The sequence below is a fragment of the Ixodes scapularis genome, unplaced genomic scaffold (genome assembly GCF_016920785.2).
Source record: "Ixodes scapularis isolate PalLabHiFi unplaced genomic scaffold, ASM1692078v2 PGA_scaffold8__174_contigs__length_109621045, whole genome shotgun sequence".
Lineage (NCBI taxonomy): Eukaryota > Metazoa > Arthropoda > Arachnida > Ixodida > Ixodidae > Ixodes > Ixodes scapularis.
Genome location: NW_024609883.1, coordinates 108722283 through 108794371, shown reverse-complemented (window position 1 = coordinate 108794371; position 72089 = coordinate 108722283). Strand labels below are relative to the sequence as shown.

Below are 72089 nucleotides of genomic sequence, written 5' to 3'. Positions count from 1 at the left end.
TTATTCAACAGTAAATAAAGGGGACAAAACAAATAGAAAGAAGTAAAACTGGTTTGCAGTCGGTGAAGAATAACAAGAATTACAAACGTGATGACTAAATACAAAACAAAACACAAAAGAAAACAGCAAAAGTAAAACTATTTCACGGTTTCGCGCTACGATGATGCCGTAAAATACAAGTCAGGGTCAGCAGTTATTGAGTTGTTTACATATGGTCTTCAAATGAAATGGGGGCATCATAATTGGTGACAATATGGGCGTGTATGCAGTCATTGATACAGAGTGCTAAAGGAGAAAAAAGTGCTAGTGCAGCATTGATTTTTTTTTTTTTTTTTGCATGAGTAATAATTGTGTTGCGTGTATGTTCATACAGCCGGAAGTTAGTCTGCCTCAGTGAGTGGGCATCTGGTGTCTCAGCTGTAGATGAGCAATTTAGCGAGTGCAGTGCAACCGCTAGCCTGGAGTCTTTAACGTGCACCACGCAGTAGTGATACACGACCGCACGCCGGTACGATGCTCATCCAGATCGAAACGGGCAGGAGTGGGGGATTGAGCCCAGGATCTTGGGTTCTGCAGCGCAAGCTTTCTCTCCGCGTGCTTCGAGATGGCTAGCGCTATCTTCGTTTCAGCTTAAGTCCAGACACAGCCGGGGCTACAAGCACGAGCTCCGGGCTTTCGGGGTTCCTGCCAAGCACGCACGCTCGTGCAGCACGAGCACTGTTCAGGGCCACATGCTCGCGCTCGTAACATCGGCTGAGTCTGGACTTTTAAGCTGAAACGAAGGATAGCCCACTCGGCCACAGATCCCCCTTTTGCATGAATGATCGAACCTGAGTGATGTGAAACTGGCTGGGCGGCAATGGATATAGACTAATACCCCTGGCAGACGGGAAGGTAAATGTCATTTTGATCGAATGTCATTCACCGCTCGGCGAATCAGCTCGTGATCCTGGTTCTGCACGTGGCGCGTGCACGCCCAACGTGGCGTATTAAACACGTGGATTGGCCGAGCTGTAATGCCATTTTGGTTAAATGTCATTTAACGTTCCCGTCTGACAGGGGTATTAACATGGGAAGAGACTTCATGAGAAAAACACAGTCTGGTAATTCTTCTTTTTTATTCAAAAAGTGGGAGATAAATTTAGCTTCGGGTGAGTATAGTTGTGGCATATGAAGCGAGCTGCTTTGTTCTGAATGGATTCCAGTCTCGATATTAAGTAATTTTGATGGGGGTTCCAAATGGTGCTTGCGTACTCTAGTTTGAGGAATATCAATGTTCCGTATGCGAGTAGTTTTTCTTCAGAGGGGAGCAAGATAAAATGTTTGTCTAAGGAAACCAAGTGTTTTCAGCGCTTTATTTGTTGTATGTTCATTTATGTACTCGTTCCATAATATTCTGTCTGTGAAATGTATGTTCAAATGCTTGTATGATGATACTTGTTTCAGTTGTTGTGATAGTAATGAGTACCCTGTAAGCGTTCTGTTGGAGGATTCAGTTACTGACCCTTGTTCGCATTTGCGAGTGTTAATGTTCATCAGCCACAGGGAGAACCATGACGATATAACATTCATATTGTCTCGAAAAATACTGTGATCATTGCGTGTAGCGATTTTCATGTAAATGACGCAAGCGTCCGCGAAAAGTCTAAATGTGGATTTTAGAGCAGAAGAGAGGTGATTTATATAAATTGTGAATAATTAAAGCCCGAGGACACACCGGATGCAACGGTAGTCAAAAACGATGTTGAGTGATTCATTTTACTGCTTGCTTTCTGTTTCTAAGAGAAAAAAGATAGATTTGAAACTGATGGATCGATCTGTAGCTTTGAGAGTTTGAGAAGAAGGGGATAATGGGGAACAGTTTCGAACACTTTGGTAAAACGAATAGTGATGATAACCAGTCTGAGCTGTGAGGTGAGTATGAAATCGAAGGTCCGTTCTGAATTCAAGCAGTTGAGTAGTACGCGAGTGACCTTTTCTAAAAGGTCACTCGCGTATCGGATGGTACCGGTACGATCCGATACTAAGGGGCTTTGTCGGCTACCAATTTCTCAATGAAAAAGTTGAGAAAATTCATTATGACTCGAATGAGATAAAGAGAAGCATCAAACTTTGGCATCTGGTGCGAACCTTTAGAGCTACATTTTTATGGACATGTGCCAGTCCGGCGATGCTTAGGTTCCTTTCTTTCACGATTAGAAAGCACTTTTTTTTTTGTGCCCTGTGTATATATGGGATGACCTCCGTATAAGGGCGTGCATACATATATATATAGGGGTCTTCAAAGCCCGGCCTGCGGAGGCCGCTGTCTTCCCAGTGACGCCCGGATTCCGGCCCGCTGCTACCAAGGAAAAAAAGAAAAGCGCTCGTAAAACAACTTCGCGCCGCGACAGCCGCCAAAAGCGCCAACGAAGATATCAGAACGAACGAGAGAAAACTGTAGTGTTGTGCGAATATTCGATTTTCGAGTATTAGTCTCGAATAATACGCTATTTCATATTCGCTTCCAGATGAACTCTGATATTCGTACTTTTCGAAGTGTTGACCGCAGCGGGTTATACCCGTTGAGCGCGCTTCTTACCGAGCACCGGTGCAATGCGGAGAAGCAACACCTGCGGAAGCGAGCTCCGCGGGTATTGCTTCTCCGCAGTGCACCGGTGCTCGGTAAGAAGCGCGCTCAACAGGGCGAACCCGCCCCGGTCAACACTTCGAAAAGTACAGATATGACAGTCTATGAAAGCTGAAGAGGCTCTTGAAAAAAATTAGTTTGAGGCAAATTCGTGCGTTTTTTTATCCAGTGAATTTGAATATCACAAGGATTTGGCCTGAACGTATCACTAGACGCGGAAGGAAGTACCATCGGAGGCGGTGGTACTTCCTTTTCTAAAGAGCTCGGAGGCTCTGGCCCCCCCCCCCCCCCCCCCCGGGAAATTTGTGTGTGTGTGTGTGGGGGGGGGGGGGGGGGGGGGGGCTCAGGCCCTAGATTGCCCTCGTAGTCGGCGCCTATGGGCCAGAGGATCGATAGCCGAGTGTAGCGCATCGCAGCGCGGAGCACGTGGAGTGAAAGCTCGCGCTGCAGAAGCCAGGGATCATGGGTTCAATACCCACATTGCCCGTTTCGATCTGGATGAGCATCGTACCGGCGTGCGGTCGTGTATCAGTACTGCCTGGTGCACGTTAAAGACCCAAGGGTAGCACTCGTACCTCACCGGCTAAATTATATACAACTGAGACACTAAACGCCCACTGAGGCTGACGAACTTCCGGCTGACTGTCCGAACATACACGCAACCAAATTATTAATAAGCAACCAGCAGGAAGATCAATCAATAAGTAAGTGAAATAAATCGGCGAGATTGCAATGACGATTAAAGTCCCAATTTAAGTGGGGCCTTAAATCAGCTAAATTTAGTTTGTTCTTGCCCGTCCAGCGGAGGACGACAAGGACGTCGAGAGACGGGAGGGCAACGTCCCGCCCGGGTGTCGTCCCTGGGAATCCGGGGCTCGGGGCGGCTCACTCCGCTTGACCGCTGCCGCCGCGCACCGGAAATCGTCACGTAATTGCCGGGGCCCTCTGACCCTCCTCGTGGCTACGCCGGGGGGAGCCGTCCCTCCTCGGCGCCGGATGCGGAATAGAGCGCACCCCGTGCCGTGCGCGCCGCAATGGGCCTCGCTGCTCCCTTTTAAGCGCCCAGGTCCTTCTTAGTCCGCCGCTTCTTGCAGCGCCGAGCGTCTGCAAGAAGACCCTTCCAGAAACTGCGTTGTGCGCGCCGCCATCTTTGTTTACTGGGTTGTGCAGCGCGTTCTGAGCACGGAGTGATACAGTTCTCTGCCGTCAGGTGGCAGAAACCGCGCATTCGTCTACGGCCCAATGACGCGGCATTATTTCGCCCGGGTGATTGATAGGCGCCGCAAAAGGGAATAGTCGCGCGGAAATTCGTACCCCACGTTGGGCGCCAAATGTGGTGTCCAACAGCTGTCTATATTTTATCATATGCGCCGATCCGCCATGGAAAAGACAGCGGACAACTAAATTAGAAAAAAAAAGGGTTAGAGTTTTTTTAGGTTGCTTCCTGATGTCACTCGCAGTCTTGAATTGACCGCCTCTCAGTTCGTGGCACGAGGTGCGGATCAAGTTGTCGTTGTCGTCGTTGTCGTCGCCTCGTGTGATCTCCGCAAATATAAGGGCTAGCTGGCACGCCATTTCACCTTAGACGAATGAAAAGTATTAGTACAACGAGCGATAAATTATACCGAGCCATCGCCAAAACGACCTCCGAAATTCGTTCGTGCGCAGAATATCCACGCACGTAGAAGTATCCTGAGGCATGCTCTACATGCATATATCGTCATTCGGCGTCGGCCACTTTGTTCCAAGCTGGTAATCTGGGAGAAATCGGGTTCTTCAATAAATTACTTCGGAATTCGGGATTTTCATGTTATATTTAGAAATATACAAGTATAAATAACAGTAAATAGCATTCATCGGTGTGAATACGCATATAGTTTCTTTTTTCTTCATTGAAGTACGCAACCTAGAATTGGAGCATGGTACAAAAGCTCACGTTATTTCTTTTTTTGGAAAATTTTTCCGAGAGTCCTTTTTGTTTACATAATCTCGTGTGTGCGCGGAATCTCAATTTCCATCCTATAGATCTATTCCTCTGGAATCATACCTGAATAGAGATAATGTTCTCTCAACGTCACAGCTTACGTACACTTGCAATGCACAGTAACATCACTTCAGCTCGAGTGGAACAGAATATCTGCCATTCCTTTCGAAACAAAGTTTTAACAATAATTTGTCAACCTTCTTTCTTTTTTTTTCGCTGGTTTAAACGGAAAGAGAAGGTCAAAGGATACTTCACATTGGACATCAAGGCAGTATAGCGGTCCCGGACACTGGTGTTAGAGGGAAGGGGGGGGGGGGCGAATTCCAAACATTGGTTTTGGAGAGGGGGGGGGGGGGGGAGGGGGCGATAATCCAGGCGGCGGGAGAGACCACGAGAGTATAGGCCAACACGCGGCTCTGACGTCAAGCCTCTGCGGTGGCGCTGTTGTCGCCACAGCGCATGCGTAGTAGATTCCCCTGACGCGAATTCGGTTTCTGCGCACGCGCAGTGCCCACACCTGGTGTGGGCAAACGCGGGCTTGTTTGTAAACAGCGTGTCGGTCTATACACCAACTCATGTTTACAAACAAACCGGAGCGCCCCTAGCGGACGCCACCGCCGCCGCGCATGCGCGATGGGGGTGTAGGCAAGAAGCTCGCCGTCGCCCATAAACAAACCATAGGAATGCGATGTTGTCGTCGTCGGTGTGAGTCCCCCTGCCCTTTTTCGCGTTCGAATTGTTGATTCTACGTCTTCCTGGCGATGTCTGACTATCTTGAGCGGCGTCAGCGAAATTACCGAGGCTCGTTACACCGCAAAACTTCGCGTGAATAATGTGACATGTGGCGATTCATTCCGCGTGGACGCTGCAGTATTTACGCTAAAGCCTGATTCGCATGATGCGATTTCGCTCGCAATTTTCAGTCGCGACGCCGCTCGGGCTGCAAAAGCGTGAACCGTAACTGAGATGGTCGACGTCGATATTGAAAATTGCAAGCAGAATCGGACCAAGTGAATCAGGCATAACAAGTCTGTGATGGTCACTGGTAACAATGATCAACATCTTGTATCTACTGTTTACATCGAGCCTGCTTACCAAGCTTCAAATTTAAGTCTGTTGAGGCCTGCACTTACTTCTTATCGCAAGCACCGAGCCAATATTTGGTCTACGGGCCGGCGTCGTCGAAGAGAGCAGACGACAAGCAGAAACGTTTGAAAGAGCAGACGACAGTTCGAACGATTAGGCGGCTGTTTGAACTTGAAGACACACTGAACGTAGTCCGCAGGTGGTCCGCACAGCTTGATGGTTTTCTGACGTTCACGTTGGAACAAAACAAATAAATCTGATCACCACAAGTATCCGTGAATTCAACCCAAAGTGCTCCCGCCCAAGCAATCGCTGTCCGACGGCGTCTGCTTTTCCCTTTTCACGGGACATATCCAGATTCTCGGACGAACCGAACACGTGAACGCTGACCTCCAAACCTTCCTCGACACTTTTGGTACGGTCCCAGTCGGGGCGTTTTGACGAGAAGGCAGGTTTTTGTCTGGTTCCTTTCAAAACAACGCAGGAATACACGTCTGGCATGGGGACTTCTGCCCACAGCCCCAGACCGGAAGTGCGACCGACGCGCCACCACCGCGCCGTGACGTCTTAGAGTTGAGTTCGTGTATATGGCGCCCAGGCGATTATGCCGGCCATCGGAGCCGCGTCGGATTGTGCCGCATATTAGCCAAAAAGTCCTCAAAGCGTCTGACAACATTCTCCCCTAAAGAGAGATGACATGAATTTGAAATTATTTGTGAGGTGTGACTGGTATACGCGTCTTCGAAGTCAACTCGCCACTTCTGGGGAACAAGAGTGCTTCCATATTCGTCGTTCAAGCGTATAAAAAAGAAAAAAAAGAAGGAGCGCTGATTATTTGAGAGAGAGAGAAGTAGGCGTTTATTAAAACAGTGATGTCAACCAACGCCTTGTGCTGTTTGCTACACTGTGTAATGAACGGAATAACAAAGAAAAATTAGAAAGGAGTAAAGAAAGGCAAGAAAACAAGATTGATATAAAGGAAGTATAAGAGAAAAATGATATGAGGGAAAAATTAAAAATAAATGGAGATCTGGGTGTTTCAATGGCAAGCCTCATTTACCACTTCAGTTCATTTTAGAACACTACAGCCTATGCGGTAAACGAATATTCTTCAGAAACTTGTTGTCCCCGCCGTCAACGTGGTGTGACAGGGTTGTCGGACAACAAATCGGACAACACGGTTGCGGGCAGCAGCAACATGTTGCCCGACTGTTGTTGCTGCCGCGATGGGACAGGGTCGCCGGCAACACGACTTTCTCGTGTTGCCGGATAGAGTTGTCCAACTGTTGCCTCAGTGTGGCAGGGCCTTTAGCGGTAAGATGTCTGCCTCATACGTATCAGACCCAGGTTCTATCCGTGGTGTGGGTTTATTTATTTTATTTTTTTCCTCGAACATCTTGTTTTGTCGAGGCATTTGGCGATATTTACGACATTCCTTTTTTACGATTAACACCAAAAAAACGAATGTTGTTGACGAAACATCGCTGAACTAAATCGTATGGGACTCTATTTACGGAAGTGCATGGGGGGATTGGGTTGCCGACTGGACGCCGCAAAGCGGCGAGTACGGGGGGGGGGGGGGGGGGGGGGGCTAAGTGGGTTAATAGTTTTGTAATTAGCAGCCTTGCACTGTCACCGCGAAGCTTCATGAACGCAGGCACGGGGGCGGGTTAACGCGCTTCGAGTGATACACACGCGTCCGAATCCGAAATGAGTTCCCGCGCGCTGCCGAGCAGCCAATCCGGCGTGAGCCTCATTGCTAGGGGTCTATGGCCCGCACCGTAAAAGAAGACAGTGACCAAAGCGCCCGGTGCGCATACACAATTGGCTCTCTCCCCCCTCCCTCTTTTACGACGCCTGCACAACACAGGCCGTAAAAGTTAGTGATAAACCGAATCTGCCGAACTTCAGATTTGGCAAAGTTCCGCACATGCCGAAATTTTGAGGGAAAGTTGGGCAAAAATTCGGCAAAAATTTGACAAATGTCTGCGCACGCGCACGAACGCGACAGGACCATGGAACGCAAATGAGCCCCGCGCAATCGCGCGGTTACCATCGCACAGTTTAGTGCAACCAGCGGTTGCGGCGACGTGTGCAGTAGGCGACACGGTAACTGTTCGTTTGTGAGCTTTTGCGACCAGTAATTTACGCAGTCCACTGCGCAAGTGACAAATGATGCGGTGCATTCTGGATAACGTGATTTTTATTTGACGTTTTCATTGATGAAGCGAGGTAGATGAAACATTGACTGACAACTGACAATTACGCTCAGTGTGCGCAGCCCACTGCCGTCAAACGGGGCAGAGTCACGAGAGCTTGCCAGAATTTATGGGATGCAGCTGGCATCCTCGTCATAACGTGACACATTTTTTCTCCCATCTTTTCTTTCATTTTTACTTACTTTCTGTAGTGTGCATATTTTGTCCATTTATTTGTCTGTTTTGTTTTTTCATATGTGGTGGCTGACTGGATGGCAGAAGACATGCACAAGCTACTCAAAAAGTAATTAAGGTACTGAGTATTAGCATCAAAAGTAATTTGAGTAGAGTATAAATTACTCGAATGGAAAGTAATTCAGTGAATTACAAATTACCGTAAAAAGTAGTGATCTACTTTTGAAGTTACTTTTATTATTTTCTATGCTAACACGGAAGTACTTACATAGGTTTTGATGCCTTAGCAAAATTCTGCTAGCCGAATATAAAGCGGCTTGTGTTTTCACAGAAATGCTTTAATCTAGTTGATTCTGCTCCTGCATGCCTGATTTTTGTGTACTTCTTTTTGGTCAAGGATGTACTGAAGATGTATCATTTCCCCTTTGAGGTTTAGGCTTTAGCACTGCCTTAGTTTGATTTTGCAGACAGTGTTTGATTGTTTACAGTGTTGCGTAAAGTACGTCTAAAAACTTCTAGGAAGTACAAAGTAAATGAGAGATTATGTACTTCGAGTAAAGTACTAAGTACACCGGGTGCAATGTACTTGAACTAAAGCACTATAAATACAATGTACCAGGCACGTAGCCAGGATTTTGTTTCGGGGGGGGGGGGGGGGGGGCACCCTTGACAAAATGCTGTATGAGGGGGAGGGGGGGAGAGCAGGTCCCAGCAAAATAGAAGATTTCGGGGGGGGGGGGGGGGGGCGAGCCCCATGCCCCCCCCCCCCCCCCTGGCTACGTGCCTGCAATGTACTTCCAAAGCAGACTTGTACGTAACGCGTTACAAGTAATTGATTACTTGTAATCAATTACAGTTAAGTGTAATTTTGTAACGCTTCAATTACATTTGTCAAGCTGTAACGCTCGGAGTAATTCAATTACTTTTTTTCTGTAATCAATTACAAAATCAATTACACAATTACCAATTACATTTTTCATCCCACAATTCTTTTTTCTCACAAAAATCAGCATAGTCACTCAGCCATGGAGCAAAAATGATTGACATTTTTTTTAACATCTAAAAAAAATAAAACTAGGATTAGTCGGCAAATCCTTTTTTCTTTTACGCCACGCTCTTCTACAAGCGCGCCACCAGCCTTGGCTGGGGAGTTCCGGATCTCGTTGCAGATTGCTGATAAAGTCGACGGGAAGCGGGAACTCGCTATTGACTTTTCAGTGGGCTTTGTTCCTTAGGTCGAAGCGTCAGCTACACGACAAGGTCCGGGTCTGAAAACAAAAAAGGGAACAATAACCAAACAAAATTGTGTACGCAATATTTTACTGTGTATTTGTGTATTTCTGTCATCGCAATAAGAAGTAACGTGAAAGTAACTTGAAAAGTAATCAATTACTTTGCAGTAATTGTTCAATTACTTCTGGGAGGCAGTAATCAGTAACGGTAATCGGTTACTTTTTTGACTGTAGTAATTGTAATTGTAATCAGTTACTTTTTTTCAGTAACGTGTACAAGTCTGTTCCAAAGTAAAGTAGAAGTACTTTCTAACACACTATTTCAGAATACCCTCTCATACCCTATACAGCGGTTTTTTTTTTTTTTTTTGCTTTTATTTTAACATGGCGGTCTTGGTATGCATTGCTTCAGGGGAAACCGGAGGTCCATCAGTTTTTTTCTGAAAGGGCGGAAAAAAAGGGCGGCAAAATCGGAGGTGCATCAGTTTTTGTTTTATTTTTTTGAAATAGTGGCGACTAATACGCCATAGAGTAATTGATTTATTCTCGCTGACGAACCATTTAACACGATCAACTTATAAGGCACTTATTTGTATCGGTCTTATAGCCGCCATTTCTTCGCTCAGAGAAATTACCGGATGACGGCTCGAAAGACAGCACCAGATTAACTTCAGAGCTGGTGCTGCACTTTGTTACCCCTTTTGAGTGAGGATGTAGTGTGTGCACCTCCTGTAGTGGGCAAGAATTCCTACACTGGGGAGAAGCGGGGACAAGCCTTTTCTTCAAATGCGTCAAGCCTTCTTGAGCTTCGGGATACAAAGAAACGCCAGTCTTCGGCGATAATCCCACAGTTACTCGGCCTCTCTTGCGTCGTGTCTGTTTGGTCCCCGCGCCTGGTAGCACTGTTGTGGCAGTGGGGAGCTCGTTAACATTTTGGGTATTCGGACTATCCAAATCACTTCTTCCTCCCCCCTCCCCTTTTCTACGCCACATGGTTCCCTTTCTGCAAATATCAGCTGATCTTCCAACATCTTATCTCTGTTGAGTGACAAAACAACCACTAAAATTTGAAAGTAATTTGTAATTTGAGTGGAAGTCACTCGGAAAAGTAGCTAAAGTAAACCACTAATTACCAGAATAGAATTGTAATTGAAAGTTACTAAACTACCCAGAAAAGTAGTTAAACTACAGTACTTGAGTAAAGTAGTTGAACTACGTGCAAGTCTGGCTGGCAGGCGCTCTGCGTAAGGGTTTTCATCTATCTGCCTAGCCCCGCACACCACCGTATGGGCCCCTTCCAGTATGTGCAAATAAAATTATTTTTATTATTATTATAAAATTTCTTCTTTCGGCTCACAAGCAGTTTTTGCCAAAACAGACCAATATTGCTTTTTCAATTAGTGTTATTTCACGATTTTCATGTATCTGCATAAAACTAAACACAGAACTATAATGCTCGACGTTGCACATCCGACCATTCCTAACTCTCCTCATCTTCCTAAACGTTCGTGTGTGCCCTAACACCAGAAACCGGAATTTTAAAGGTTAAAAACACCACATTTGGAATATGGAACGCACACTTTCATGCAGAGCTGACGTCAAGTGACTCAATCGAAAAACATGCATATTTACAATATTGTTACAAAACGGTGACTCCCAGAGAAAGTAAGAACGCAGTGATTGCCTTTATTAACGCACTTGAAGGCGTGTGCTGACGAAGCCTCAAAATCAAAACTTTCGTAGCGTGATTCGTGACTGCGCCGGCTACTATACCGAACCTCGTTGTCACGTCACTTTCTGCAAGCAAACACACAAAAGCGACATCGATACAATGATCTTGCAGAATATCACCTTATTTAGTCATAACTGTGTCAATAGGCACTATATGTTGTATTTATGTCAAGAAAAAAAACAACAGAAACCTTTTTTCGTCAGAAAAATCTAAATATCATTGTTAAGTCTGTTACCAGTGTATTCTTGCCGAATCATTGCGAAATCTTTAGAAACATTCGGCAAAAATTGCGCCGAATTTTTGATTCAGCAAAATTCGGCCCATCACTAGTAAAAATATGCAACCCGGGGGGGGCGGGGGCGGGGAGGGGGGGGAGGGTCTGGTTTGCCCCCCCCACTCAAAAGCAAGTTGGTACGCCGCTGCATTTACTTTCAGAACTAGTGCCGTCTTCATCTATTATAAGGCCCACCCTTGAAGCATGTACTATCACACCCACAAAGGGCCATAGTACTTTCCTTTAAAGGGTAAAAGTGATCCCATCAAGTGTACACTTAACCTCTAATAAGGTGGTGAACTGGGCCAGTTGGTTGCTGCTATACATGATGGAGAAAACAGCTCAGAAAGCGCGGACCACGAAGGGGAACAAACACGACAGGACAGCGCTGTCCGGTCGTGCTTGTGCTTCGTATAGTCCGCGTTTTGAGCTCTTTCCCCATCGTGTACATTTAACCTCAAAAAGGACCATAGTTCCCTCCATAAGGGGGCAAAAATTTGAAACTAGGGGCGTGTACTATAGTCCCCAAACTGGGATGAGTGTTCCCTCAATATGGAGCTAAAACTAGCATCCTATAGCGGGTACTCTTGCCCCCAAAAGGAGGTAAAGCAGCCCCTTCAGATATGTCGTCTTACCTTAGAAGGGGGTTGAAGTTTCCCCAGGGAAAAGCTGACTTTGAAAGGATGCATTTTTAACCCCAAACGAAACCAAGGTTCCCTCCAAAAAGAGGCAATGATGCACCCTAACCCAGGGGGTAAGTTGCACCCTCGTTGCAGGGGGCAACGTTACACCCAAAACGGGGATCCCCTGTGTGTAAGTCGGTTACCCCCTTAGCGAGGGTACTACAGTACCCTATTTTTTAAAGAGTGTAGCAGCCTATTTTAGAGCGTAGCGCTTAGGTGCCCGTTTCCGGTTTGAGCGGCGTCGGTGTCGCCGTAACCGCGCGGTACATTATGGGAAACGTCCCATAAGGCACCGCAGTGACGCGCGTTGCATTATGGGACGTTTCCCATAATGCACCGTGCGGGGAGGGAGGGGGAGGATGATGATATAGGAGGAGGAGGGAGAAGGAGGAGGAGGAGGAGGAAGGAAGAAGGAGGAGGAGGAAGAGCGGGAGGAGGCGAGGAGCACGAGAGGACTAGATGAGGAGGGAGGAGGAGAGGGTACGGATGAGAAGGAGGGACATACCGTCCCCTCCGTCCCCTTCTCTACTCCTCCTCAAGAGCTGCGCTCTAATTCGGCATTACAGGGAGTTGTAAACGTCTTTCTTTTTTTTTTAATCAGAAGGTGAGATTTTAGTAATGCGTGTATTGATGTCAAATGTTTTACTCCACATCAGCCCGCGGCACTGACGTCACGTCACAGCGGTGGCGCTGCTGTCGGTGCGACGCAATCTGGGATGCTTCGCTTCACGCGAATATCATTTTTTTGCGGAAACGCAGGTTTGTTTGTAGATAGCGTGTTGGCCCATATTCGGTGATGGGAAGCTCCTCCCAACAATGGAGAGGAGTCGACATCCTTTCCAGTCTGCTAAAGTGGAAAGGAGTTTCCCCCGAACTCTGAACCCGTCACCGACTCTCGATACTGTTTTTAGGGTTGCTACCTAGAAATTGCCTAAATGAATTTGTACTCACTCGAACAGTGTTGTGTCATTTGTATAACCACGCCATGCAGCCCCCCTTATGTAATCATCCCGGAAGGTTTTGAAGGGAACACGAATAAATAAATTAAATAAGTAAATATTCATTTATAAAAGTTACTTTCAATCTAGACAAAGAAAGAAAGAAAACATTGCAAGTTTGATTTTTATTCCCCGACGAAATCGAGTGTAGTTCCCCGCAGTCCTCAAGCTCTCTCTCGGTAGGCCGTATATATAGGCGAAGGAAATCAAAGGGCGCTGCGCAAACACGCGTCGATAAACCTTATCCGATTTCTTGCGTACACAGCGTGTGTGCAATACGCCGTATCGGGAGCCTCTTCAAGACGAATTCCGTTCGGGAGCGCGCGCATCGAAGCTCGGAAAGCCGGTATTGTGCGCGGGGGATAACTCCCAAGCGTGAGCGCCTATCTAAAAGAAAGAAAGTCAAGTTGGACGAGCGAATGTTTGGTCAAAGTCGAGTTCATACAACTCCCCCCCCCCCCCCCCCCCCCACACACACACACACAAAAAGAAAGAAAAAAGGTCGGGGCGTTTTTAGTTTTTCCATGTCCACCGAATAAAAGCTTTGCTTAACGGTGTTCCGCCACCGTCAAGTAAACTGTTTATGCATTTAAACTATTTTTAAAAAAATACTTGGCAATGTAATATAGTAGGATATGCTATTTTGATTTCTTTTTAAAACTTCGTTGGCTATTTTATGTGTATAATGTTCGGTATGTGTGTGCGTGTGTGTGTTTCTATTCCTTTTACAAAAAGGCTGTAAGTGCCTCTGCTCAACAGCAGAGGCACCGCTCTCCCTGTCTCCGTCGTTTCTCACACACGGCTATGCTCTCTCTTTCGCCCCCCCTTCCCCCTGCAAGCTTCCGCTGTTACGAAAAAACCCCGTGATCATGGAGAGAGCGCTGTTCTCCTCCCCACCGTTCCTGCTACACACAGTTTGACGACGCCCTCCCCTCCTTTCTGGCAGCCGTCGTTGCGAAATAGCCACGTGGTCGCGCTGTGCGGACACGCTCCCTCGCCTCCCCACCCCCGCCACCCAGGTTCCGTTCCCTCTACGGAACAGTCCGCGTATACGTACTTTCGCTCCTTCAACACCGCAGGCGCGGTCACGGACGCCCCCGTTCTACAAACACTTCAGCCAAAAAACAAGAACAAAACACGTCTGTTTCTTTCTTTTTTTATCACATGGAACATCTCGTACAAATGCTCCAGCGAAGCACACGTCTGCTCACACAAGCCTGCTATTCCACTGAAAGCTCCATGGCAAACATTGTGCCTTTGCACAACGCATGCCGCTGCCATTCGCCTTCCGTGCCTTTCCACAACGCAGCAGCTACAGCAGTCAATCGCAGCACACTTTGTGTCTCACTTCGCAATCCTTCGTGTTTATTGCTATGCACCACCGGCAAGGCATATGTCGTTCTTGGTGGGCATCCCCCCAATGAAAAACACGCGAACGTAAACGTCGGAACCAACGTTACTAAAACACTCAGTTGGGAAACTCGCCGTCGAAACCTGGGCTGCTGGCGTCCACCGAGACCGAGCTAAATGCGACAACAGCGCCACTCTTTATCGTTTGTCTGTACTGTGGTCACCTCGAGCTTTTTGAAAGCCTGTTTTTGCGTAAAAACAAACGGAAAAGACTCTTTTTGTATTAAATTTATTGGAGTTTAGTACCAAATGATGGGCGCGTGATGTTTTTCTCATCTTTAGTTCGCAAGGTTTTGTGGAACAATTAATATTGTTTTTATAAAACCATGCCTCAGCGGGCCTTTCAGGTAGCGCGTCCCGACCTAGGTGCATTTTAACTTCAGTACTTCGACGCGGCGCGTCCGCCGGGGAGACAGGGGTTACCCCTCTCTAAGCCAAAAATAGAAGTCACGTGCAGTTTCTGGAGTGGCCGCTGCGGGAGAAATGGTGGCGTTGTGTTCGTCATTAGCTCGATGCTCGGAGACAGATTGGGGCCATATTCTTAGGGCTGTCTCTATGGGAGTTTTCCAACTGAGTGTTTTAGTAACGTTGGTCGGAACTCAAGAAAGGGCACGCCAATCCCATAGCAACAACGCGCAGGGAGCGAGTGATGCAAAGCGCGCGCCGTCATTGGTTGAGGTGACGCGGAACTAAAAACACGAGCGCCCATGTAGGGGGTAAACAAACGAATGAGGTGCGCAAGGAGTGGACCAACTTGCTCCACGACGCCACCCAGCGGAGAGCGCGCGAAGGAGAGAAGCGGGGAGTCGCCGTCTCTATCCAACTGTGCAGCGAGAGCTGGCGCGGCCTGGCGACCAAAACATGAGACGGGGGAGAAGGGATCAAAATGCGCAACGTTACAGTTGTGAATCGCCTGCATTGAAATAGCGTCCGGGATTTCGTCGAAGGACAGCGGAGCATTTTCGAGCAAGGAGTACCGTTTAAGGGGGTTTTCTGCGATCTTTACTAACAGAGGGAAGCCCAACTTAATCCACATCGAGTTTAACGGAGTGGGGAATAAACTCCGACTCAAGGGCTCCTCAAAATACTCTTAACTTTCGTGCAATATGCCGTACTTGTTTTTTTTTTTTTATATTATTGTTTTTTAGCTTCTTTCTTTTCCCTATAGTACCGGAACTATGCTTCCCTGGTTTCTGTTATCGCGAAGTAGCAAATTAGCTCCTAATGAAGGTTGCCATGTTCGTGTTGTAAATTAAAAATACACACGTTTTCTCCGCAAGAACTGTAATAAAAAAAAATTCCGCCTCCTCGAGAAACATTACTCATTTCCCAATTTATGTATATAGAATAAGGGTAATTATGTATGGGCATTTTAGATTAGATATATGTTAGCTTATCAAGACGTACACGTTTCAAACGCCAAAAACAACGCTTCTTCTTCCGACAACCAAAGTTAGCAAGAACTAGTTTGCTCGGCGTACAAACAATGCGCAAACCTTTTTTTTTTTCTTCTTGAGGAGAAAACGAGTAAGTAAAAAAAGGTACCTGCGAGCTGTTCTAGTGATTTCCTGTGAGCGCAGTTGTTTTGATTTTTTGAAGCGTCTATTATGTGATAATTTTGAAAGGAGAGGTTTATTCGGATAGCAAGAAACTTTCTGTCTTCAATAACCGAGAAAACAAAAGGAAGAAAGAAAGGCTGCCGTCTTGCGGCGATCCGGCTGCTGCTTTGCGTTTGAGGTGATTCTGCACCGTGGAGGAGTGGGGAGGGGGAAACAGGGGAGAGAGAGTTTTTCCCAAAGATTGCCGAAGATACAAAAAATATTTCTAGGAATCTTTTTTTCTTTCTCGTTTCCTCGCAACTTCGGAGAGAAAGGACGAAAGAGAAAGTCGACCTCCTTGCAAGTGCCACTATTCTTACTCAAATCTAAATCTATATCAGAACTTTTTTTTTTTTAATCTCTTCGTGTCACCAGGGGGAATTCCTGCGAAGTCCCGGGGAGCCGAACTACTTCCGTAAACCCGCCAGCGGCGAGAGGGGGAGGCGGCGACTGTGCATCGACCAGCGTCTCGAACCCAGGGTCCGCGTGGGCGTGGCCCCACCATCAGGGGGGCGTGGCCACGGGGGAGGCGTGGGCGTGTCCCGGGGTGAACGACCCGCCCGCTAACGACAAACCCCGGCGAAGCCGGCCTTGGTGCCTAGGCCCGGGTCACGCTCACGCCGGGGAGGCGGTAGCCGGGGCGGCGGCGGGAACCCTAACGACCGTCTCTCGGGGACCATTTGCCGGTAATGGCGAATCCGGGATCATCGGGGGCGCGGGCCTGCTACTGCCCGCGTTACGCGCCGCGCAAAAAGAGCGAAGGCGAACGGGGGGGGGAGATCGTGCTCTTGGGTCTCCCGGGAGAGACCGGGCAGCGAGCGCTGGCCGGTCCGGCCGACGGACGGGCGGGGGCGACCGACGCGGAAGCGGCGATGGACGCCGCGATCTGGGCCGAGCTCTCGCCGCATCTGGGTCAGTTCCAGTCACGCCGCGGATCCGAAACCCGCGCCCGTTTCTCCTCCGAGCGGCAGCTGGCCGGAGAAGCGCCGCGGCGAGCGCCTCCCGAGAGCTCGGACCCGCACTGTCTACAGCTGGATCGCCGCACCGGAGAAAAGAAAAAAAAATGCGGCGACGCGTCGCCGCGGGGGTTCCGACGCTCCTGTCGCTCGCTGTCATCGATCAGCTCCGGCGACGCGTGGGGCCCGGGGCTACCGTCGTCTGCGCCGCGCGCGCGCCGTGGGGTTCGGGCCGCTTGCCACCTGCGAAAGCTCGCCGTTGGTCGTTGTTGTTGTTGGAGAAGCGGCCGCTGCGGTGGTGGCGACGGCGGCGAGAAGCTGCCAGGGCCGACGTCCGTTTTTTTCTCCGGGGCAGCTGCCAGTCAGCGGGAAGCGAACGCGGTCGCGGGGCCCGCCTCCCCCACACGAACCGGGCGCGCCGCAAGAACGCCGAGCTCGAAACGCGGCGGACGGACGCGCGGCGCCGGAAGAAAAAGCTGCCGCGCGGAGCGGCGCATGCGCCGGCGGCGCTCCCCCGTCCCGATTGGCCCGGGGTCACGTGGCCCGTGACGTAACGGCCAGCGCGGCTTCCCATTGGTTCTTCTCGCCTCGCGAGGGGTGTCGCGTCGAGGGTGGGGGAGGCGATCGCGTCGTGCGTCTGCGCGGCGGCGCTGTCGTCTGCTATGGCCGCTGCCGCGGCGAGCGCTCGGGACACGGAGCGGCGCTTGGGAATGCAGCAGCACGGGCCGCGCGATCTGGCGCCTCCACCGGGAATCGTGGCGTCCGGGGACTGGGGGGCCCGCTGGGGTCTGGACACGGCGCTGGCGGGGTCGCCGCGGGGCCCCGAGGTGGTCATGGCCCCGGGAAGCACTCCCGGCGGCAAGCGCGTCGCCGAGCAGCGCATCCGGAGGCCCATGAACGCCTTCATGGTTTGGGCCAAGGGCGAGCGCAAGCGACTCGCCGACGAAAACCCGGACCTGCATAACGCCGACCTGAGCAAGATGCTCGGTGAGTGCTTTTTTCTTTCCGCCTCCCCGCGATTCTTTGGTCCGTCTTCCCGAGCCGCCCACCGCGGACCGCTATCAGCGTCGTCCGCGCGATTAGATGGACCAAGCATCGTCCCATTGTTCACCGCGTGGCCCGAGCACACTGCCTTTTTTTTTTTTTTTTCCTACGCGTACCTGAGGCCGATAACGGCGTGCCCGGACGGTCGCCGGATCAGCGACCCAGCGACGCGAAACGGCGGCGACGACACCCACCGACATCGTGCCCCCAACTCCGTATACCAACCACGCAAACGGACCCCTGCGCGAAAAAAAGAAAAAAAAAAAAAGTAAAACTCCGCGAACGACATATCCTACCTGGACCCCTTCCAAAACTGTATACTACTCCTACCGCGTGACGTCACTGAGTGAACCCTGAGGTCCCCCCCCCCCCCCCCCCCTTCCACACCGCCGTCACGCTGTCGCCGTCAGCGTTAGTGTACCGTAGCGCCCCCCCCCCCCCCCCCCCCACTTCCCAGCGTCGTCGTGTTAGCACGTCTTCTCGGTACGACTGGGATGTCTCTGTCGGCGCCTCTTACAACAGCGTGACGGCGCACTTCTTCTTCTTCGGCAGTTCTTCCTACAGCTCCCTGCCCATAAATAAGTGGTAGTCGTAAAACAGGACCCCAAATGCTGCTTGTTGTTCTCGGCGGGGAGTCGTATCTTCTTCCGGTCGCAGCCACGTCCGGCGTGTTGGATACCGGGGCCCCCGCGCTTGCAGTGACGGAAAGCCACCCCGTGTACACTTACCTGCCGAGAAGCACGGCTCGGAGTTACGGGCCCCATAGATTCGGTGACCTCTCCCCCGGAAACCGATTTCAGTGCGTGCTATGATTTGAGCGATCATTTCATCGAACGGATCGATCAATCAATCAATCGTGCGTTTATATCGTGCCCACAAACAGCTCGTAGGCCTTAGGAGGCGTGCACATATAGAGCCGATATCACTGAAATCGGTTTCCGTTATGAGTCTTGTATAACCCGACGAGCTATATCGGGCAGTTACTGCTCGATCGGTGATTTTCGGTGTATACATGTGTTTTGCAAATTTGCGTTTTTCGTTTTCTTTTCTTTTTCGTGTTGATAGCTTCAAACTTGTCATTGTCTTATCATTGGTAAAGCGGTCACCATTTGCCGTGATCGCCGTGCACACCGTATACCATGTGTAGAGTGGACATACGAACGACGCACCAGGATTACAAGTAATGAATTAACGCCGTAGAGTCGGCACGTGCTCCTTCTGTGTACACGTCCAACAATATAATGTGGCATCGATTCATCAAACATTCAATTTATATATATATATATATATAGGTAGGTTTTGTCTGAGAATACTGGGGAAGAGGTCGGATACCCAAGATTCCGACGCATCTGTGTACGCACAACCACGCGATTTCTAAATCCTACCCTCCACGTGGTCTTACAAGAGCTGATATCGCAGACACTTCTTTCCACGCTCAGCTGGACCTGAGCTGTTATGCTGCCCATATGCCGCTTATCAGCATACCTATATCCGCCTTGTACGATACTGAGCCAGATATTGAAAGACATCGTGGTTCCGGTTTTTGAACACAATATACTGGAAAAAGAACATTTTCATACATCATTCGTCCAGTAAACATATACGCGAACTTATGAATACTATACAAGTTCTCCCATCAGCCTACATGTTCTCAGATGCTCATTACACATATTAATCTTTTTATTTTCTTGATTGAAAGTTCGTTATCTGATCTTATTTGAGCCTCAGAACCAAGATATCCTCACCTATACCCCTGTCTCATTTGTACATAAATGTATATATATATAAACTGCTCATATGTGCGCAATATATGGGCTCTACTGGAAGGGTCGGTGCCTTCCGTTGGTGTGGTCGCTAACGAGAAACATACATAAATTATGTAAGGTGCATGTAAGTTGTTATATGACCCAATATGTTCTTATAAAGTAGTCAAATAAAACATCGTAAAGTAAACATCAACATCAATATACGTTCATTGGACATATATATTTATTTCACTATAGGGTTTGCGACCGTAGAATTTTAAACGAAAAAACAACTTTATGTTGTTTTTTTTTTAATTTGCGCATTTGTTTTTGTATGGACCAGCCGATGTTCTTCTGCGTTACCTCTGCTGAATGCGAGCGAGAGAAAGAGAAATGCTTATTTTGCCCTAAAAGAACATTCGCATTATTCAGCGCTTATTTGTCAGTACGAAATTCCGTGTTTGCTTAAGAACGTCAAGCTTTTGGAATTCGCCTCACATTCTCCCGCAAAAACAAAAACAAAACAAGATTACTGTTTTTCTTGTTTTTTTTTGTTGTTTTTTTTCAGCGGAATACACGTGAAAAAGAAACCGGGTTAAATCTTGGAACGTTGCGCGACCCCCACGTGCAGATGGATTGGACTCTATACATACCCCCGAAAGAACCAATACAATCGTAATATAGTATTCTCATAATCGTAATATAGTATTCTCATAATCTAGTATTCTCATATGTTGTTCAATGTGCACTAGTTCCTATTGGAACGATTTATGTACCCCCCCCCCCCCCCCCCCCCCTATGTAATACCCTCTCACGAGGGCCTTTAGGGGTAATATGAATAAATAAATATATAAATGATTCTCTACCCTTATTTAATTTGATCCCAGAAATATCAGTGTATAGCAAGCGCGCGAAATTCCCGCCTAAATTCTCGCACGTATTCACCCTGGGATTCAAAGGGACAAGTCTCCTCTACTCTGACATAAAAGCGTGCGACGTCACTCCATTAACCGAAAGCACCCGCGTAGTATATACACTGCTGCGTTGAGTGATTCTTCCGTGTCATGAGCATTTGATGGGGTCCGAAATGTCAGTGTGCCTCCGCGAGTCTGAACAACAGAAAGGATCGACGAACTGCGACTTATGAAACCAAATACAACTTTTCAAGTCCCACTTTTGTGTTCCGGAAAGTTGCGTAACTAATCGCCTTCCTGACAAAAAAAAAAAAAAAAAAAAAAAAGAAAACTTCATTTATAACTTACGTCTATAATACATTGCCCCATAAAAGCTGCGCACAAAATTAAAAGTCTTTATTTGTACTATTTTCGAGGCTCTACTCGGAGCATCGCTCGGGCCGTAAGCAGAACTTTTTGCTATAAGTGTGTTTCCATGGCAAAAAGAATGTACGTTTTGGCGTCTTAGTAAATAAACCGATGCAATGCGGAAGGTGCATTAAAAGTGTATTTCGTGTGCGCGAATTGTTCTGTAAAATATAGTTTTTAGCGTTCCCGCCTAAACGCATAGACAGGGTCGGTGGGATTAGATTTTATATAAGCGCTTGACGAACAACTAAGATATGCACTAAAAGTATAGTTACATTAGAAGTATAGTTCAGGGATATAAAGCATATTGCGATACATTGCGGCGCACTGGAAAGAGATTTTAAGAATGCTTATTAAGTGCATTTTTTAAAATCATATTTTCTGGAAAATACAGTAATAGTACTTCTATTAAAAAGTGTATATAAGATATTGAGAACATTTTCAGCACACTCGAAACATGTACACTTTTTGTTTTGAGAAACTGAAATTTGGTGTTTTTTTTTTTTTTTTTTTTTTTCAGAAAAGCTAAAGCTACTGCTAATAATGCTATATGCTTCAGTAGCGAAATTAAATTGCGCTACGCCCGAAAAATACTTCGAGTGTACTTTTTGTTTTCTAAAAGTGCTAAAAGTACAGGATAAAGTATTATTTCAGAAAAGATGCACTAAAAGTCTTAGATAAAAAAAATACTTCAAATATTGAAATTAATATACGAGGAAATTATGCCTCAATATATACTTTTTGTTTCATTAAAGTAAAAATGTTCGAATACTTTCGAAAAGCTACTCTAAAAGTGCCTAACTTTTTAAGTCTATTGCGGTTAACTCAAAGTGTACTTTTATTAATAAAATTACAAATTTAAGAATGCTTTTATGAAACATTTACAAAAAGTACTAACAATAGACGCATCTGAGGTTAAGTCAAACTATATTATAAATTTGTTTAATAAAAATGCAAAAAAAAAACAAAAAAACCAACAACTAATGTTTGATGGACTTAGGATTCCGACCTTGCGTGGAAAACTTTTGCGGAACATGTCTAGCTTCGCGATAGATTTAACAGTCTCGTAGGGTTTTTCACCCTGCAGAATGAAACAAGTTTTCAAAAGTGAATGCCACCTGCTGGCAGTATTTAGCGCGCAAAGATTCGATTACGAATTGATCAAACGCACGCTTCAATTATCTTTCTTCGGAAAGCATCAGACTCATGCAAAGTTCGATAGTCAAACTTCCGTTGGGTGCCTTCTAGGAGACAGAGAAATTAATTTTATTTAAGTACTCAATTAAACAATAATTACCGTAAAACACAAGTAACTTTAATCTCTCACAATTGTTTTTAATAAGGAAGTGACATTATACGCTTTCATTAGAGTATATTGTCCACAGGGGTCCGGCTGAACTTCAGGGCCGATGAGACAACGTTCTGTCTTCAAATATATGTATTTATAGAGCGCGCACCAATTGTATTTCACTGAAAATCCTTTTCACAGCACAAATGACAAATCTTTCAAGTTAGCCCAAAACCCGTATTTATGCAGCTTTCAAACGGGCATTTCAGACTGCACTCCCTAGTACCAAGCCCGACCAAAATTATTTCCGTGAAATTGCTGCACTGGCACAATTAATTGCGCAAGCGTAAATCACCTGACATACGAAGCCATAGATTTCATTCTGCGGAGAAAGAAATGCCATTTATAAAATTAGCGTTTAATTGGTTTATCAAACAGAAGTCTTCGCCACCTTCAAATGCCCGGATTTCCAGCTCAAAGGCCAATTTTCCGGATCTTCGAGCGCTGTCAAAATGCGCAGCTGTCGCACATCCTGGTTTTGTATCGCGGTCGCTTCTAACGCAACGAAGCGTGAAAATTCCGGGTGCTACCATCGCTGCCGATTTCAGCAAAACGCGAATGTTCAAAAGTCAATCGACTGACGCAGACTGCCTCGATGCTGCATTTTCGAGGTTTCTCTCTTTTTTTATTTTCGTCTTTTTGTTTTGACATTCTTGAAGTTTATGTGGAAAGCAAAGCAAAAATAACAATACAAAGCATTAGGCAATATCAGTTTTCGTCCATCCCTAAGATTCCGATATATTCCTCCCCTCGGTAAAACTTGATAAACAATTGTTTTCGGCCGAACAGCTGCATACATCGTATACTACTTACCGAAGGAATTATAGAAAGGCAGTACAATATTAATTAACGCAAATTATAACCACAGGAACGTATCTATTCTACACCCGAGGGTGTTGCGTTGCATCAGATCCTCTATGAACAACTTCTGCAATATATCTCGAATTTCTCTCCATCATGACGAAGAATCGTAATATTTCCGTGTGTAATAGTGCAACCTTATAACGATAATAAGGAAACCCGAAATTTCGATCGTTATCACCGATTATCGTTGTATCTGGACTAGATCTCTGATCATTTCCAGTCTAGAAACCCTAGTAACTGATCGTTATAAGCGCTACATTGTTATATGTGGTATCGTTATAAATGGGTTGCAGTAGTAGCAGCGTCAGACTCATAACATACGTCTAAATTAATATTTCATTGTTTCCATCAAAATGTCATTCGTAAAAACAAGAAAAGAAAAGAAATTCGTGATCTTGCTTCTAGGAGTGTATAAATATATATATTACGGGATTGTTCCAGCTGATCTGTTTCGAAAACATTCTTTCGAAGCAGTTTCTTTTGCTGAGCGCATGTTCCGCAGCATCGATCGAATACACCCTTTCCGAAATCGAGCGCCATCCAGTAACGGCTGCGCGAACTATAATATTAGGGCCCGCCATTGTTCGGGCGTCTGCTCATGAGCGTGTATTGGACACGAGGATTGCGTCAGCGCTCGGCGAGGACTCGGGTCCATTCACGCGCTTCGTGAGCAAGAAATGGCGACCTTCCAATGTTGCTTGACGGACTTTCGAAAAAAAGGGTGTATCGAATTTTGTGCGTCTTTCCCAGACGTGCGGTCATTCCCGAGAGAAAAAACGAGAACGTCGACGGTATATGTGTGAGCCGTTCGGGTCATGCAGAGCCCCCCTGCGGTACACTAAGGTATATATACTGCCCCCCCAACTGGAGATTGCCGTGGGTGTGTCGAGGGAGGCAATCTGATGCATGCGCCCGGCAGCACTTGGCACCGCGCGCTCACAGTCAAAAGACCGTCGGCAATTGCACGCCCAGCGATAGCGCCATCGGCATTGCCATTCTTGACGAAGCGCAAAGGCTCCGGAGAGAGGGCAGTTCTCATTCTCCGCTTTATTGGGCACTCAGCGTTGAGCTTCGATATTCCCGGTGGGATCGTGGCGCATAGAGGGCCTGTGTTACGGAGGACTGCTAGATGGAGCTCACGTGGTTGAGGGCCGCGTTACGCGAGTTGGGAGGGGGTACCCAAAATCGTGGATCGTCTGCGAGCGTCTCTGCCTTTGCGCCTGCTTCTCTCCTCGACAAGCGGAAACGCAGAGCGTGCGCACTTCTTCGCAGGAAGCGTCCACCATCGAAATCGCAAACGTTCCCATGCATGTTTGAGTTATACTCCGGCTCTCCACTCTTATGTAGAGCAGCGGTGCGACATGAGCGCCTTGGCTGCGCGCTGACCAACACAGGCAAGATCTGTCGCACAAAACTGACAACCCTTTGCGTTAGCATTTCCCTCCACTCTATCGGGCGCCGTATACAGGTCTGACCTTCGATATAACCGTTCCCGAGTTGAAAGGACGCTATCTTTTTGTCTTCGTCAACTAGCGCTATATCACCATATCTCCTAGGCATTACGTCAGAGGCAACAGTCGGCGTAAACACCCCCCCCCCCCCATAAAAAAAAAAAAAAAAATATATATATATATATATATATATAAAGGGGGATGTTTGGGAGGATTGGACTCATTAATGTCCAAAAAATCTAAATCTACCAGCGAATCCCGCCGAATCTGAGTTTATTGTGATTCTGAATGAGGTGCATTCATTTATGAGGGCAATGAATGAGTCAATCTATAAATCGGGCTCTAATGGAACCTACCTGTTTAAAATTGAGGAAATACACAGGTAAGAAAGCTAAATGATATAACATGCGGCCTCGAAGAAATCTGGTCGTAAAAGAACCGTTTGGGGTTCGTCCGCTTCTCTATATTTTGCACCCTAAAAAGTTCCTTTAAGCACTCCCTAAAATGGCTTCTTTGTGAAAAACCTATCAAGGGCTCTTCAGGCTCCTTTTTTTTTTTGATGCAAAGGAGTTGTCTATCGCCCAGTTGTCATTGTAAGTGCGCCAGGCAGGCACGCAGCCAGGATTTTGTTTCGAAAGAGGGGGGGGGGGGGGCGGGGGGAGGAGGAGGAAGGGGGGGGGGGGAACGGCGCCCCCCCCCCCCTTTTTTTTTATACGTACCTGGTGCCAAGGGGGAATAGTGCTTGGGGTGAAACTGTTCTTCACGAGCCGAAAAAGGTCTTGGGGCGCCGAAGAGTCTTTCATAAAGGGATATATATTTTTTAGAGTGTATGCCGCGTTGGGGGGCCCGTATGATATTGCATTTCTGGTATTATAGCACAAGGGGTCGCGACACGCGAATTTGTCTATTTTACTTAGTATCGGTAGAAATATCTGAACAGAGATAAGGGGCTACAAGCTTGATCGCGTAACACCAAAGCAATTACAGCTGTAGAGCCGCTGCATTTCCCATATTAATATAAAATAAATACCGCTCAAGAGACTAGGACCTACATACACATATATCTGTTCAACAGGATGTTTCGTTCAAGTAGAAAACATGCATTTTATCGCGATGTGAAGAAACAAAAAGAGCCAAATATGGGTATTAATAATATACATGGGGTGTATATGTCCATACTATAATAGCTATATTTCTAACTATATATATATATTTCTAAGAGGTGTCCACCGTGAACAAGAAAATGCGGAGGGTTGCGGAAATTACGAAACTATATACAACATGATAAAAATAGTTGCATATAATCTGTTTGGGAGAAGTATGGAATTCTGCAAGTTATAATTCTATACATATATAATATTATAGCGCCCAAAATTAGTCTAACCCAGCAAAGATACACTTTTCTCTGTACTCTACATATAGGATTTTTCTTCACCGCGCTGGTACGAATAAGTGAATCATATTTCGTCAAAAAATATCCCGTCTACCTTTGTTCCATAAGATTTACCACTCTAATACCCGTGCCACACGGGCAACTCGAATGCCATTTATACAACCAATGACATTCGTGTGATCGACGAATCGGTTCGCGATGTGTCGCGCGTGGAACGCCCCACGCTCGGAGTGTCGCGCGCTGATTGGCCGCTCGTTCAAATGTCATTCGTTGTAAATGGCATTCGAGTTGCCCGTGTGGCACGGGCATAACCCTACTCTCCGCCAAGCGCTATTTTCTGAAGCATTTTCCATGTCATCGCTCTCTTTTGCCTCAAACCTCCATCGACTAGAACCACTTTACCGCAGCCATTGCCACGATCACTGCCTCGGATAATTTTAAAATTTCCATTACTAATTTGTTAAAAAAAATGTTTCGTAGTAATTTTTTTTGTCTTTTCATTGTTATTTGTTTTATTTCTATATACTGCACGCCCCCTCCTCTCTGTAATGCCTTCGGGACCCCAAGAGGTTATACTAAATGAAATCAAATGATCTGAATCGACCCCCCCCCCCCCCCCTCCCCGACTTTCCCCCTAAAGAAAAATAAAGAAAAAATGAAGTCGCGTTTCATTTGGTGGAATTGTTAGAAGTAAGTGTACTTTATTTACGAAGGATGCCACGCAAGCGTTCAGACCGAGAAATATAAGGGACGCGGCTCTGTTGTGATATTTTGAAATGCCAAACAACTGCGCAGCAGAAAAACATCGAGAAGAAGAAAACTAAGCAGAGACAACGAAATCTAGGTCTCGTTATTTTCCTTTCTTAGTCTTCCGTTCAAGGGGTGGAAAAAAAAAAAAAAAAAAAAGAAACAGCAGCGACTAGAAAATGATGTCAGGTGCAGTGATCAATTTCGACTTTTCAACGAACGTAGCAGCGTCTGGAAAGTTCCTCGTCGCCGCGAATCGACCAAACTCGGTGGGAGGCCTTAAGAAAAACATTTCTATCGATCCTCCATCACGCGTTCGACAACTTTTGTTTGTTTACGATCCGGTTTGTATACGCTACAATTTCTGGAGTTGGTGTACACGTGTTAAGCAAGAACGCGGCGTTTTGCTGTATATATGACCACATCGCCATACTACAGGGGGGACAGTGGGCACGGACAAATAATTTGCCGTGATTTTTCTTTTCCTTTCTTAAATGTGATAGAATTTTTAGGCTTCCCAACCCACAAAAACGTATAGCGTCCACCCAAGCAGCACAGAGTTGGCCAGTCATCGGCCAATGGCTGGCAATGGTCCTTGGCCAAGTGGCCAGACAGTGGCCAGAAACTGGCCGGTGACTGGCCTTTATCTGGCCATTGGCCACTGGCCATCGGCCATCGGCCAAGCATTGGCCAATGAATGGCCACTCTCTGGCCACTGACCAAAAGACCATTGCAAGACATTGGCCATTGCTTGGCCAAAATTCGTGCTGCTTGGGCATCCGTCGCAACTCGAAATAAATCTAGCGGAGAAGCGCTTATTGTAGCGGGAAACGTTCACCCGCTCAAAAAAGCTGAATTCGCGTGTTGTTATGTACCAATTTAATTTCCCCGCTAAATTTATTGGGAGGGTCTCCGCCGCTAAATATAGCGGGCAAACCTGTATTGGTGCGTGTAGTTGCACACCAATTATATCTCTCCGCTACATTTAGCGGTAGGCCTGAATTGCTATACGTAAACGACTAATTCAATATCCCCGCTAAATTTTGCGGGAAGCTGTACCCCTCTAATTATAGCATGAGAAACCTGAACGGGTGCTTTGTTGTATACCAATTCGATTTCTCCAATAAATTAACCGAGGAGTCTTGCTTTTGTAAGTAATTGTGCACCAATTCAATTTCCCCGCTAAATTTAGCGGAAGAATTCGAATTAGTGCATAGGTATGCACTCAATTTCCCTGTCAGATTTAGCGGGTAGCCTTTTCTTCTCAAAGTTTTGCAGAAAACCTGGTATTGGTATATACTTAATTTTACACCGTTTGAATCTAGGGAGAACCGGCGCGAAAACAGCGTAATTTCGAGTAGGACCGACAGTGCCACACTCGACGCACGACTGCATTGGGCGAAGGATCGAAAATGATATTGCATTATCATTTTGTTTGTCACCAGCCAGACCGCTACAGGAATCCCGCAAGTAACCATATCAAGAATTGGGCAATCGAGGTCATAGAGGGCCATTTTGTAAAAATTGCCATATATATAAAGCAAAAAAATAAAAAAAGGAGAAAAGTCTTTGCTCCCCTTTCGGTTGATCCGGAAGAAATAAACTTCAAATAAAGCATTTCTGCACTGTGAGAAAAGGCGTAGGGTTCTTCTCCCTTCTTCCTCTCTTTCTTTCCCATAACATTGAATGGCTTTCATTAAAACCACTAATTTGTGGTAGCAATTGGTTGATCGGGACACAAACGTAAGCGGTAAAAAACGATTCCTATTACGAGCTGACGAAGTAAAACGAGAAGAGGTGCCGAAGTTGCGTTCCTGCTCACTGCGTCGCGTGGTGTGTGTATCACTTAACTGGGTCACTTTTTAACTGCAGCTGAAATGGCCGTTTCTCGTGGTCCGATTTGTGCGCGCTGCGCGACAATCGTCAGCTTAATTATCGTTATCATTACTATAATCGTCATCCGTCGTTCTCACCACCAAAGATGGCGGCAGTTATCAATTGTCTGATGATTATACCGGTTAGAAGTTCATTAGGCTCGCTCATTTTTCTCCTCGAGCAGACAGAAGAGGTGGCCAAAGTCCGCGTGTACTTCCATTTTTTTAAACTAAAAATGTTAACGTTACAGTAATTATAAGTTTCTACCCAAAAAAAAAAAAAAAAAACCTTTTATTTTATGGTTTATTTACTCTTTTGGTATTCGTAATATCCAGAGGAAACAACTCGCGAACACGTGGAATAAGATCATATTTGTTTGCAAGATGTCTGCTATAATATACACTACGGAAAATGCAGAATGGGTTAAGGCAAAAAAAAAAAAAACAACCAAAAAACTATGTTTTGACGATAAAAGTTTTTACTAACTGCTCTAAAAAAATATAGTTTTTTTTTTGGTTAACTGATTGTGATTTGAACAGCATGGCGCACAGTTAAACATTTGTCAAACAGAGTGTGATTCAGGTATTCTTGCACACATCACCACTGACCCAAAAACTTCCTTAGCACGGCGTTGTTTCAAAAATGAAAGCCAACTTTTTTTATTTTTCTTTTATTTCGGTTTTCCCATGGCAAAAATTGATGACGTAATCATGTGGATCGCAATGTTAACGTAGTCATGGGAAGGAACTTAAAGCGGGTTAAAAAAAAAAACAATTTGAAAAAACGCGAAAAAAAAATCAATGTCACGAGAAGCTTTTCAAAAGACCTTTCGCCAAATTACCCAAGCATCAAAGAGAATGCTGGGAATGTAGGTACACGTGCTGCACGCGTTCGCTTTACAAAAGATTCGAAATAAATGACCAAAATACGGCGTTTGTGGAGCGGCCGTGCGAGGTTCCATTTGTTGGAGTGCACGTGCAACGCGTGCACCTACTTTTCCGACATTCCCTCGCGTAATTCGGCAAAGGTCTATCGCTTCAACGACGGAAATAGCAGCCGAACCCTAGCAGTGTCTGCAACTCAGCACGTGCTCTGTGCTTTGGCAACCCCAGCGCGCGGCTATGACGAAAACTGGCATCATATATAATTGGCAGCAGATTACTACGCGGCCGCTTGTTCTGGCTAATAAGACTGATTCCCGGGAAAGTAGTGCGAAGCTCCCCGCATGGTCGCCATTTTGGTTCATGAAATCAGCAGTTTCTTCTCGACCTTTTCATTTCTGGTGAGTCGATCTAAATTTGCTGGTGGCGGAGTGCTTTATAGACACGTTTACGAAATATACATTTTGTCATCCACACACCGGCGAAACAAGTGCATACCTTCGCACAGGGATGGGCAAAATACATGCAAATAGGTATCGAAATACAAATACAAAATACTTCGTCAAAAATGTAGTTAATTACAAATCTAATTACATTTCCAAAAAAACATTTAAGTACAATATACAAATACAACCAAATGTATTTGGTCTCCTCCAGATACTTTTTCGAATACGTTCCTCAAAATTTGCGTTAGCGACTTCAGGGCACCTGCAACGGGTTTCTGGGTATCTCATTTTAATTTGGCATTGCGCACTCGAGAGTTAGTGTGCGAGGCTCTAGTAACGGAATAGAAATATAACAAAAAAAAAAAAAAATGTAATCAGCTTGGACGTAATAGGTGAAAAAAGTACAGAGCTTCAAGCAGCTTTTTTTGTCGATTACTTTTTTGGTATAGACCAACAAAGAACCGAGACGACCAAGACGCGCAGCACTAACTAGAGAATTTTTTATTGTTGCAACTCGCGTAAGTTACGAAAATCCGGACGACCCGCGCATTTAGAATGTTCCAGGCAAAAATATGGATGGAAATCAGGCTGGAAAGCCCCATGGCCGAATAAAGGATGGAGACTATGTCTTACAACTACATGCATAAAAACAAGAATCGTAACTTTCGCAATGACATTTATTAACGTAATAGAGGCAAGTGCCCGGGCGCCCGCGGTGAGCGAGACGGGAGCTGCCGCCGGACTGGTGTATGAAGAGATGAAGAGTTTCTTGGTTTGTTGTCGCCGTTGGCGTGGAGATGAAGACAGAGCAGCTTTGGACACGTCTTAGGATGAGCAAAATGAGTCGTGACAATAAATTTGAGGGATGTATTTTCGCCCACAAAATTGTATTTAATTACAATCGTATTTGAAATACCCACGGTTTACTATTTAAATACACACGTCAAATACATTACCCAATTTGTAATTAAATACAAATGCACAATACACAAAGTATTTAAAATACGTATTTCAAATACTTGTATTTGAAATACTGCCCATCCCTGCCTTCGCACAACCACCACATGTGGCACCGGTGCTCGACGGTATTAAAATATAATTTCCTCGTCTTTAAATACGCAACATGAAAATAATATGATAGTAAGATATCCGCGGAGATAAATCGGAAGCATTGTCAGAAATGCTTCCGAAAATCCCTGCACGCAATACTGCGCGTGTTGCATTATGGGACCTCTTTGGCCGTGGAGAGGGGTTGCTTATGGTTTCCATTTCGATTGCACCTTTGACGAAGTAGTGCATCTCAGCACTGGAATAAAATAAAGTCTGCGTTCTCTCGCGTTCCACCCATTCATCTTCGTGAGAGCTTCCGTTGAGGACATGCCCGAGACTTAGCGAGGAGCAGGACTAAGGCCTACCGCGTCCCATACCTTTCTGGCTGTCCGGGTATCACTCCAGAGTGCGGCATGATCTTCCTGGTTCACGGATCATTTAAGATGCCTAGGACATTGAGATGATAAAACAGGATGACAGAGTGCATCTTCTTCCTTTACCTGCGCACAAACTCTAGTACGCCGGGAGCCCCCAAAGATGTGCCCCAGCATTCTATCCGTATTGGAAGGCAACGCCATATATTTAAGGGGTGTCACATATTCCAAAATGCACGCGCTGCATTTGGTCGTGACGGGACGTCCCGCCAAGTCAAAATTGAAACGGCCGCCAGAAGGTACCCAAGATGCTTTGCGCAGCACTACGCCGCTAGGATCGCTGCGATTTGGCGAGATGTCTATACACCTTTTCCACAAGGGTGCAGCCATCTTGAATGTCGTCACCTTTCGCACGCGGTAAAACATCGCTTTGCTGTCTCCACGCCGGTGGAAGGTGTTTAGGAAAAATGCGTGATTGTCAGACATTCTTCTGTCGCCTCACCCATATTTTCTCGCATATTCCAGTTTGAAATGTTTTATTCTTTTTTTCGTCCCGCGTACCAGATAAAGAACCCACGTGACTGACAACGTCAGGAAACAGAAAAAGTCTATAGACAATGCGGGGCGCAAGATCGTCTGCTTCTTGTACAGGGGTTGCGATGATCTCAGAACGCCGAGCTCTTATTGGCTGACTGAGAAACAATAGACCTTGAAGCATCTATAGCATTGAGGTCTACACACTGGTCCATCAGGAGTGGGCTGATGGTCCATCAGACTTCTTTGATGGTCCATCAGGAAACCTGATGGACCATCAGAAAAGTCTGATGGACCACCAAGAAACTCTGATGGTCCATCAGGAAAACCTGATGGTCTTTTCGATCGGGTATCCTTTCCATTGTAGCCAATCGGAGCTCAGTGTCGTTCTGACGTCACTCGTGCTCAAGAAGCAGACTACTCTCCGCATTGCAGGCTCGGCGTCCCGACTGGTGCCCCATGCGTGCAAGCACGTGCGGCATGCGCGTGAACCTAGCTTTGACGAGCTTGTAATTGCACGCGCTTTTCCTCACGAGCAGAGACAGCGGCCAGACGCCCGCTTGCAATTGTCTATCATCTGGTCGTCCAATGAGCGCGCGCCACTCGGGCCACAGACGGGTGCACGCGCGACGCTTGTACACGAAACTGCGAGCCGATTTGCTAATCCCTTAATTACCTTAATGTCGTTCGATGGAAATCACATTAAACTTGACCAGGTGGCAGAAGCTTAGACATTTTTTTTTCTCGCGTGTCAAGCGCTGAGTAATAAACGTGCGCATGCAAACAACAACAACGCCTTATAGCGGTTAAATTGCTCTTCAAATTTCTTGACAATCCAGACTCTTTGACGACTGTCTGAAAAGTTTCATTCTCTCTCTTTCTCTGTTCCTCTCTCTATGCGTAATTATAGCGTCGTGTTTTCTTCTCGGAAACCGATAGTTTGTTGCCCATTTGAAGCGCGCTGAAGGCTGTTGCTCAACGTTATAAGACGAAGTACAAAAACACCGGTTTACGGGACAGACGTGGCAATGACGTCACGACAACTCAATTAACCCAGGCCAGCAACCTTTTTTTCGGTAACGAAGTAACAACTTGGTTACTTTTCAAGGCAGGGAACGAGAAACGTATTTTCGTTACTTTTTGATGAAGTGACGAGTAAAGGTACTTAGTTACGTTTGGAAAGTAACGTGTGCATGTATGAATCACCCGAGAATGAAAGTAACTGCCTTCAAAGCTGCGCATTATTAACGAAACGAAATATTGGAAGGCGGCTACTGCTTCGGGAAAACGACACATCCGGAGTCACGCGCAACTAACTCCTTACTTTTGAGCCGAAGTACCGCCTTCCTTTTGAATCTCACGATGCCAGTAAGGAACTCGGCTACTTTTTGAGCGAGGAATGAGTAACGATGTTTACCTACTTTGTTTTTAGAGCGCATATCTTAGGCGCCCGTTTCCGGCGTGAGCGGCACTGCCGTCGGCGTAACCGTGAGGTCACGTGACCCCCCCCCCCCCCCCCCCCCCCCCCCCAAGGTAACGTGACCCCCCCCCTCCCCCCCGAGATCGTGTGACTCCCGTGAGGGGAGGAGGAGAAAGGAGGAAAGCAGGGATGATGAGCAGGGGGGGGCGAATCCGAATTTTCATTGCTTCGAAAAATGATTTTGAAAGACTTTTATCTCTTGTCCCTCGGCCGGCTTCGAACCGGAGCCCTTTCGTTCAGGAGTAGCAGGCAGCATCACGAGGGAGGAGGAGGAGGAGGGGTATACCCTCCCCTCAGTACCCTTCCCTCCTCCGCCTCAAGAGCTGCGCTCCAATTCGGCATTACAGGGAGTTGTAAACGGCTTTCATTTTTTGCAGTAACGTGCACATGTATGAATAACCCTAATGAAATTTTACTTTTTAGTGACCGGTATTCCTCTAACTTTCTAGGGCAACGTGGTGTGTAATTTTTCTTTCATCGAGCGAGCAACATCAACAGCTCCTATATAGAAGGCAAGGTCTCAGCTCCGAAATCTTCTGATTAGACACGATTGGTCCGTAAGCGTTCGGTTTGGGCTCGGGTTCTCAGCGATTGGACATGAGTCCCAACCGAACGCTGACGCGGCGCTTGTGTCCAATAAATGCCGAGAGCGCGCGCGAAAAATATTCCGGCGTCGGACATTCGATGCAGGGGTACTGAATGGCACTTGGTGAAAGGCATTCTAAACGCGATAGCCCTTATATAGGAAACGATTTGACCTCCTCTCCTTCTAACCAGCCCTCACGCGCATGCGCGGGTGGTGGGCGCATGCGCGTGACGACTAGACACGCGCGACGAGACCATGACCCGGCGGAACGAAAGGAAACAAGGCACGCAAACACTTGGAACGACGCCAAAGAGAGCCTTCTCCGAGTTTTTGTTGACGCACACGAAAAATCCACGGTACCCTAGCCATAAACAGCTTCGCTGTAAAATGGCATTCGTAGGAGGAAACAAAACGGGGGAACGATATCGTAGTTAGACGCAGTTAGCAGCGACGCTCCGCATAAAGGAAGCCCCATTTAAGTCAGGCAGATTTTATTCTCGTGAATTTTCATCGTTCTTGGGAAATTTGTAATGCGGCCTGATTCGACAGCCATCTGCGTTGCCTCCTCAGGTTGTGCGAGCCCTGTGCTGAAACAGGATACGTTGGGATCGCTTTCGTTCATTCGTATACCGACACGTCTGATATAAAATGTGAAAAAAAAAAAAACAAAAAAAAAAAAAGAAACAATAGTCTGCCCGCACAAGGAGACAACTTTTGCGCTATCGTGCAGTTACGGAAGCGTGGGGTCTAGCTTCGCAAAGTAATGCACCCGAATTTGCGTAACTGTTCGCGAAGAACGAGCATCTTTTCGTACAGCTGCGCATTCGCGCCGGCACTGTCGACCACAGAAAAAAAAAAAAGAAAAAGCACAAGAAGACGTATTTCGAACAACCCCCGACTGTGCTACGCACAGGTGTACACTATAACATGGTATGGAAGCCGAAAACATCATGAGTAGCTTGAATATAGCACCTGCTGAAAAATAAAAAAAGAAAGAAGAAAAAAAGAAAGCGGTACAAAAGGCACGGCGGGGAATCTTTTATAACGAAGCTTCTCGATGACGTGGACGCTCTAGCAGGATCGTGTAACACTAAGCCAATTCGCGAAAAACCATATGTTACTCTAAAGCGTGTAAAAAAACAGAGACTTGAAAAAAATTACCGCTTCGAAAGTATTGCTTGCTGTGTTTCGACGCCTCTGCCATCTTTTTTTTTTTAAATATAAGATAGAAAGGATTTCAAAGTACAGGTGTTTAAACTGCCCATGCTTCATATTTGGGTGATGTACTTGGAAAATGTAACTCAGTTTCAAATACAACCACTTTGCTCGAAAAGTAGTTAATGAAGCTAGAGGGATTAGAACGCTGAAAGTTATTCATTACAGTGACAAATCACTTTCAGACTCGACTTCAAGAATGTTGTTGCGAAGGCATTTTCCCACAAAGATGCATTTTTTAATTTTTTGCCTATCACTGAGGATTCCTTCCACAGCGTACAAGGCGCCACATTTTGTGGCTTTATTTTTTATACCTCACGAATCGAACGGCGATTGGGCAGGCTTACTTCGCCGTAAGCCTGCCCAATCGCCGGTTTACTGCGAGGCAAATCCTGCCAATCACGACGACACAGGGGGAAACCCTGCCAATCACAGCGAGGCAGATCCTGGTAGTGACGTCACGAACAGAAAACGTAGGGGGGCCACCGAAACATTTCGGCGCACACTCTAAAAAAAAGTATTGTGAGTTGACTCTCCTACGGAAATCGGCGACAACTAGTCACAGCGAACAGTAGGATTCCAATTTCCAACAAAGGGCGAAGCTCAGAATACGATTGAATCTAAACACTGATGCGCATTGGGACAGGGAGCAAGTGAAAATTCATGTTCCTTGTCCATGCGCACCTAGCCTTTTCTTTTTGTCTAGTCATTATATCAGCTTTCGTGTTCTAAAAGAAATTTAAAAAATTACAGATTTTTCTTTTTTGGTTAAGAGCGTTTGAGCATTTGCTTAAACTAGTGCTTCTTCAGACACCGGAGGAGACGCTGAAACTCAGGATGAGCTGTTCACGCTCATAATACCTGCGATGGCAATGACGTGCAGTGACGCACACGCACGAACGCTTAAACACACGCGACGACTTACGCCCCCAAAACATTGCACACAACCAGAGAGGCGTAGAAACGTTCGCACCCTCACTGTATGCCATCTCGCAGATGTCCACGATGCAGAGAAAGACGGAGGCCACGTGAGCCTATAGTTGAGCAGAACCAGGGACTTAGCCAAGGGGGGGGGGGGGGGGGGGGGAGGGGGCATGGCCCCCCCCCCCCCCCCCCCGAAATTTTCCATTTTATTGGGACCTCCTCTTCCTCCTCCCCCTCATAGAGCATATTGTCATAGGACCTCCCCCTCCCCACCAAAATAAAATCCTGGCTACGTGCCTCAGCAGAACGCTTGGTCCATATAAGTGAATCGGCGCATGTACTCTCAGAAATCTAGAGCATCTTCGTTCCCTCAAAACCCTTGGCAAAGTCAATCGCTGCAAGCTGTAGGAAGAAGTCTCATTCACGACAAAGTAACGAAGTACAGAACCAGTCGAAAATGGTTGTGTACTTCGGGGGACCCTGGAGTGTAGATGCAATACCACCTAGAAGACAAGGCCGGCACCTTTCCCTCCTATAAACGTCATCACTCGTGGACCCACAGCGTCTCCCGTCGAGCTTCAGCGTGGTTGGTACTTGGGGCGGCTCGGTGATCCACGAACGATGACGTCACGTGCGGGCCTCGTCCTCTAGGTGGTATGAAGCATGCACACGCACGCCGATATTGGACATCGTGGACCTTTTCTTTTTACGCAAGGAATCCACCCGGTGGTGGATGTACGAACTAGAGGTCGTTGATGAGACCTGCTGTACCAACTGGCATGCCCTTCGGGTTACGGCACGTACGGTACACTAGGATTATACAGACGTACGGGACAAAGGATTTTCACACCACTCGATCAACTTCGTGGGGAAAACCAACGGGCAACGAGGCGATACCTAGCGAGCCCAGTGAGATGGCGGTGACCGCGATGCAAGCAAGCATGGCCCGGTTGGTCCGGTGGCGACGACGAGTTCGGCACGTCTTCTGCCAACGTAGCGCATTTGAAACACCTCTACAAACCAGCAGTGCGCGGTCGCGATGAAGGGACTAAAGGTCCATAGGGAGTCTATAAGCGGGTCTACGCAGGTCTAGGTGGTGTTTGCCGGACCCCGGTGGACGCGACAACGGTACTCGAGAACTCGTAGCTTTCTTCCGCGTTTGCCGAACAACCGCCCGATCATCCAGCTGTATTTCGAGCGTTCGCCGCTGGGTCTCGGACGCTCACGCACACGCACTCGTTTGGTTTCGTCTTCCTAAAATGTAGTAACATATTTTTAAACCTTGGCTCAAGTTACGTGGAATACCCTGTATATTTTTTTTTGGGTTAACGCGACGATTAGGGCTCGGTCTATGAAACGAGATGTACACTGTAGTCATAGATGGCAGCGATACAGCTTGAACAGTAAACGACAAAGATACAGGACAAGATTGTTTGCTGTCCAAGCTGTTTCCCCACCATCAATGACCATGCGCCAACTAGCTCGACTCAAAACTGTACTCGAGCAAGGAGTTAAGTACCCTTAAAGCGTCGCGTTTTGAGATCATTTTCTAAGCTTCTGTTGTCTAGTTGTTAAAGGGAGCCGGCGAAATTTTAATAGTCACTGATTTCTATCGAAATTGAGGCACCACATTGCTAGACACATCTGAACTAGTAACCCAAATCACAAATCACTATAATCTTGTTTTTTTCGCGATATTATTGGATTTTTTAATTTTGATTTGAGTGGTTCAGAGGCTCTAACTGAAAACGTGACGTTAAATGTAATATCAGTGCAGCTTGTTCTCGACGGGTTACGAAACGATGGTTGGTGTTAAATTTATGCTGAGCGATACTCACACAGCAAAAAAAAAAAAAAAAAAAAGAAACACACAAGATATGTTCTTTTTTTTTTTAGACTGCCTGCTTGACTTTGAGGTTACACAATATACGACACGTGACGTTTCGTCATTAGACAGTGCGTGAAAATTTTAAGGTTGGTTTTGGCATAATCTTTTATTTGCTATTTTCTCAGTTGCTGATTTTTTTTTTTATTATTTAGAGATAATAAATAGCACGCTGGTAAGCGTAAAGCCTGGATATTCCGAAAATGTGTTTAGTGTGGGTAGCTCATCTAAACCGCCAGAGCTCGATTTTAAACACTGAGGCTGCTTTATGGCTCATCCATACGCATCCTGTAAAAAGCACTGGTATCATGTTCTGCGACTTTCGCGGGTTACGACAGAGCCCCTGAAACGAGAAGAGGCCACATTCGCCTTGGAGTTGGTAAATCTTTGCCCGCCGGTACATAGATGTCGTTATAAGTCAGAACATTTCGGGGGAGTCCAGTTTCGTACTGTGACCGGCTCGGGGAAGAGAGATTGTTGCGTGTTCATCGAGCCAGGAATATTCGCGTGGCATCTCAAGAAGCTTAGGGACATCGAGTCAGCTCTCAAAATAGGAATGTGCTCTTTGCAATCCTGCTCGCGTGTGGCAAGTTTGTATGCTGACAGCCACGTAGCTTTCTTTCTATGTCCCTCGGCTCGGGCACCTGCCGGAATTTCGTCACTATCTTCTCGAATCTCGGCGTTTGCATGTCCAAGAGAGTTCTCCATAAAAGCATCTTTTACCGAGTGTGTTTACAGGTTGGAGGGAGTGAGTGAGTGAAACATGTCTTTAATATGCAAAGAAGGATCGCCTGCCTTGGCCGAGAAGGTCTTAAGCAGGAGGATAGGGTTATTTGGGTTGAGAGGGGGGGGGGGGGTATGAAGATGAATACGGTGAGGTTATATGAGGTTATGTGTCCCCGAAGTTTCTGATGTAATCCATCAGGGAGTCGAGGAGCGCTTTGCGGTGTTGTGGCGAGCCTCTGGGTCGGGCCCACTCGTCTAGCGTCCTCGGTCGGCCTTCCTCACGGAGGACTTCGAGGGCTTTTTGTCTGTGTCTATCTAGACCTTTGCAGTTCCAAAGAAGGTGTTGGAGTGTCGCCATGTTAATTCGGACTGTTTTGAGATCTGAACAAACTGCCCATTCTTACGGTTCGTTTTTTTTTTTTTTTTTTTTTCCCGGTTAAACGAAAGAAGATATGCCATGCACGCTCCGCCAGACTGTTAGCACAAACAAGTCATGGACAGTTTTTACTGTCTTTCTCCCAGTATTGAAGGACAGCCGTCAAAACGACCGCGGTGGCGGAGACTGATCAGTTGGTATACTAACCCAATGGTCGGGAAGTCGGGAAGCGAAATTCGCTCGTCGCTGGCCGAAAATCTGGATCGGTCCTGGAACCCTATTCCGATCCTCTGCCGGCGACGAATGCATTTCGCCACCCGGCTCTAAAATCCGCTCACCAGCGACGCGGATCCGTCCGCGAATTCACAAGTGCATAAAAGCACCAGAGGTGGGAAAAAAAAAATTTTTTTTTTTTTTTTGCCGCCAGTACACTTTGAAGTAAAATTCGAAAAAATGCACCGAAGTCGTGCTGTCGCCAACAATGTGGCGCAATGTATATCCGATGTTGTAATTGACGCTTGGGAGATACGGTAAGTCCTCGTGCGTTTAAGTCTGGACTAAAAAAAACAAAGACAGAAGCGGTACACGTGTCTACTGTCTGAAGCGACGTAGTCTGAAGCGACGAAATGTTTTGTAATGCCGTAGGTTGTTTGTGGCACAATGCACACTGCCGACATCTTGTTTTCCAAGGTTCGGAAATATATGTGTCCAGGAGGTTCAAGTATCCCCTAGTAAGGTTTTTTATGATGTCAATGCGTCGTACACCCCCAACTTTCTTGGAAATCAACGCCTCGGCGCAAGCACAAAAGTGAGGCGTTTTACTCCACGGATGTTCCAGAAAGTTGACCTTGCCCGACTTTAAAAAAAATAAATAAAAATAAAACAATTTTCGACGGGTTTGGTCGGGTTATGGCTTGCTGTCCTAAGCCTCCTGGTTTCCCGCAATGTTCAAAATCTGTATTTGATCTATCAACTGTTCTACATCGGAAGAAGTATGCCTTTAAGTGTCCTGTATGTCGGCCAGTGTTGCGGAGTCGCCCCTCCGGAACTGGAATGATTCCGGAATGATTCCGGAATGATTCCGCCCTTCCACGACCCCGGAATGGAATCTAGGAATGAAATGAGGTGCCTTTCGCCCGGAATGGAGTGGGATGGAAATGGGCTCTGTTCTTACGTGAGCTGTGTCGGTCTGGTCAAAGGGGCTTTTGAAACAGCATCATTGCACTTTAGGTAACTGACGGCTTGGTTGTCTGGCCGGCTCAAGCTCCTTCGAGGATGAAAGCGGCACCCCCAGTGAAGTAGCCCAAAAAGTAGAGTTGTGGGCGAACAAGGTCTCGTTCCTGTCGCCTCGAGACGCGACAATGGGACTCTTGGGACCATGTGCGAGCACAGCATCCGTTGTAAGGCCACCGAGCAGGGACAATGCCACACTGCCCCGGTTTCTTAGAGGCGTGACTCCTCCCTCGCCATGTATCGCCTGCAGTGGAGAATATCTAGGGTCCTTTTGTGAAGAAAATGGGGGTTTGAAGTTTTGCCATCTGCTACGAGCCTTTTTACAGCTTGGTCGCGCGATCTATATCTGCAGTGCCACCATATACCAATTGCCACCAGCGCTGTGCTTGACCACCGCTAGACTCAGTAGAATCAATGCTTTTGGGACGTGTTTTACGCACTTTTGCAGTTTGCTATGCGTTTGAGAACGTCAGCTTAGTGCTGATGTTATTTGCCGGCAACCTGTCAAGCGCCATTTTTCAAGGTTGGACATTAGAGGAATGGAACTTTTCAGCCATTCGGGAATGGGAATGAACCCCGTGTTTCCATTCCTTGGCGTTGAAAGGAATGGAATTGTCGGAAAATCCAATTCCCTGGGATAGAGTCGGAAAAGGGGGGGATTCATTCCGCAGCACTGGAGTCCGCTACGGAGAAGCAATTTGTCCAGTGAGCTACAACTCGGTCCGTAGCGCATTAAAACTCATCGCAATGACCATACACACATACAAAAAAGACACAAGGCACACACACACAAAAAAAGCGACGTCGAAGCTAGCTTCCCAACGTGAAGCCAGCCACCACCTAACCCCCTTCATTTATAATAATAATCCACCATTCCGAGTGGAGAAAACCCCCTTAAAGGCCCCTTTCTCTCAACAGCAGAAAACGGTAGCCGAGTAAAAAAAAAATATATTTGCGCGTATAAAATATACAGACTCTATAATTATTTTTTCTCATAAACGTAGAAGCTCGACGAGGAGACGTGTAACAGAAGCAAAACAAAATGAGGAAAGAAAACAAAAGGACACACTAGACAGCTTGGCGAAGCGAGGGAATGGCTGCCCTAAGCTGACAGTGCAGTGGTAGCTACGCGCTTGCCGTACCAATCAAAAGCCTCGCTTTCACCAAAGTACACTCAGTGCGCGGGCGAGCTGGTACAAGTTTACACCGCGATGACTTTAACACGAGCATCTGTAGCTATGTCCTATGTCTTTCTGCCATCGTCATCCCCCCCCCCCCCCTCTCCTCTTGCCTTGGTCTCAGATTCAAGTGATCGTGGTACCTTTCACCAGCTGACCCCGCACTCCGCGCGTGGTGTACGGGCGGGAGCGTGACCACGTGACGAGAGATAGACTGGCCCCGACGGGCAGGTAGCTTCCATCGCTCTGTCAGGGGTAAAGGCAGTGCAGCAGCCGGCGTCGCGAGCGTCGGGACCTGCAGCCGGCCCCCGTTCATTCCCACGGAGTAGGTGCACGTATATCCGAGTAGCAGCGGCACCGGCGGCAGCACGTGCGGCGGCTGCTCTGCCCTCTCCCCTCACCTCCCTTGTCCTCCCTTCGGTCGCCTTGACGGAGTTTGCCAAGCGGAACGGACGTCTTCCGCTGCGAGGGCTTGCTCCCCACTCGCCACCTCACTCCACTCGGCATAAGCAGATATACTGCGCGCAGCCTTCTGCCTACATGCCAATGTTCTAAACGTTCGAAAAAAAAAATTATTAGGTAGTTTCTCGCAAATAAAAGGAACGCGTTAGGGGCACGCGTTTCCTCAAAGTAAAAGGAACGCGTTACCGTGGCCGATAAAAAGTAATTTTGCGTCACTTACGATTTATGGATTACAATATTTTACTCTTCCGAAGTAAAACGTCGAAACATATACCTCCGAAATTTGCCTAAGTTTTGAAGGTATGTGGATGAGTAGAAGAGTACTTATAGACCTTTTCCACAAGGGCGCCGCCATCTTGAATTGACGTCACTTCCAGTATGGGCGAAAACGTAACTTTGCCGTTGCCACGCCAATAGAAGACATTTAGGATATAAGCCTAACCGTCACACATTCTCGTTTTGGCTCCACTCTATTTTTTGACTGGCTACAGGTTGAAACGTTTTACTTTTTTTTCGTCGCCCATACTGGAAGTGACGACAATTCAAGATGGCGGCGCCCTTGTGGAAAAGGTCTATAGCTTGGCGCCTAGAAACGCGACGAATTTTGAAGTGTAATTTTTCGTAAGTCTCGGGACGAGGACGTTACGAGGAACGTAACTAGGTTACCCGTTACTCGAAATATGTAACCTAAGTACGTTGTGCGTTCCTGTTTCGAAAAAGTCACGAGTGCGTTACTACGTTAGCGAAAAAATAACGCGTTACCTTCAAAACTGATACGTGCACTTGTCGAAACACACAATGATCGTCATTGTCAATATCATTTACTCTTATTATTCGTGTTATTTTCTGCATATTACCGGCCGCAAAGGGGCGGTGAAGGGAAGACAAATCGTTAAAAGTTCACGACGAAAAAATGAAAGATATACGAGGGTGTGGTACCACTGTACCCATGTAATTGGTGCACAACAGCGCACTCCGATAAAATAAACCGAATTGCGCAAAACGAGTTTGAAAGGCGCGTCATTGTCATTTTCTACGCAGGCGCACACACAGAGAACGAGTAAAACATTATAAATTTGATAGACCTCAAATATCAAAATTCTGGAATCTGGTAACTGATTCATTAAACATTAAAAAAAAAAAAAAAAAAAAAAAAAAAACGAGGGCACGCGATCTGAAGACACGATCGTTCGGGGGAACAAGTACATTCGTGAACAGTACGTAAAACAACTGAGTATTGTGCACATTATTTCAGTGAGTGTTTTGGGATGGCCATTCATCATCGTATAATACATCGCTTTTTTTCTCTTTGTACAAATGATGGCGAAGCATAAAAAATAAGCTTCGAAATAAAGCTTGACGAGACCTCTGACATATAGCAAGTTGGTGAGCCAACAGTTTGTACAATGAATGAGCACAAAAAGAAAAAAAAAAAAGCTCACAAAAGTATTAAGGCGTACGTAGTCATTGAAGCAAGTGTAAAAAGTCAATACTGGGAAAAAAGCTGAATTATGCACGTTAAAAATGTTCATTGTTTGTAAAAAAAAACATGCAACGTAAATCTTTTGTATAAATTGTGCCCATACTCCGTGTCACTAGTTGCGTGCAGTACATTCAAAGGCAACGCCAGGCGAGGGCCCTCCTCTCCCGTCCAGCTTTCCTAGTGGTCGCCCTTTCTCTCTTCGCCTGGCGTTGAGTTCGCCTGCACTGCACGCAACTAGTGACGCGGAGTATACATGGATGTTGCTGTTTCTAGGAGGTGGTCTAAAAACCGAGCAACTACAGTCGGTGACAGGTTAATGCGGTATCCCGGCGTTTTGTTCATAGTCACCGATTTGCTTGAATCTTTGCTGAACAGATCAACAAACGTCGCTGAAAGAGTAATCCAAATATTGGGCCAAATTTTTTTTCGCGAAGTTACTCAGCTTACAGTTTCGGTCCTCACCGTGTTTTTCAAAGGGAAGTGTCTACTGTCAACAATGAAAGAGTGACGCCAGGGGAAAACAGGTGCTCGGCATAGCCCATGTTCCGACTGCCCGCTCGACCGGCAGGCCCACCTTTCCCTGAGTTACCCCTTTTAGTAGTTCAGTGAAAACTCTTCCCACATTTTTGCACTTGAGTAGAGCATATGGTGGAGAGGAGGTCGCCTCTTCTCCAACTTGGCAACCAACTGTCTCTTTTATCTTACCTGCCACAATAAATATAGGTGAGTTCTCACACGCAGGTCTAACTATGTGCAGTAAATGGTTCGACATTTATAGTGGGTGACAGGTTAAAAGTTTAAGGCAAGTTCCTTCCGTTAATTCGTCGCTCACTGTAAATGCCGAAGGATTTGCTGCTCATAGTTAGATCTGCATATTCATTATGGCAGGTAAGGCAAAGGGGACTGTTTGTTGTACAGGTGCTAATTTAATTTAAACGACAGTTCCTTTTTTTAATGTTTGATATTGACGCACATTCTATAATTTCTAGTCATTATTGTCCTCGGTTTATTTTGTGTGCTCGTGAACAAGTTGCCTCGTTTATGAATAAATGCACGTGTAGGTAAAAGTATGCACACGTTCAAACATTAAAAAAAAGAAAAGAGAAAAGTTGATCGATATTGATTACATTTTAGCCGCGGTCGTAGAGTATCCTAAAACTCTGCACAGGGAGATTTCGCAGGTCGTTCCGACGACTGCGACAACGGTAGCCGAGATTCCATGCACCGACGGCTTTGCGCGTGAATCATCGTGTTGCCATCGGGTATCCTTATCGGAGGTATGGGAACGATCTACTTAAAATCCCATCTTCTGCGAGAGCCCTTATGTCCGCAAATTAAGCAAAAAATAGAAATAAATATCACATATTTTAAGGAACGCGCGCCCTTATTTCCGATGTCTATATATAAAGTACGCGGACACTTCCAAAAGAGCCCTCGTTTGCCCAAACCCCCTAAGCCAACTGTTTTATTGGGGAGTCATAACGTTAATGAAGCCGTCGGTTTGTTGGAATCTCGATACATTTTTTTGTTATTGTCCGTTGGGGCCGTGTTCGCCACGCCGAAGAGAATATACGTGCCTTTGGACGAAACCACTGACCAGGACCCCCTGTAATTCACCCTCGATTTGCCGTCGGTGAGAGGGAGCGGTCTCTGGTCTCGCTATCAATTGTTCGAACACAGAAGCAGAATATTGTATCATTGAACGAACGATTCAATGCATGAACGAAGAACGTTGTATTACGTACTAAATACCAGCGAAGTTGCGATTATTTTAAGCCGCTCACTTTGTGAAACAGATTAATCTGAGAATGCACCGTAATAGTCGTGTGTTTGTTTCAAGGCCTTGTTGTTGTTGCTTTTTTTTCTTTCTTCCGACTCTGGGCTCCGAGGGTGAATGATGCAGTATATGCCACCCCTATACTCTATTTCAAATGATGATGTACCGCAGGAAAGGCTACAAGCGCGAGCTCCTTGCTCCGGGGCACATCTCGGCAGCTCCAGCTCTCGTGCATTAAGGGCAGCTGCCAACGCTATGAGCTCGCGCTTCTAGCCTTCGCTGCGGTACAACATAAGGTGAAACGGAGTATAAAAAGTATTAGTCTCGAATTGGGAGCAGTTGGGCTATCTGTGGTCTATGCACGCGACTAAGACGTCACGCGCAGGGGGGTGGCGCTGCTGTCGGCACGGCGCATGCGCGTGGACGCCTCATCTCACGCGGATCGGCACACCGGCAGTGCCGACATCGGGCAAACGAAGACTCGTCTGTACACAGCGCGTTGGCCTACAGGAAAACAGTACTGGACTTTTATTTTGGCAGTACACGAGGAAATTCGGGAATTCCCGTAACTTCGTGGGTTCAAAGATGACAATGCGGGAAGCAAGCTTCTGTCCCGAGTGAAAGTGGGCACCGCTTGGACGTAATTTCGAAGAAATAAACTGCCGCAAACAAAAAGACGTGTACGGTAAAAGAAAAAAAAAAAGCGTAAAAAAAAGAACGCAAAGTGTCTTTTTTTTTTTTTTATGGCTTTACAGATTAATGAAGTCAAACAACCGTGAAAGCTACACGAACGCGGTTCGTGCTGGTGAGTTCTATGGACAGAGAGACATAATGCAGAGGTATAATTGCCCACGAGAAGTGGATTATTTAGAAAAAAGTTGTTGGTAATAATGGGGTAGATACTTAGAAAAAAATTCGAGAATTCTGTGCGAGGACTAATGTCCTAAGGTATTCGTTTTTTCCCCAGACGATCCACGAATGGAATATGCTCCCGCATTCCTTACTAGAACTTTCTTCTGTTTGCTCCTTTTTTGACACTATCATGTTGATGTAAGGTGCCCATCATCCTTTGCTGCATGAAATTTTTGTCTGTTAGCAATGTACTAAGAATATTGTTTTTTGTTTTATATGGGCATCTTCTGTATATTTTGCTGTTCTGCGCTATTTCTCATGTACTATCCCCCCCCCCCCCCCCCCCCCCCCCCCCTAAGAATAACTCTTCTGAGCACAAATGTTTGGAATATTAAATAGAAACAGCAGCTTCGATGAATTTTACTAATTCTTTTACTTACGAACTAAAAAAATAGTTTTTTTTTTAATGCATTACTAATATTTTTGTTGTTGTTTTAAGCCGTAAAAGTTCCGCTAACGCAACCTGCTGCGGGCGATCGAGTTATTCCTCCAGGGGGACATAACATAAGGCGTTAATCACCACGATAAGTTCAATAATTGCAGTCCAATGGCTAAGTGGACTAGTCGGTACAGGTTGAACTGGAAAAGCGCCTGAAAATTACGTGGACACGAGAAACAAGGGACAGGACCAAAGCGCTTTTGGAGCGCTCCTTCCTCTGCCTTCTTGCTCGTGTCCACGTATGTTTGAGGGGCTTTTCCAGACAGTCAAATAATTAACAACAATTTGTTAATTACCTTTTTCTAATTAGTGAGAATAAACAAATGGTCTGCATTATAACATAAAAAACTCGCGGAACATCATCGAAAAACACTAAATAAATGTTCGAAAGGTTTGGAGCGCGTGGGAAATGCGGTGGCTTGCTAGAGTGAGCGCGCTCGTGCAGAGGGCGCAATGCTCCCGGGGTATGAGAACGTGAATTCAAAGAGACGGAAGAACCGCGCGGGAGAATTTTCGCACAACTATAGCCTCGCGCCTGTTCTTGCTCGAGGGGCAACCAGTATTCACTGGACGCCATATTTGTGGGTGCTGTTTAGAGCGCATGCTCAGAACGAGCTCACATCAATAGGCTGCTAAGACCGGTACTCTTGATGGTGCAGAATGCACGTTGCAAAAGAACCGTGGAAGCTCGCCATCAGCACGCGCTCAGCATTCGCGCACACAGCTATGGCCGCCAGTGAATACTTGTTATAGCATCAGCGAGCTTTCCACGCCCCTACAGACATTTCCAAAATTCCCTTCTTTAGTGTTGCTGGATAATGTTCCGAAGGTTTCTGGTAGGATTCTTTATCTCCAAGGACTAAAAAGTGCATTAACTTAATTTTTTTTGTATTTATTTATTTATTTCCTATTTCGCTCAGTGGGCATTACAGTAAGGGGGGGGGGGGGGGGGAATAGTACAGGAGAAATAGCGCAGAACAGCAAAATATACAGAAGATGCCACATAAAACAAAACAAAAAATCCTCAGTACAGTGCTAACAAACAAAAAATTGATACAACAAAGGATGATGGGCACCTTACAACATCAACATGATAGTGTCATATATATATTAAAAGAAAATGTTTGACCAAAATTGATTTCAAAGAAACTACTTGGGTTACATCGTGGAAAAGTGAACTTTTCCTTAGTGCTCGGGAGGAAGTATAACTAAAGATAGGCTGCAAACCCTCGAAAGTACGGATAAGCTAATCCTACGCAAGAGAACAATTCTAGTTTAGTATTCATGTATGCTGCAGATCAAAACTATACGGACAGCAAGTCGTCTGCTTCCTGCACAGGAGTTGCGGTGACGTCAGGGTGACGCCGAGCTGTGATTGGTGCTGAATGAAAGGATTGTGGGTAGACCTCAATGCTATAGCACATGCTCTAATTTCTTCACCGGGATAAACCCGGATTTTTCGACCAACAACAAAAATTGATGCCGAGAAACACCGAATGAAGAGGGGAAAGAATAACCCCGAAATTCGAAGAAAAATCGATCCCGAAAACACGATACCCCAGTAATAACCCACTCGAGTTCTTTAGCTGGTTTCTTTACTCTTAGCGTACATCCGCAAGTTTTGTCGTGGCGAATGCAGGCACCTAATACTGTACAAATTGGGAGGTGAAGGGAGCTAGGGAGAGAAAAAAAAAGTGTTTTTACGTTACAGAAGGGCCGTATTGCACATAGTAAGAATCTTTGCCCAGAAAGCATGTGCCGAAACGTGTAAGTACAACAAACAATGTTGACCTTATTTTAGTGTAAGACACATCACAACTTTATTTACCGTGCCTGAGAGATGTTGTGGTAATTGTAGCAACAGACAATTCAGACACTTTCTGGGGCTGAAGTAGCGTTCCCTTTTGTTGTAAATGCAGGACTCAGTCGCGTTGTTTTTGCGATTCGGGTGCAATCAGTTGCAACTAAGGAGTAGCAAACGAAACCTTCTTTTCTTATCTACCACGAGGAAGGTGCGCAGAAAAGGGGGCGTCCCCCTTCCCGGTGCACCCAAACGGTGGTGTGTATACTTACTTCTTTCGTTAAAACATAAGGGTAACCCCTATTTATATCATCTAGTAAATGTTCATTTTATGGACTCAAAACGAGTGTCTTAGGGTGGGCAAGTTTCTGGTCCTGTTGTATGAAGAGACACTTGATCGAAATAATTGTTCGGAACAGGTTAAGCACACTTAAGCTGTCCTCAGATTATAGCAGGATGTTCCTAACGTAGTTCAAGATTATTTTGTCCTATTCCCTCGTTTACTGGCGACAGCAGTTTTGCACACTTACATGAAGATCGCGGAGAAACGCAAGTGCACGCGAGTTGTTCATCGCTCGAAAAAGGTAATTCGGTTCACTGTGAAAAAAAGTAATTTGGTTCACTGTGAAATGAGCACGCGTGAATCGTGGTGAAAAATATATTGTAATTAGACGCAATAAAACACCGAGACTACAGGTAGCGAAAATGCCACACACGCACACACATGTGCACACGCGCACGCACACTAGCAGGCACACACACAGGCACATAGACACACACACGCACACAGACACACATACACAGTCTGTAGATACTTTTTGTGCGTGTGTGTGTCGTTCTTGCTTCCCGCAGTCTCGGAGTTGTGTAATGTCTAGTGATATCCACCAGCTCGTTTGCTTCCTCACCATTCGTATTGTAAAAAAAAAAAAATTTTTGTATGTGTTGGAGCATAATTCAAGTTCGCCACACCCAATCGTATTTGATAAGTACACTGGTCGCGAATCTTGTACGAACTAATCATCTGGAAGCTCTATACTGGCGGCAGCCGAAGAGTCGCTTCATGACGTAGCGCGCAGTGGATCAACCCGAGGAGGTGAGGCCTCTCACGCTCAAGGCGACATTGTCTTACCTTTACAGCGGTATAGCTGTTAGTCCCGGCCAAAAGAAAGTTCATGTGCGAACGCAAAACCCCACCCTACCAGCCGAGGCACTGCTCTTCCTCTCTCCGATGTTTTTCACACGCGACAAAACACGGAACAGACACAAAACGTTCCCTTCTGAGTCTGTTCCTTCGAGTAAAAGTTTTTTCTTTCTCTACTTTTCTGAATCACAGTTTCAGGTGTTAAACGACATGATTAGCAGTCTCCGTGTTTGTCTCCAGCCCATGCAGCATCTTGTTCGATCATTTCACCAAAACATACATCTCTCCACACAGGCATCCTAGATCAATTCCACTGAAAGCGGAGAACTTGTTGCAAACAGTGTACGGTATTCTAAGGAGTGTATAGCACATTTATTGCAGGCAAATCTCCTTCAACCTGCCTTTCCACAATGCAGCAGTTACCGCTGTCAATCGCAGCACATTCTGTGTGGTCGTTCGTTTCTTTTTTCGTTAACGCAATAACATACTCGTTGCATTTCCAAACAGTAACTGATAACGTATAGTTACGTTACTGATTTCGAGATAATGGGTAACGTAGTTACGTTCCTCGTTACACCTTCTCCCCAAGACTTCAAACAAATTACACACGGATTTTTTAATTTTTTTTCGTGTTTCTAGGCGCAAAGTCTTATGCACTTTTGAACGCAGCCGACATACCTTCAAACTGTAATATTCTGGAACCGTAAAACAGGTACGGTAATTGTTTTGCGTTTCTGGATAGGCATAATATTTCTTGAAATATGGCGCTTAAGCGGGCCTACAACGTCCAAACAGTTAAACGTTTTAAAGAATGAATAAACAGTAACGCGAGAGTAACGACGTGCGTTACTTTTTATTGCTAACGGTAACGCGTCCTTTTTTATTTAGAGGTAGCGTAGGTCCGTCAATTTAATTGGCAGGTGACGAGAATCATATTTTGTTACTTTTTCTTCTTTCGGGAAGGCCTACAGCACTGTTCATAAGTCCCTGCCGAAATCACCAGCTATTACGTGGCTCATTTAGTACAAACAGGAGGTGTCTACTGATTGAGTCCTCCAACCCGTGACGGTTTCGGCAATCGCCTATGCGCCTTCGCGCGATAAGTGCGTGGAAATTGGCCGGGCCGGCCAAATTGCCGCGGTTTCTCGGGTCCAGCCAGGATTTTGCTTTTGAGCGATAGGTCTCCCTTGATCCGGGCTTTTCCGGTGCGCCATGAAGCCGTCGTTCGGCTGCCCCCAGGGCTCTTATGAGAGAAGACAGAGTTCGCGTGTTCCGTATAAGTTGGGCGATAGGTGTACCTTTAGAACTCCGATAACTATGCTTAAGGTAGGTTACAGTTAAATCAATATCCAGTTACTACGAACTCCTTTATCAGAGCTGAGGGAGGCTATAGCTGAAGAAGGTGTACCGTACGCCTCTGTCTATATATTTATTTTGCCTGTATTGGTTGTGCATTAGTGCATGTTCGACTGTTGTCGAATGCTAGCTGCCATCTTGGAGCTGGGGCCTCGTCAAGCTGCACTTGTTGCAGCTTTTTGTCCCAGCTACAATCTTTCTTGAGAAAGAAAATAAAGTATTGATTTATTGATAGTAACATTAACACGAAACTGGGGCAGAAGAAAAAAGTTGCCTAGCCCCCCACATGTAAGCACAAAACTGCTTACGTTGGCAAACAATATTTTGTGTTTGTCTGTGGAGGGGGGGGGGGGGTATTATCTTTACCGGAGATAAATATATATTTATATAACTTTAGACAATTCGCAAGAAAATCACTACTACGTGCTTCTGAATATACAAGTTTGCAAAGATAGGGTTACCTACAGTCTAATCCTAAGGTATAATACCTTATCTATTCCCTATTGTTATTTTTTTATCGTACTCTCGCGGTTCAAGTTTTATTAGAGAGGTACGCTGGGTGATCTCTCACTTATTGTCGGGACTTCGCCAGAAGGCAAGCTCTTTGCTCCCACTAAGCCTCAGCTTTCACAAGTCTGGTGTGTGTCTATTTTTTAGCAAAACTCAGATGAAAAACACAAAAAACAACAACAATCTGCGCTGTGATTGTGAGTATGTAGCGCGTTAGAGACCCCAGGCTAGCGGTTCTACTGCACTGGCTAAATTTCTCATCTACAGCTGGCAGATAAGTCGCCCGTTAAATCAGACAAAGTTCTATAGGCTGTATAAACATACGCAGTACCCAATTTGTTTTTGTTTCTTTCTGAGCGTGTTATGTTGGACACGAGCAGGGGCGGATGCAGAAATTTCCTGAGGGGGGGTCAGCGTACCATTTGTCAAGGAACCCCTTCTTCCCCCTCTCCCTCGTTTCAAGCCCTAAATTTTACACATGCAGAAATCAAGAGGGGGGTCAGGACATCCGGACCCCCCCCCGCCCCCCCCCCCCCCTCCCCCCTTTAAATCCGTCCCTGGACACAAGAGCTGCGTCCGCGTTCGGTGAGAACGCGGATCCAGTCTCACAATGGGTGCCCAAGGAGTGACGACCGCTTATGTTGCTGATTTTGGGGAAGCAAATGTGTTCCATCTCCAAGTGTGTCCAAGTGTGTCACAGAGTGCTCTCCCCCTTCTCAAAAAGAAAACAAAAGGCAATAGGGAGTTTTTGAAGACCGTTTTCCCACCTCCGCTATACGCTTGTATAGGGTGCAACGCACCCACAGCGTACAGCGGAGTGGTAGTGGGTTCTAAAAAAACATTGCGGGACAGCAAAAAAAAAAAAAAAAAAAAAAAACATGAATTTTTTTTTGGGGTGGGGGAGGGGGGGGGGAGGTGGGGGGGGCAATTCTGATATTGCGTATTCAGATTCACGGACTTGCCAGGGAGTCCCCGGTTTCTACTTATCATACCACCGAGGCTCCGGTGCTTGTCGCACAGATAAGTGAGCCAAGTCCTTCCTGTCGATATTACCATCTTAAACTGTGCAACAACGACGAGCGAATGATTATGCCAAGAACGCGTCATTATGAGAAGGACGACCGTGAAAACGCCGTATGTTTTCACACATTGCGCCGACAATTTTTGAAACAAACATATTAAGTATTCGTATAACAATTGTTTGCCATCGTTGTAGAAAACAAAATCATAAACGATGCACAGATGGGACGGGAGTATTAACCAGTAATAAATCAATATTTATTTGTGTCTTTAAAAATAGCCGAAGGCCGTTCTTGTTGACGCAACGTGGAAAAACCCATATAATCTGGTTTCAGGATAAATGGGCATCAGAACACAATACTGACCATAGATAAAAATAATTGCAGTTATCATATTTAATAATAATAATATTAATAATAATAACGCATCGCTAGATGCGTTTGAGGTGAAATAAATGCAATGAGAAAGATAATGATGAACTTTTGGCGAGGGTTCTCACCAATATAGGAGACATTGTGTGCGACTTCATGCGTTTAAAAAATAACAGCGTAACGATAAATACAAATAAAATGAAAACCGATTCGGTAGAAATCGGTGTTATGGGTTGAAAGAAATTCCCGACTTCGTATAAATTCTTGTTGCGCTTCGTACAAGAGGCAGATCAGTGCAGGCGTCTTGAATGCCAGTCATGCGGTAACATTATTAACACTTCGATGAAGAAAGAAAGACATTATTTTTTTCGGGAGAAATATTCTAAACATGAAACAAAGCTTAGAATAATATAGATGACGGAATGAATGATACAATTAAGAAGCTTGCATATATTAATAAGGTTTCGTATATTTCAACGATCTTTCAATTCTGTGAAGTTCTGGTTCAAAAGTGTTCATCAAAACGTTTTTTTGTTTGTTTTGTTTTTACTTTGGATTATTAGGCAGATTTTTCATGAATCAGCCGTATCCGTCCACACCCACTTCGTGTGCTGGTTCAAGGATAAAATGCATTTCTGTACTCTGAGCGAACAATATTTGAATTGAAGCGAACAAAGCGCCGAAAAGAATCAAAGTTACACATCAAACGAGGATACACTTCCAACTGACCCAACGACTGATTCACAATGGTAAAGAGGAGGCATAGATACATAAAATACAAGCTGCGACTATACGCCAATTCCACGTGCCCGCCTTTAAAGAGTACGATTAATGCCATGTATTGTGCAAAACTGCTGTTGCATTTCTTTCTTTAGAAAATGAAATGATGCTATATTTGGTTTCACTTTAGGTCCAGACGCAGCCGACGCTGCAAGCTGATCGAACCAATCAGAATGCGTCGAAAGGGCATGATTATGGCGTTCGTCATGTTTCTGTACGTTTTCGATCATTGCTGAACCAATGACTTCGCTTCTGACGCTGCTTGATCGGTCCCATGAGCTCGTCGCGTCGTCTGCGTCTGCATTTAGACGGTAACAAACTATAGTACTGTGGAAATTAAAGCGTCAAATTAACTAGCCCAATTACTTGTAGAGTAACATTAGTATTAAAAAAAAATATCCGAAGTTAATTGAGGGTATATTAGATAAACATTCATTGAATATCTTTTTTTAAATAAAACTGGTCTAGATTAATAAAATTTATGGGTTAGTAATAATAATTAAAAAAAGCTTGGATTGATTAATGGCAGCGTAATACACTTACCAGACGGTCAAATTCAATGTAATTTATTTGAATTACATTAGGAGATTGCGGATTAGCTTCCGATCCTGATACGACCGTCGCGCACAGGGATATGCAGAAATGGCGCACGCAGATTGGCCAATCATTTAATGTCTCTCGATGAAGATTGCATTACATTATGCCATGTGGGAGGGGTATTAGGCTTCTCAGTACCGTTCACAATTCCCTGAAGAGCGATAAACTCTCGAACATACACGGTAAATTTGTCGATTATGAGTTTGAGAGTTTACGGCGTTAGCGGCGTTATCATCACGCCGGATAATAATTCAACTTCGTGGACCGCTTGTTACTTCGTAAATGGCGGAAAACACTCGAAATTTTATTTTAGGGTAATCTGAACATGGGCTACATTTAAATTATTTGCGTATCTCAGTTACAAACATACTCAGACGATGCTCCATAAACGCTAAAACTTGTGCATAACAGTTCGAGCGTAGCATTTTTATCCACTCTTTGGAAATATCGTTCCTTCAAAATGATGGTCTTTGACTTAACGGAAAACAAATCTGGATAAAACGCCGAGAAGTGAAACACGACAACCCTTTCTTTTGCCAGCGAAGTCGGCAGATTTGCAGAATCTTTCACGTCTGCTTCCGGTGGAATAGCGTCATTTTCGTCAACAATCTTTTTTTTTTTTTTTTTCATGGCAAGAATTAATTTTTTTTACGAGGTCCTAAGGTACGAAAGGCGAAACAACGTCGCTTGACACGGTACTACTAATAAGATTAAAGCAAGCTCCACCAATGTCTGGCGCCCATTCAAACATTCCAGTGCTCGGTCGATATATGTGACCTAGGTGATAGAAAAGGATGATGATGATAATTTCAAGTTTAGTGGCTCAGGGGCAACTAAAGCCATAGTGTGATAAAAAAGGAGCGGAGGGTATTTGGCATTAATAAGAACTAACGACTTCAACACTAGCCTCAGAACATCAAAAATATGGTCCAGAGAAAGACACCCGCCAGTTTGGCTAACAATAATACAAAACTGATAAAAAGAAAATTTAGTAGGGACGAAGTTTCTATTTTGATGGTCGGATTCTCATTCTGAACAATCTGCGAGTGCCAACCCACTCTCGGAAAATTAAATGCAGCAATAGTATGAATGTAGAACCTATACTCAGATTGGTAGCGTTTCGAAAATTCCTGAAGTGGTTAAATATAAGCATCAGCCTCTCATGACCACTGAAAACAGGAGTTCTTTTTTTATAAGACAAGAACATCAAGAAGTAATCGATAGTTCTGCCAAAAACATTGATCATTTTAAGTCACTCTGTCTCTTGCGCGGTGAACAGCTCATCCACAAGTGTACTTTCGTTCGAGGAACCAGGAACTCCTGTATGGCACGAAAAATAGACAGAATATTTTCGCGATATTCTTCATGTGATCATATTTCACTTCACAGAAACGGCACAAAACGTATCAGAATCAGTGAAGCTCTGAGAACATTAGACGTCAACATAACACTTAAAAAAACAAAGGTGCGAGACACAAGCGAAGTATGTTTGCGAGGTCAATGCCACAGAACCTAGGAAAACAATGCTATTACGATACAAGTTACACATAAGACACCACAAGCGCAAACAACCCAGACGAAAGGCAGGGAGAAGGTTACGAAGTTATTTTCTGACTTCTAGAAAACAAACAGCAGACGAAAATAATCCCTGGAGAAGGGGAACAAGAGGGACAAAGGACATACACAAATCTCCAAACACAGCTAGGTGACTGGTGCGCGAGCGAAAAAATCCGCCTGGTCCGGGGATCGAACCCGGGACCTCTCCATTACAGGTGGAGCGCTCTACCAATTGAGCTAACCAGGGGTTAGACATTATTTTCATGATTATTTTCGTCATTCTTGTCCAGCTCGCTTGCACCTTTGCATTAAATTGCATTATAAACAGCAGACCACTGTGTTTTTTAATAATCCGCCTTAACCCACTGTTTACCGGGAAATTTTTTTCAGTGTAATCCTCCGGCCTGTTCAAAAGTTGTTTTTTATTTATTTATTTATATTTTATATCGCTTACCTTACGAACCGTCAAAAATATACATCGACAACTCGATAAACAATTTGGTGCTTAGAAGACCCTCGCCTTGCCATCTTAATTCATCACAACGTGGCGTCTGACAATACAATAAGACAAAGTAAGATGCAGTCCCACAACACGACTTCAATTCCGCCCCTAATCCCACGGGAAAAAGATTATACATGTGACCAGAACGTAAAAAGACCAATAACGTAACCAGGATTTTCTTTTTTTTTTTTTGGGGGGGGGGGGGGGGGGAGGGGAAGGGGTTAAAGTGGTTGAGATGTCCATGACTTGGGGTGCGGAGAAGGGGGGGAGAAGGGGCGTCAAAATGAATTTCGAGGTGGAGGGTTGGGGGAGCCCGATAAGCGTCCTCCCTGGCTACGTAGCAAGCCCTTCCGCACGGCTATGAGCCGATGGCGCTTCCATTAGCTAGTATCTCCATTTTATCGAAGGGTTTAAATTACGGAGCTTCTCTTTAAGCACCATCATCGCAGCTATGCAGCACGTCAGCTGGGACGGCTATGCGCTTCAGAAAGCAATTGAGTGAAATGATTTCGATGAACGCAATCTCCCTCTGGTCTAGCAGTATCAATTGTGGAAGGGGAAGGAAGTTAGACGTGGTCAGACACGTTACCCCCACCGCCCGCGTCGTACGTTGGCCCTCGACCTTTCAGGGGTGGGATATCTGGCCCCCACACTCAAATGAGTTGGAGACCGCCGCTGCAGATGGACACTCTTTTCGGGACAGATTGGGTAAACACACGCATGTCTGTCTCATCATCATGAACGCTTTTTTGGGAAGGGAGAAGGGGAGGAGGGAAGCGGAGGTGTCCAAATTAACGAGACATCAGCGTAGCATTACTTTCAATCTAGCGGATAGTACGGGCGAGCCCGTAGAGGCCCCACGGCGGACTCGGCGGGCGAGCCGGTCTCTCGGCGAAGGCTGGATGGCCACCCCCGCGCTGGCAATTGCGCAGCTTTCCTGCGCGGCTGCAGGGTTGTGCCGCTGTCCGGCGGACCAAGCTGGCGGGGCAAGAGAGCGCCGGCCGGACCCGTTTCGCTTGGCCTACATCCGAGCGTGGGAAAGGGGCTGCCCAAAGATCTCCGTGCGCTCCCGACGCCGGAAGACCGACGCCGCCGCGGCCAAGGAGCGCGGGACGCCCCGACGTCCACGTCCCAAGCCCCCACTAGCCCTAACAACCGAGAACGCGAGGCCCGCGTCTTTACCCCCGAAACGTCATCGCGAGTGGTGCGTAACAGCGTCTCCCGAAAAGCGCGACGCTAGCACGCGGTGTCGCCAAGGCGGACGCCTCTGCCGCTAATTGGCGGTGACTCTCGCCGAGTTTGAGCGTGTTTTCCGCTCGGGGTGGGTCTGGGATCCACCCACGATGACGTCAGGCCCAGGCCTTGTCTTCTAGGTGATATTGGCTGCAGTCGCTTTTCAGGAGCTCGGGTGTCCTGTCGCCGATAGTCGGATCGCGAGGAATTTCGCACGTGCATGCACGCCGAGATCGGGTGATCGTCGTCGCTGTCGTCGCTTGAGGCGGCGGCGAAACACGACGACGCGTCGGACGTCGGTGTCCAGGTCCATGAGACACCCGTCCGGATGTCGTGGGACCGTCTTCTTCTTCTTGGTCGGCTGATTCTCCTTGGTAATCCGAACGCCTTTGCATGCACGTTCGAGCTCGCCGTCGAAGGAGGTCTCGGAGCGCTGTCGAGTCCTGCTTGATATACTATACTCTTCGTTTCAGCTTAACTCCAGACGCATGCCGACGCTACGCTGCAATGGGACCAATGAAGCAACGTCAAAAGCACTGGTCACTGGGCTTTCTCTGTTATTGAGATCGTCGGCTCCTAGTTGACCGCGCTCTTACGTCGCTATCTTATAGAATGACTTGCACTTTCCACGATGTCAGTTGTTCCGCCATTGTACAGTGGATTCCGACCTTATAATAAATGGCACGTGACTTTCAGAAGGGGTCTATTTGCATACTGGGAAAACGCTAGATGGACCATAAAGAGATGGGCACAATGTATATGACGTATGTGAGTATAGCCGCAGTTGCCCCCGAATGAACGCGGTAAAAAGCGGCAATTATTAACGTCGCTAAACAACGCGAGCGGTTACCGCTTCACAGAAACGACACATTCCGAGTAACGAGAGAAATAACGCGTTACATTCGAGCGGAGTCGACGGGTTCCCTTTTAATCGTATACCAAAGAGTAACGTTGTACTTGCACACTTTTTGAGTGAATAAGGAGTAACGGAACTTCTTTACACTTTATTTGAGTACTGTGTACGTGTCTGTGCTTGGTTTACCCATACTCAAGGAACTGGGGCAACGGCTCTTGGTCGCACGACGTCGTGAGATTTTCTGATAAAAGCATTCGCCCATGTCTCGAACGTGATCAACTCGAAAACAACAGCCGAAGAACCTTTTTTATTATTTTTAATATTCGAAATATTTGAGGCGAAATCATGTGAAGAAAGCGAGCTACTTGCTACGAAACGTTGAAGCGTGTGATGAGCCTTAGATCGCAATTTTATTTGTTGTGCCGTTTCTAAATAATTTTAAATATTTGTTGGCTTAACCCCTGCTATTTTCGGCAAGCAAACTTAACATTTAGGGAATAGTAAAAGTTATTTTATATATTAAAAAAATTATGTACGCCATTTGTAATAGTCTATACTTTTGTATACCATGGTATGTGTTCAAGTACGTTTGTTTGACGAATAATTCATATTGCCTTTTCAGTGGGGCACAAACCCGAGAATTTATTCTAAATAGTTTACATAGAGCTCTGTCGTATTAACCTTCGTGTTTATCGGTAAACCTTGTTTGCTTACATTCTATTTTGTAATAATATATACACTTGTAATTCTCATAATGTATTTGTAGCGTTTTCATTACTGCTGCTTGTGCCGTCTTTTTATTGAATGCACTCAAAATGAACGGCTCAAATAATGAATCAATGAATTCACTCAATGAATAAATGATTGACTCAATGAACGAACAAATCATGTTGGCTTCGATGAATAGACCAGTAAGGCGTTCAGTCAGTCAGTCGATTACGAGATATTCTGGTTACAATATCGGTCTCCCGCGATTCATGGGAGCGACTGCATGTCCGAATTCTGCCTCGTTGTGCTATATTACAAATGCACTGCTTCGACATTTAATCGGTGAACAACCTGACGGTATTCAACTCCGAGGATTTTCACTTGCTCGATCAGATCTTTCATAAACTAGTATGTTTTGAAACGTCGGTTCGAAAATCTTTTGTTTCCCAATCCCCCCCCCCCCCCCCCCCTAAAAAAAATGAAAAAAAGTTACAATTCAAAGAAAAAAAAGACACGCACACAAAGAAGAAGCCAATAAATCTCCCCCTTCCCCCCCAAGAAACAGAACAAAAAAAAAAAAACATTTACTTAAATAATAAAAAAAAAAATCTGAGGTATCTGAGAACGGGAGTCATTTCTTCATAACGTGACGCACTATTTGAATAGCTACTTCCTCAGCAACATGATCTGGGATAAAGGTTACATCGCACGGTGTCCGTGCGGTTACACCCATTTCGGGTTGAATCTATTTCTCACCTCAAGAAACCCTCTTCTTTCTTTTTTTTGCAAAAAAAAAAAAAGTTGGTTTAAAGTTTATTTGAGCCTTTATAACCGTTTTATAAACTGATGCTCAGGGAGGTGGGAGAAGTGTGTGTGTGTGTGTGTGTGTGTGTGGGGGGGGGGGGGGGGTCACCTTCGAGCTTCTAAAGATATGTATAAAAAGAAAAAGAAAATAGACGTCTCAAACATGGAGCAAACAAATCTGGCTTTTAAACATCATCCATCTTTTTTTTTCTTTTTTTTTTTCCGGTCTCGGTCTAATTTAGAAAATGGTCACCTGCAGTCTACCAATTTTTTTTTTTTTAATCTACAGTGCTTATAACTATTTATGAATCACTGTTCCATTAGTATCTCTATAAAACGCACTGTTAAACCTTCGCGCGCGCTTTACTTTCTGATGGAGTAGGTGGGAAGCCAATGCCGGGGAAACGTTTCAAGACAAAGTTCAGTTTGCAAATATGACACCGAGAATAGTATTTCACATGTTCACGTGCCGCTCATATTTCACATCGCAGATTTAATGTTGAAGTCGAAACCCCTTTCTATACTCCGTGTCACTAGTTGCTTGCAGTACAGGCGAAGGCAACGCCAGGCGAGGGAGAAAGGGCAAACACTAGAAAGTCTGGGGACCACGAGAGAAACCTCCTTTGTTCTTTAACGTTCCTAGTGCCCTCTCTTTCTCCCCTCGCCTTCCATTGTCCTCCTCTTCCGTCCTGCCTTCCTTGTGCTCACCCTCTCTCTCTTCGCCGGGCGTTGCCTTCGCCTGCACTGCACCCAACTAGTGACAAGGAGTATGTGTTTACTCACTAGGGACTTCCTGTAGATGGTACGCTGCGGATTGCCGGCCCCGTTAGAACGACGTTGAGCTCTGGTTGGCTTTGATTGAAAGGATAGAGACCTCAATGCTAGATGCCTTGTGGTCTACACACTATTTCTCTTCAATTAGTCAATAAGAGCTCGGCGTTCTGACATCATCGCAACCCTAGTGATAGTAGCAGACGAACTTGAGCTCCGCGTTGCGTACGATCTGTGAAAAGTAGTCCTGAGCCCCTGAGCCCCTGAGCCCCTGAGCCCCTGACTCCCTGAGCTCCCTCCGTATAGCAAAGTGCGTTACTACGCGAGTGCTATACGGGAAGTAGAAACCACGGGCGTTTGCTTTAGAGCGTATCTACAACATGGAGATTGTTGTTCGAAACATAAGCAGTTTATTCTCTTTTTCCTTCGAGATATTATATGAAGACATGTAATCTTCGCCTGTATCCCCTCCATTACCGCGGTTTAGAAGCACCCATTAAACTGTCTTTGTGTGGACGTTCTACGCTGATCACCCCGCGAATTCTGTCCACAAACTTTCTTGAGATTTGTATCTTTTCCACAATGTCCCTGTTGCATCGCCTTGGCTGGCAAGCACAGACGCTTGACCAGATGACGACCGGGGCTGGTCTAATGTCCTCTATTCCGTCCGTATACCTTCCTCATCAGCTACAGTGCTTATACTTCGTGTCACCTTAGGTCCAGACGCAGCCGATGCCACAAGCGCGAGAATTCGACCCTGAGCAGTGCTTGCACTGCACGAGCGCGCGTGCTTGGCAGGGACGCTGAAGCCAGCAACTCGAGCATGTAGTATCGGCTGCGCTGACACTTAAAGGGAAACGTAGTATTGGCGACGCGGGCGATCGAAAGTGTCGCTGTGGTCGGCCCACCACAATTGGCCGAATGCTGACTATGACGTCAGCAAAGCATCTCTCATTGACGGAAATAAGAGGAATGTAAGAACTTCAATTTTGACAGTGTTGGCAGTGTTGCTTTGAGACCGCTATGATTTCAGGCTTCCAGAGTGCTCATTACAAATACCATCGAGCTTGTTGTTCACAAGGTAATGACGTCACGAAAGGTAGCCGAACGAGGGCGCCACTGAAACATCTCGCCGCTAATAGAACACCACGAAACCAGGAACTACAGATCTCAATAGTGTACCGTTAGAAAAAAAAAATTAAAAAGCAAGAAATTGTAGTTCAAGCAGTGCTGAATCTTGCGCAGCGAACACCAAACTGTAAACGGGCATTTTATTCCCTATTGGTAAAACCCACCCTGACTTGTACGAAACGCGTTACCATTAACGCGTTACTTCTGTTTACTTTTTTTCTGTAACGCTAAACGACTTGGTCACTTCTCAAGCGAGTGAATGAGTAAGGTAATTTCGTTAAGTTTTGATGGAGCAACGAGCAAAGATATGTAATAACATCTGGCGATGAACGTGCAGAACACAGGTTCTCCTGGTTGGAATTCACCCCGGTTTGCGCCTGTGACTTTCACTGCAAAAAGAATGGCCAGGAGGAGAATGAAAAACGTTGCTGCAGTGAATGCGTTAAAAGCTAGGAGTTAGTAATGACACAAAATACTGGAAAGTGGCTACTGCTTCAGGAAAACGACGCGTCCACACGAGAAAGTAACTATACCATTCTTCTCCTCAAGAATCGTAGTAAAAAACAAAAGTCCGGCTATTCGCGGAGCTTTACACATTTCCCCCTTTATGTAGATAATTAAGATATATGTGGGTGAATTTGAGATCAGATATATGTTATCTTATCAACACGTACACGTTCCAAGCGCCAAAAGCATCTTTTTTTGTTTTCCTCCGACAACAATCTCGTAAGAACTACTTCGCGCCGCGTATGAACAACGTGCAAAATTTACCTTTTTCCTAATGATAAAACGCGTATAGTTATTTTTAAACTAAAGTAACAATTTACTTTTTGAATCTTAGTAACGAGTAATGTTCTTCGTTACTGTTTGAGCGAGTAAACAAACACTGTCTTAATAACTTTTTTTTTTTTGTCGGTAAGGTGTTTGATCCCAGCTGAGCCGTGTCTCTTTCTCTGCCGTGCCGCAGGGAAGAAGTGGCGCTCGCTGACCCTCCAGGAGCGTCGGCCATTCGTCGAGGAAGCCGAGCGACTCCGGCTGCAGCACATGCAGGACTACCCCAACTACAAGTACCGACCCAGGCGGCGGAAACACGCCAAGCGGGGCTCGCGGCGGGGCAGCCCGTCCCAACCGGGCAGCCCCGAGGACGGAGGCCTCCAGACACCTCCAGACTCGAGTCCCGCACGCGGCATCAGCCCGGACTGCAGCAGCCGACTGACGGGCTCCGGCCCTGACCCCACGGGCTTCGACCCGTCCCCCATTCCCCCGACACCGGAGCTTTCACCGATGGAACCGGAAGACTGCTGCGGTGGCGGTGGCGGTGGCGGCGGTCTGGACGACTCGGGGAGTCACCTGTCCCAGTTGATGTGCAAGTTCAACGACAAGTCACTGTTCCTGAAGAACGTCCGGCCGCCGTACCGCTCCCACACGCAACGGGGGGCGCACACGGGGATGCCCCAGCTACCGCCTCCCCACCTGGGGCCCTTCGGCTACCAGAGGAATCAGGGACCTCCGCCCGCGTACTACCAGGCCGGCTGCCTGTACGGCGCGGCATCTCCCTACGCCCCCGTTCAGCAGGAGCAGGACTCGTACTACGGAGGTGCCGAGCCCATGTTCGCGCCGCCGCCCCAGGACGCGTTCATCGACCACAGCGAACTCGCGCAGTTCCTGGACGCGGCCACGGCGGCGTCCCCCGGTGGTTACGCGATGTCCGACCACGTCACCTACGAGTCGCTCGGTCCCGACCCGTGCGGTGCCGAGTACGTGACGCAGACGCCGTACGGTGTGTACGCTCCCCAGGGCTCCGACCTGGAGCCCGGTGGTGGACCCGCGGCCGGCATCATCGCCGCCCTCGCAGAGACGCGGCACATCATGTCCTGAGGACAGCCCCCGACCCTTCCTTGTCCTCACGTCCACCTCCACTCTCTACACCACAGCTTTCCAAAGGTGCTCTCCGACTCCCGCTCGACTCCGAGCGGAGTTGGAGACTTGTACAGAAAAGTAAGATAACTGCGAAAAAAAATAATAATACATATGACAAAAAAAAAAGCTACAAAGAGCGAACTCTATCTCAGCGTGTGTTCGGCGGCCCAACGACGTCGAAGGCTCGACGACCAAGTCCTGTGGTTACGGATGGCCGGCCGACAAAACCGACGGGATCCGTTGGCCGCGGACAACTTACAGCGCGGCGGCGTGTGCGGTGTCTGTGCGTGCCGGTGTGTGTGTGTGTATGCCGTGCGACCAGGCACGCGTGGCGGATCTGCGTCGCTGCTTCTCTCTGCACCGACCGGCACCGCAGCGCGACCATCGACCACCACCCACCCTCGCGATGAAGTTCGACTGCTGTGATCGGCTACTCGTTGTGCGTTTTCGAACCACCGCGTGGACCTCTGGGGTTTTTAGAGAGTCTTTTTTTTTTTTTCTTTCAAACCCGGGGTTCAGACGACGACACCACCTGGGACGCTGTGCCTGACCTTCTCTTGCCTCATATGACGTCATCGGTAGTGGATTGTCGTTGCGCCATCTCCCGACAGAGGGCGCAAACTTGGCCAAACTCCGTTTTACCTTTCCGGCGCGTTAGTGTAGATTAAAAAAAGAAAGTTTTTGTTGGGAAGATCACACATTTTTTCGCGTTGCAAATACTGTAGCCAAAGTCGATAGATTACCATGGGGCTTGATTAAAAGTTATTGATAATATAGGTGCATTTAAACCCTGAAATGGACGAAGTGCACACGGCTGGAGTTAGCGGTAGCATAGCCTCTAAACTAATCGAGAAATTTTAAAAGGTATTCAGCTAAAAATTATAAAAAAATTATGTGCTCGCAGCTCGTACAGTATTGCACGCGAAGTGACAAACGACGCAGAAAAGTAAACACAGACAACATTGAGCTGCTGAGTACCAAGATATATCTACAGAGTAAAGGGAAGCGCTAAAACATCGTCATAAGAATTGCTCAGGTTTTTCAGATCTGGTGTTTATTCTTTAGGATCCTCCGTTGATTTCCCGAAGGAAAATATTATATAACTTTTTTAGAGCAGATAGCGACCAAACGCGTTATGCGGTCCATCCAAAATGGTTAGCCAGAGCTATAATTATTACCTCAGAAAATTTGAAATTTAATCTGCTTGCAGCAGTGCCTTCTACTCAAGAACGGCGTGGTCAGTGAAGTCGCTTATAACTTTCAAGTGCCATTAAAGATATTGCTCATAGTCGAGATTACCTCGTTCACTACATGTATCATGACACCCCACCTTAACGTGCATAAAATCAATCCCTTTCTCTGACGCAACAAAGAACGCACTAGAAGGACCTCCACAGAAACCTTTTTGTTTCATATCATTACATACCCGCGGAGAAAGCTAAGGCTGCACTTGGGTCGCTGGCCCCTTGGGATCAGCGTTGTCCAGTCTCCGCTAAGAGGCGCAACGGTTAATCTAGTACCGATGACGTCAGCAGGCCTTATGTCCTCCAGGTGGTGTTGAGTCCGGGGCTTCGACGAACAGCAACAAAGCCTCCCTGTGCAATAAATGAAGATCGTGCTATATGAAGAGAAAATCACAAAAAAAGTCTCTTCATTTCGATTCAACGTGATGTGCTGCGTAATGCCACGTGCACGGGGACACGCTGTTCTCGACGCAGATGCGCGGGAAAGCGTTGTTGTTGTTGTTTCAGTGCTGGGTGCTCACAAAAAGAACGTGGGTCTGCCGAGGATGTCACCTCAACAGACACAGCCTGGGGAAACCTCCTTTAACGATAGATCGAACAGTCGATTCGGGTGCACTGCCACTACCGCGATGCGTAGAGGAAAAGTTAAGCCGCAGTTCTCATATCTCGTACCAAAGACGTGATGGCCGCAGACGCGATGGCTGCAGACAAGATGATAAACTTAAATGCGGTCAGGTTTCAAGCATCTTGAAGCTTCGTTTGCTTCATTGGAACTTGTCGTTTTTGTACGACCAACGTGGCAGGACAGTCATACCATGGCCTCCTCTATACTGACAAAGCCTGGCGGATCGCCACGAGAAGCGGCCGTCGAAATGGAAAATGTGGAGCGGCAGACAACGGATGAGAGGAGGGCCACGTAACTTGCGCCCCGCTGCGGCGAGACGCCGAAACGCACTTCTCCCGAGCGAACAAGTGTGTTTCGGGTCCTCGCCGCTGCGAAAGCTGCGCGCTAATCTCCAGGTTCCCTGAGAAATGGCTCTTTGATGCTCTGTGCTACCGGATCCTCGCGCTCCGAATCTGCGACCGGGCACTCTATGACTCCGTGGTCGAACTGCCAGGCTTTGTGAGTTTAGAGGAGGCTATGATCACACAAAGGAATAAACGCGCCTCAGTGTCGGCAGACAGTACAGGACAGGACAGTTAGAGTGGGACCGCGGTTTTAGTTTTTCTGCACGTCGTGCCACTCACTGCCTCACTGCGAGTCTGCGCGAGCAGGGCATAGAATTGCACAAGCCGTGTCTCGTGCACTGCTGCCTGCCTCCCTTTACCGCTCATTCACACTGAAAGCGGATCCGCGTTCGCAAAGCGGTTGCGAACGCGGTTGTATAAAGATCCAATACACTTGCACGCGCACTCGATGTCATCGAGTGCGCGTGCAATTGTACTGCATCTTTATACAGCCGCGTTCGCAACCGCTTTGCGAACGCAGATCCGCTTCCAGTGCGAATGAGTGGTTAGTGTTGCGTCACGCATGCGTAGAACGCTTTGTGAGATCAATCTATTGGGTAGAAGGCTGGAAATTTACCGAGGGTCTCTCCTTATCGAATTGTCGAATATCACTTACGCGATATTAGTTTCAGCTTGAAGAAACATATAAAAATTGTTAAAAAGAACTATCAAATAACTTGTAACCTTAAAAAAACTCGCTTATCTGCGACCCTTTTTCGTCCTAATTTCACAGTTTCAGTTTTTAGGCCTCTCGGTGCCCTGTGTTACGCCGTGGCCGCACTCTGGGCCACTTGATGCCGTCACACGTTCGAGGCTAACCGCGAAGATGTGAAAACATGGGAAGATAACTTTATTCGCGATCGCGTCGAAAGTTAGCTGCACCGAACTACAATAATGCGGTGGGAAAAGAGGCCCTAGAAAAGGCAAAACGCTTCTCTGTAGGTGTCTGAGCTCCGACACAGAACAGAGCGAAACGTGGTGCAACACCCGCCCCTCTAAGTGGCCGGCATGCACGAGTTTGTGCTCTCTCTATATATGAACAATCGAGGTCACACGCAATGCAAAACAAAACCAAAAAATCTAGGGTTCGTCGCGCGCAACGCTTGACTATCAGCGAACCTTCATGCCTCAGCAGGCACTACGCAGTTCGTTGAAACTCGCATCACCGAATGTCCCTGGAGCTCCAAGCTTTGTCAGCAGCTGAGTTTGTTCACATGAGGACGTCGTCCTGTGAATAAACTCATCTTCGTTTGAGATTCGGTGTCCTGCTGTTCGTTTTTTTTTTTTTTAAATTTTATTTGGCCCAGTGTTAGGCTTTGACCTTCTTATCGGTTCAATCTCAATGGCTGCCGAGGGATAAGATAGTCGGCCACACCCTTTGCTTCTTAAAATGTCATTGACTGTATGGTGTGGTGGAAAGTGATCCTTTTGGGGCACTAACTTTAGCAGAAATCTTGGATAGTTTATCCTCGGGAACTAAGAAACGAGAAAGCACTGGTGTCTTCTTGGCCCTAACAATGTCCCGCAGTACAAACTAAAGCACAATGCACACTCGGGCAATAGCGAATATAACGTAAGACCGTAGATGTGGTACGGCCACAGGAGTTTGGCGATATTCCTCAATCAATCGAAAGGGAAACTCCGGTCAAATGACGAAACCAAAATAAATGGCCGATATCGATTTACGGAGACTAAATTCGAGCGCTGCCGAACTTTTAGACTAACTGGAAACCACGGTTCACTCTAAAACCGGCATTAAAAATGCTACCACCTGCTTCTCGGCAGGCATTCAGCGGGTTGGCTGTTGGTCGAGCAACCTTGTGCCGTGAGGTCATGGTCGTACTCAAGAAGGTTGCTTGTTCGTACTGCCACTTCTTTTGCCGCGTTTTTCTGCCGCGTTTTCAGCCGTTTCAGCGGACGATTTCTGCTTGTTATGTTATGTCTTAGCGGCCGTGCTTCTTTAAGTGCATGCTCCTCAGCCATTGCGCACGAAGATTAATGACTCCCTGCTCACTCAAGCGCGCCGTGGTGTCATAGTTTAGTTCGTCCCTGAAAATCGCGAGCTTACGATTAGCTTCCATGACGCCTCTGCAACGTGCATTGCACACCACCAAAATTGTGGTTCTTCTCAAGAGAATAAGTGGTGGCTCGTTCTGAGCCTACGCCACGGTGTAGCCTACGCTGAGCCTGCGTTCATCGTGGGAAACTTGTTTTTCGACCGGCCACTTTAGGAATGCGTATTAATATTTGCTGCATAGGTTTGATATGTACGAAGCAAAGCAGTGGAACAGCAGTAGCTTGTTACGTGATTGATCGGAACTTATCTCGCGACTCGGCCATTAGCACGTTTTGCTGTACCGCATTACGAACTTTGCGCCATACGATGGCCATACAGCTAGCTGGTCACAGGGTTGGCATCATGCTCGAGCCGGTAGTTTCGGTTCCGCCCTCGACCCCCCCAAAACAAATCTTTGAGATATCGTCAACACTGCACGAGGAATCGAAAAGAAATTACACCTCGTAATAGACTCCTTTCGAAAGTCGCGTGCCGATTACTAGAAGGTCGGAACCACTTCACAATGGCGGAACAACTGGCATCGTGGAACGTGCAAGTCATACCATCAAATAGCGAACGTCGGTCCACGGCCAACGCTAAGAGCCAACGAGCCAATCAAAAAACGTCTAAAGTGCAACGTCGCTGCGCTCATCACCTTTTTCTGACTGTGGGTTTGCCTTTTAATCCAACTAAACGCATTAAGCTTGTCGTGAAGTTGTAGTTTCGGTCCGCCATTGTGCAGGGATTTCACAGCTGCCAACAGAGGGCTGTCTTTCGAAAAGGGTCCATTCAGAGACACTTTTTTCGCTACAATTAGTGGTAACCCTAAAATTTAGAAAATGTTCCGGAGTTAGCCTTAAAAAGGAAGGTGAATGGGTCTTTGAATTCGAACCAACAGCAAAATTTGTAACGTAGACGTCTTAAAAATTATGCGCCTAACGTTTTATATTGATCTTGTTAGAGGGAGCGTCGTAAGAGCCAATCAAATGTTCGACGTAGACCGGCCCGTTGCGGCGCGCCGACGGAAGCGCGCGAGCGGAGAAAATAACTAGCAGAAGTGACGTCATAGGCGGGGTCACATGACGTCACGCTGCTCTGGAGAGAGAACAGGCGGCAGAAGGGATCGCCGCACACCCGGCGTCAATCTCTGCCCGTATCTTTTTTTTTTTTTTTTTTAATAAATGCGGCTTACCTTTATTTCTGCCCAAGAAAAGTGCAATGACTAAATTCACGGGACAAAAACGCTATGGACGTCCGCTCCTAACTCGGATTTCTTGAAAGGTGCTTCAGCTTTTTACTAAAGACACCGGGTTACGACAACATGCGCAACAACAGAGCGACGTAATCGCAGGAGTAGGTTCCATGTAATTTGAACGCAAATTTCTGCTGAAGCAGTAATGAACTCGATGACCCTGCTTTTTGATGTCAATAAGCCTACCCCTATTAGTGGTCAATCGCTTTGCTTCAGCACTGTGCGGCGCAAGACTGGAGACACTCCACGGTGTTTTGGCTAAACGGCAGCGAATGAAGAAGTGGAAAATATGTTTAGACGGAGGACAGACTGCGCTGTGACACAACATGACGTTTGACGTGCATACGTCACGTTGCAGTGTCACGACGACGAAGACGGCTTTTCTAGATCGATACATATTTTCAGCCTCGTCCACTCAGCTACCATCGTTCATTACAGCGCTTGGCTCTTCCATATGCACTGCGGGAAAGTAGACACACCGGAGTTGTTAAAGTGTACCAATTAAAGTAACATTTCATAAAGCTTTTATCCCAGCGAAAGTCAACATAGGCGTTGTAGTTTAAATTATACTGAATAATTAAAGAAGTTTCACCGTTCCACGAGCGATCTAAGAAAAAAAAAAATCTAGCACAGATAATACTTTTTGCCCGAAGACACGTTTAGTTACTTGGATTATTTATAGCGTTAGTTTATCTTGCGAACAGATAGAGTAAATAAACCAGATAGAGCAAATAAACTATCACACTGGCTAAACTGTAGGCACTGGCTTTACATCACGCTAGGGAAGTATTGCTGTATACAAATGTACGGGGATAGTAGTTAAGATATAGTCTCTATTTGTATTTATGAACTGCGATACAATTTCCTATTACTCTTCGCATTTCTTTGTCGAAATATATTTTTTGGTCTATGCGTATGGCCGCGATGCTATCGAATGCTTGTGTATCTCCTAAAACATATTGAGGAATCGTCGAGATGGTACTCTAAAAGAGGACTAAGCTTTTTATATTTTACATACGAGGTTTCTTCACGACGTTCTGTCTCTGTCCAGACGTGAACGCAGTCTTCATTCTAGACATACGATAAAAAACGTGTTCCCCTGAGGCTTCAGGTCGGTCGGCTCTTCTTGTAAATTCCAAAAGTCGAAAGCACTGCCGGCACGAGCGTGGCAAGTGCAACATTGCTTTCTCGTATACGTGGGAAGGGTAAGGTCCCTCTGTTCAGATTGTGCGGGGAAACCTGGAGATCCAAAGCGTCGGACCAGGTGGCCAAATCGTCCCTGGTCATTCCCACCGCGAGGGGGCCAAGTGCAACTGGCAACGCGAGCGGCACTCCGCCACCGCTGATGAAAGGCCGTCGTGGCTTATGCGCGAGGCCGCTTAGGATCGCGGCGCTGGCGATAACGGAAGAAATGACTGCGTATTGTTCTACCAATGCGTTGCATCACACTCCGAGACGGGCAGCAGCGAGGGGATGTCTACAAGATTTAAACAACAGATAAGAAAGCAGCGGTTCCTTCTTCTCTGACGTCACGAGATCAGTGCTCAAAGAAACACGGCGATTGGACAAGAGCACGGTGACGTCTTGAGCTTATTTGGGAGGACACAAAGCTGATCTAGATGGAAGTAACAAAGTGCGTGCAGGCCGAGCCGGTCAACTTTCAACAATATAAAGAACCGCGACAAGGCAGCAAAAAGAAGGGAAAAAAAAGTGGGCAATTTACACACACACTGGTCTCGATATCCATGTGATTTTGCGTCAGAAGTGTGAAATATGCCGAAAAGATAACTACGCTCTATTGCGGATGATTACTTTTTTTTTTCAGTACATTTATATAACCCTTTTTCTTTCTTGCAAACATAGAGAGGGGAATGTTGGCACGTGGCTTATTTTGGGCTACAAAACGTAACCGTCGACAATAAAATTGCATATTACAGTGAGTACTAGTTCGTAGGTTTATATAATATATTGTTCATTTGTTTAGTATAACGTGGATCATGCTTCTCTCTTTCTTTTTTCTTGGAGACTAGGGGGGCATTTAACCAGTGCAGCAAAATATGAAAACATCCCGAATCTTTTTTTTAGAAATATGTATTTTTGTGTGAGTGTTTATTTGTTAGCAAAATGAATTCTTGTATTTGTATTTACAACGAATGTTCATCCAGTTTTTTTTTAATGTACTTCTGATGGTATCGCTATATATTTTTATACACTTAAGTGCACTTCGGTCTCAGTATTTTCGCTGTCTTTTGTCACGTGTCTCAATATTCCTATTTCCGAGTTCATCTGTTCATCTTTACGAAGTTTCTTCTCACCCTCATTCTACGATAACTAAAATCGGCGTGATATTTATTTTTATTTTCGTTTCTAGAGAAAAATGCGTGTTCCCGTTTTCAGGCAAATATTTTGATTTCCGAATAACCGAATAACGCCGATTGCAAAAAAACCCGATAAACCATATGAATGTATGAAAGTATCGTGTTACAGGCTCAAGACGAAATGAAAACGGTCGAGGGCAGAAATGGGAATTTGTTAAGCACTACTACTACTGCTGCCATTGCTACAACTAATACTGCTGCTAATACCACTAATGCTACCACAACTACTACTACTGATACCATTATTACTACCGCTACCACTACTACTATATTATTGCTACCACTACCACTACTACTACTGCTACTATTTACGACCACCACCACCAACACCGCTACTAGAGCACTTGCACGGGCCGAGTTCGCACTTC

At 46.3% G+C, this 72089-nt stretch overlaps 1 protein-coding gene and 1 pseudogene across 1 annotated transcript; both read left to right on the top strand.

The window, feature by feature from the left end:
• The first annotated feature begins 17630 nt into the window (after positions 1-17630).
• LOC8025527 (transcription factor Sox-7) lies at positions 17631-64282 on the top strand. Its single transcript, XM_029977942.3, has 2 exons — positions 17631-17962; positions 62831-64282. Exons 1-2 carry the CDS (start codon positions 17638-17640, stop codon positions 63739-63741), a joined length of 1236 nt encoding a protein of 411 aa, XP_029833802.1. The 5' UTR covers positions 17631-17637; the 3' UTR covers positions 63742-64282.
• On the top strand, positions 63895-65428 carry LOC121833404 (annotated as a pseudogene).
• Positions 65429-72089: the final 6661 nt, after the last annotated feature.

Coding starts and splice junctions, on each gene's coding strand:
- LOC8025527 (XM_029977942.3), top strand. CDS start 17,638: ATGGCCGCTGCCGCGGCGAGCGCTCGGGACACGGAGCGGCGCTTGGGA. Junction 17,963..62,830: donor CGACCTGAGCAAGATGCTCG/GTGAGTGCTTTT, acceptor GCCGTGCCGCAG/GGAAGAAGTGGCGCTCGCTG.